This window comes from Pelodiscus sinensis, chromosome 13, assembly GCF_049634645.1.
Source record: "Pelodiscus sinensis isolate JC-2024 chromosome 13, ASM4963464v1, whole genome shotgun sequence".
NCBI classification, from domain to species: domain Eukaryota; kingdom Metazoa; phylum Chordata; order Testudines; family Trionychidae; genus Pelodiscus; species Pelodiscus sinensis.
Window position 1 is genome coordinate 16,620,109 of NC_134723.1, and position 72,089 is coordinate 16,692,197.

The following is a 72,089-nucleotide window of genomic DNA, read 5'->3' on the forward strand; positions in this document are numbered from 1 at the left end:
ACAATAGGAACAGGTTTTATTCTAGTTACATTTACATTTTTGTTTTATATTTGCAACAATAGCAAAAAAACAAAACAAAACAAAACAAAACAAAACAAAACAGGATACAAACCTTTGCCAGCAGCAAATCCCTGAAACTGGGACCACATGAAAACCAATAATGAATTATATCTACATTTATGTCATTCATTTTGAACCACTGATGGAAGTTTTAATTTTTGATGTTTTTGATGTTTTTTCACATGGGAGAAACATGAAGCAAGGATGTATCTAAGAGGAACAGCAATATTACTGTTTATTGCCAGGTGTTCAGACGCAATGGCAGTGCATATAATGTAGGCAGAAAAGTGTAGGGATGGAATAGGATAATAAGTGACAACCTTTTCTTGTTATTTCAGTTGATGGAACTGTCATCCCTAAGCATGTTGTTGTAAACAGAAAAGGCCAATATATAAACCCTCTGGAAGTAAATGGAAAAACTCCCACTAACTCCTGGTGAGGTCCCTAATGAATGTTCTTCATTCATACAATTTACTCGAACAGAAGGTCAATGCATAGAAACTATAGCAAGTGTAGGATTGAACCATCTTGTGTTTGGCAAAGATTCAGTCACTTTGTAGGGGAGGCATATTTAATGCTTTGTATTTGTGTCATGGAGGAGTGCAAGTCCTCTGTTGTCCCCTCATCAGTGATCCCTCAATACAGAGCTAAAAGGTATTTTGCCATTTTAGAATTAAATATTCAATTAGTCTTAACATGGGAAGTTGATGGTTGTACTCTCCAAACAGGGACTGCTTTCTTTCCTTGTACCATTCTCCAATATGCTGCATGTTTCTGCATTGGATTCTAGATACTGCCTGTATATCGTGGTGCACTTAATTTATTAATTTTGCTCTCTGACATTGGAAAGTGGATGGGAAATTTTTGAAACACTGTATTTGTTTAATGGGTAATTAATTTTCAAGCTTTGTGTAGTTTCATATGTTTTCATAGAAGAAATGAGAAACAGGTAAAGTTATGGCTGAGTCAAAATTTAAATTCTTATGTCTTTGGCAGCTTTCAAGCTTATCATGCCAAATACCCTTCTTTCCACATCAGCCTACACTTTGAACACAGAGGGCTTCATTCAAGCTCTGCTTGGGCACAGTGGAGAGAAGATGTCAGGGAGTTGGTTGTGACCAAGTGTCAGGTATCTGGTCCTGCAGTTATGCTGGAAGAGATTTCTCCCTTAACAATCTTTGGTCACTTTAGGTTCACTTTGAGACACATAGATGAAGTAGGTTTTTTCCAAATTTGCAAGGAATCTGATCCAGAAAACATAAACACTGCTCTCATACTGACACTATATTTTCTGATACTCTGAAACTTAAACTCTGTACTTATTTCCTTGGGCTCTTTATCCTCTCTTCTTGGGACTATAGAAGTAATTTTCCTGTATCAAATCAGGATAAGCAGAAATCACTGCTAAAGAAACAAAACATGAGATTGGTCATGCAGAAAAACAGGAAGATGCCTGTAAGCTACCAGAAAACTTCAAAAATGTTTCTAATTGCAAAAGAGTATTTTAAAATGTAATTTTACTTTTGTAGCTCTAGATGGGTAGTATAACAAGAGCAGCAGGTGGTGATGCTGTCATAAGGATTCAGCAAACCATCCCTAAGCATGTGCTGATTTAAGCACGTGCTGAAATCCAGCTGACTTCATGGGATTTAAGCAGGTATGCTTTGTTGAGCTGGGGCCATAATAAACTATCTGCCCTGCTTGAGGTTTTCATGCTAGTATTCCCTTTTGAGATCTAAAGCAACTGAACTTTTCCAAATGTTTCTGGCTATCACCAGTTAACATGTACCAGTGCATAACCTTTACATTTTTAATTCTGACTGCCCTCCCACCATTTCTTCTCCCCACCCACCTTCTCTGCTCCACTTTCTGGGTATGTCTACACATCAAAGTTAATTCGAAATAACAGCCATTATTTCAAATTAACTTTAATAGCATCCATACAGGCAAACTGCTATGTCAAAATAAATTCGAAATCGTGGGGCGCTTAATTTGAATTAGTTAAACCTCATTCTATGAGGAATAATGCCAAATTCGAAATAGCTAATTCAAAATAAGCGCTATGTAGATGCTTATTTCAAAATAGGGGGCCTCCAGCCCTTCCCAGGGAGCTCTGGTGGCCACTCTGGGCCAAACCAGGAAAACCCCTCTCTGCTTCCCCAGCCCTGGAGCCCTTAAATGGGTAGACTCTGGCCACACTGCATGTGCCAGCTACCTGCCAGCAAACACAGAGCCAGCAGTCACTGATCCTACCCAGTGGTCCCAATATGAGCCAGGCAGCCAGATCCAGCCAGCCCTCCACCACCCAGTTCCCCAGCTCTCAGGAGCCAGCTAGGGGCCGAAGAAGGTGGGTGCCATCCTGGACTAGTGCGAAGATCATGGACCTCATTGAGGTTTGGGGGAGGCCTCTAGCATCTATGATCTCTACACTAGATGGAGGAATGTGGCCATCTACAGCCGTGTCAGCAGACAGGAGGGGCTACCCCGCCTGGGGTCTGTCAGTCCACTCTCTGCCTATGGCCCCACCAGGCCAAGTACCCTCTCTGTGCTCCCCGTTACCCGCGTCGTTGACAGTCTGATGACGCTGTCATCCCAAAGTCCTCTGCCTCCCGTCTGACTTTTGGCTAGTTGGCAGGGGAAGGTAGGGGGGCTCGGGCCTGCCTTCACTCCAAGCCCGTACCCAGGGCTCTGAGGACTGGGACCGGGGTCCCAATTCCAGTTGGTGGGGGTTCCACTCCACAACGCACCAACCCCCCAGGTTGCTACCCTGCCCTGGGTTGCTTCCTACCTCCCTTGCTCTCATGCTGAGACTCAGGCTAGCCCCTCCGGTCTCCTCCCGGCGACCACTTCCGGCGGCGGTGCCTCTTTTGAACATCCCGCAGCTGGTGCATCCAATGTGGGGGGGGGGGGGGGCACATCAGCGTCCTTGACTCCTCCCCCTCTCCCATTCCCTGCTGGCCCTTGCCCGGGCCGGCATTGCTGACAAGCCCAGGCATGCACGGTCTTGGCTGTGGCCGGGACGCCCTCGCCGCTTCTTCCCCTTCCCCTTGGGTCCCACTGGGCTCCATCGGGGAGTGTAGGGCTGCCTCTGTCAGCCCCCCGTCTACGGCGGAGCAGGCAGAGCACCGCTGGGGGTGGCGCGGAGTGGCCACTTCTCCCCAGTATGCCGCGGACGGTGTGGAAGCAGTGGTGGGCGGCGGAGCGGCCCCGTCACAAGCCGCATAGATACCACCATGGCTACAAAAGGCCACATGAGCGCCCAAGAACAGGTGTGCATGAAAATTAAAGAACTGCAGCAGGGATATGCCAGGGCCACCTGGGGCAGCTCCCCAACAAGGGCACACACCTGCCCCTATTTTGAGGCCCTGGACCTCATCCTAGGGGGTGGGACAGTCCATGCCAGCCCAGGGGGCAGTGAGCCAGGAGCAGAGGGCCCTGACCAGGGTGCAGAAGAGGAACTGCCATGGAGGGTGCCACAGAGGGTGCAATGCCGGCTGGACCCCCTGAGCTGTCCCAGCAGCGGAGTCACCAGGGTTGTCCGGGGAGGCCACACCATGTAAGTGCCATCACTGTTCCTTTTCCGGAGGGAATGGGGAGGGAGACCAGGGACCACGCATGTGGGCCTTGCTTACCACGGGTCACGCAGCAACCTGTGCATGTGCAAGCACGTGCCCTGCCACCCCTGGGCAGGTGGCTCCAGCTGCGTGCCACACAGAGACTGTGGCCTGATAGCCGCACACGTGTGTGCAGAGACCTGACATGCTCCTGACCCCAGGGAGGGACACAGCAGGACGCCCTCCCTTCACAAGCCCCCTCTATACAGAGGCATGGGACATCTTCCCCCCCACCTCAGCCACACTATTCACAACACAGGGGCCTGGGTGCCGTCTGGGGGCAGCTACCACTCCCGGGGATAGCCGGACAATCTGACCATGGCCTCTGTGCAAGCACATCGGCTCTGATGGTGCAGGGAATGGTCATCCTCACCTTGAAGAGGGGGGCTGGGCTTCACCAACTGTATCCCCAGGGAGAACTGACAACTCCTCTTCTTTCTCCACAGCCGCACCAGCTGCACGTGCAGGGCGCACCACCCCATCCGAGACATCCTCCCACACGAGGGCTCCACAGGAGGACCAGCCAAATGCTGCAGGGATACCGAGAGCAGCACCTGGGGGCACTGCAAGCCCTGCACCACACCGTTGATCACTGGGTGGAACTAGATTTGGAGCTCTGGTAGGAACAGTTCACCCAGGGTCGTGCCATCTGTGCCCATCTGCAGACCCTGGTGCAGAGCATGCTGCCTCATGCCACTCCAGCACCTGCTGCCTCCCCAGCTCCCATTCCTCCTCCCACTCCTTCTCCCCCTCCTGCCTCTCTCTCCTCAACCTCCACACCCTCCTCCTCAATCTCCACACCCCCTACCTCAACCGCCACATCCTCCTCTCCGTTCCCTTGGGGAGACCGAAGCCCCCGTACCCACGGTGCTGGGAGACAGTTGGCCTGGCAAGACCCCCCATCTCAGAGCCCTGAGCTTCCCCTCCACCTTCTTCTCCTTGCTTCCCCCTTCCTGCTCCCTCCTCCTAGTCTTCCCCCTCCCCTCTCCCACCCTCTCTCTTCCTTTCCCCATTCTCCCCAGAGTTTCATCCCTCCCTCCCCAGTTTTGTTAAATAAACAGAGTTTATATTTTTGAAAATACATGTATTTTATTTGACATCAGGAAGGGGGGCTAGGGAGGGATAAGTGGAAGGATGTGAGGGTGGAATAAGGCACAAGGCCCCAGTGGGGCATGCCAGGGAGACTTCAGTCCTGTTCCATGTGGAAGCTCTCCCGCAGGGCCTCCTGGATATGGACAGCCCCCCGATGGGCCTCTCAGCTGGCAGCCGTGCGGGGCTGTGCATACAGGCCAGCCAAGTGGTTGATCTCTGCCATCCAGCCTGGCAGGAAATATTCCCCCTTCTGTTCACACAAATTGTGCAGCACACAGCACGCTGCCACCATGTGTGGAATATTACTCTCGGAGAGGTCGAGGCGGGTGAGGAGGCATCAAAATCGGGCCTTCAGCCAGCCAAAGGCCCCCTCCACCACAGTATGGGCCCTGCTGAGCCTGGCATTAAAGGTCTTCTGGGAGAGGTTGAGGTGTCCTGTGTAGGGCTTCATGAGCCAGGGCTGTAGCAGGTAGGCCCCATTCCCCAGCAGGCACACAGGCATGTCCATGTCCCCAACCCTGATGTGGCAGTCAGGGAAGAAGGTCCCGACGTGCAGCCTCTGGCACACGGAGGAGTTGCGGTACACCCATGCTTCATGTGCTTTGCAGACCAGCCCATATTGATGTCCAGGAAGTGGCCCAGGTGGTCAGACACGGCCTGAAGGATGACCAAGAAGTATCCCTTCTTGTTAATGTAGAGGGAGGCCTGGTGTTCCAGGGCATGGATGGGGATGTGCAACCTGTCGATTGCCTGCCTATCCCCCCACCCTTTATCCCCCCCTGCCCCCGCAGCTGGGGAAGCCCAGGGCACCAAAGCCCTCGATGACCTCATCCAAATCCGTGAGGCAGATGACTCTGCAGAGCAGCACTCTATTGATGACCTTGACCACCTGCAGAGAGACACAGAAAACCAAGAGTCACTGGGGTCCCAGGGTGGCTGAGAGTGTTCCTTCCCCACCACTGCCCCGCTCCCCAGGAGCAACCCCTCCCCCCCTGAAATCCTGGCCACCATGGGAAGTCTGTAGTGCAGCTGGGACAGAACAAACCCTCCCATAGAGGGGACTTGAATCCCCTCCCCCCTTTTCCCTGGGGCAGCCCATCTACTCCTGCATCCCCCTCCCCCGTCCTGGCACAATGGCCGGAGACTGCCATACCTGGATGAGCACTGCTCTGACGGTGGATTTCCGCACGCCGAACTGGTTGCCAACAGATTGGTAGCTATCCAGCGTGGAGAGCTTCCAGAGGGTGATGACCACACACTTGAGGAGGGGAATGGCAGTCCTTATGTGCTGTCCTGTTGCCGCAGAGCAGGGGCAAGCCACTGACAGAGCTCGAGGAATGTGTCCTCCTTCATCTTGCAGTTCTGGGTCCACTGTTGGTCTCCCCAGCACTCCAGGACGATGTGGTCCCACAAGTCGCTGCTGGTGTCCAGGTGCCAGATGCAGCGGGACCCACTGGCATCCAGGCACTGATACTCCATGGCCCCCAGGGGGGTCATGAAGAGGACCTGGGGGTTGGGCTGCCGCAGATGGTGCCAGGCAGTCTCCAGCACTTGCTGCCCGGCTTGCAGCAAAACATCCAAAAGAAGCACCAAAGTGCAGAGGGGTGGCTCTGGCTCCATACTGCTGAGTGCTGTCGTGTCCCGAGTGAGGGCAACCAAGCAAGCAGAGAGAAAAATGCTTTGCTGTCCCTCAGCAAGATAGGCAAGCAAGCAGGGAAAGCTGTGAACTGGCTGTCCGGGGGTTCCTTTAAGCACAAGCCTCAGATAGCCTAAGACAGCAGCCACACAAAGCAACTGCTGACTTGATGCCCTGACGGAACCGGTTTCAGCTGGCCTTAAATGCGATTCAGCATCCAGTCAGTGTGGCTGCACTATTTTGATTTAGCAAAAAGCTATTTCGAATTGCATTTTGTGTATAGACGCGTTATTTCAAAATAACTTATTTCAAATTAACTATTTCAAATTAAGATATTTCAGAATAACGCTGTAGTATAGATGCTGTGATGAACATACCTGGCCCATCCAAAACGAATCTGTTAACTTTGGACATCATCAATTATTTTTCCGAATGTTGCTACTCTGAAGCATCAAGGTGAATGTGTTGTTAGATAATCTGACTGTATTCTTTCCAACCCAATTTATGGCTATGTTGGTGACATAATTGGCTAAAAATGTACTGTACATATGATAAAAGCAATCTGAATTATACTGCTAGTGTAAAGTGTTCAGCATTTTATAGGAAATTATAAACTTTCTATTGGTATTTAAAAATATTGTTTAGAATTTTATCAACAATCTTCTCCCTTATATAGGATTCTGTAGGATGGTTTAAACATAACAAATATCTAATTGTTTTTTATAGTCAATGGGGCCTTTTTAGAGTAGCTTCTATAAAACCCTATGGTTTCATTTCTGTACAATTCTATAAGATTTTTTCCATGAAGACACAATTCAAAATTACAACAAAATCCAAATGTTGTTATGAGTATAGTAATGGAAGAGGCAACAATGATAAAGGACTAGTAAAAGTAATGAAGTAGAGAAAAAAATGTGGGGACATAATATAAAAATCAGGAAAGTAGGAATAAAATGAATCTATGAGAACTACTTATTACAAGGGGCAAAGTGAGCCTTTACTTCTGCCCTTGTAAGCCTCACTGGTGTCAATGGAAATCCTGCATGAATTTGAAGGTAGATATTGGCCCCATGGAATGAGTTCCCAGGGAAGTCAATTGAAACAAAGTTCTATATTCTGCTATCATTTGGTACTCAGGACTTTCACTGAGGTCAGTGGTCATTAGAATGGCATCACTAAAAGGAAAGGCTCAAACAATGTAAAAGGGTTTAAGAGACACTTATCTTTCTTCCTTTTGAGTTGAGAGGATGATGAAAAAGAAAAGCAGGTCAGATGGATTAAGAATACGAAAAAGGCAGATATTTTGGACAAGAGAGCATTCTAAAATGTCTTGGGTACTGAAAAGCAAAGCAAATGCACCATGGGCAGATCTGGTAGCAGCAAACACATTGCTCAGTGGACCTCTCTAAGAATTAAGATTTTGCAAGGCAAGGGGGAAAGGGGACAGAGTAGACAGAATCAGACAAATAATGCTTGAATGCTATCAAAATAGAACAATTGCACAACCCAGCAATCTCCTGTTGTAGCAACTAACCAACAAAACCAAGTCACAGCGGGTGGCCCTCTAATATTGCTTTTATAAGAGAAACAAGGTGGGTGAAGCAATATCTTGGACCAACTTTGGTTAGTGAAAGAGATATGTTTGAAAGCTCACCTCTTTCACCAGCTCATATTCTGGAACCAGCACAGCTATACCAACATTATGTAAAAGAATTTTATACACACACAAGCAATAACCCACATTTCAGCAGAATAATGGTAACTAGAAGGAAATGAAGAGTGAAATGATGAATTTCTTGAGTCTACTTTGAGCTGCTATTGAGTAGGAATCATGAGGTGAAATTACAGGTTTGTGAGATTGTGCTGTTGGAAGACATGGAATCCATGATAACTCAGGGCCAGATTCTGCCACTTTTACTCATGTTGTTTCTCTGCAAGTAGTCCCATTCATATCCCTCAGCTAAAATAGCTGCCTGTCCCTATGTATCCCTGCTGATCTCTTTCCTTGCCCAGTCACCTTTGTGCCATTTAAGGGTAGATGAACTAAATTAGAAACAGAATCCTACTGAATAGACTAAATTTTAAACACCCTTGTCATTTTACTTCTATTTGCACATATGCCAGTCCTCACACAAAGTTTTCTGTCTCCATAGTTTGATGGAGATGTAGGATGCAGGAATGCACCTGTCAGTCACTGAGTTCAGCCCTTAGAAAACCATGACAGAACGTTCTGCCTGCAGTTTAAGTTTATTAAGCTAACAGTTAAGTAGCAAAACATGCAAAGCTTAGGGAAGGACTTGTTTTGAAAAAAACATTCATTGGTAATTGTTCTTGCTTATTACAATTAATTGCAGGCACTGCCCCTATCATTAAAACTTATATTTAAAAATGAAATATAATCTCAAATGTACTTTTCATTTGCTGGCCATTCCCCCAAATGACAGACAAGTTTCAGAAAGGGGAACTGTAGATAAGTAAGGCAATGTCTATGCTACAAGGGTATTTAGAAATAAGTTATTTTGGAATAATAACTCCTGAAATAACTATTTTGAGGCTTCCCACACTACAGGGAAGCCTCAAAATTAGTCCAAGGCAGGCTCCCCTAATGTGGATGCACTACCTTGATTTAGTGCTCCAGGAAGCAATGGGGTGTAATTACTTTGAATGGCCCTGGGGAGGAGCCATTTTGAAATAGCAGAAGAGGAGCATCCACATCCCCGCTAGTTCAAAACAGCATATTCAAAATAGGCATGATTCCTCACAAAATGAGGGTTTATTATTCCGAAATAAGAAGCCTCTTATTTCGAAATCATTTTGAAATAATAGGCTTTCTATGTGAATGCTCATCTTGTATTTTCAAAATAATTTGAGTTATTTTGAAATAATTCTGTAGTGTAGATGCACCCCAAGAGTTTGCCCTGTTGTTGTCCCCCAGCTCTGTGTGTAGAAAGGAAGAAACCTACAGGATTCATGTGGCAGATAAGAGACAAAGCCAGATTGCATATGAGTTGGCATGACATAGTAGAGACTTGCACACCTTTCTATATGAAGTACAGGTGCTGAAGAGTCTGGGAACATGTGGATTTTACAGTTTCAGTGCCGCGAACACATAGTAGGGCCTGTTTTCCAGCCAAACGGGAACTAATATTTTGTATTATTTCTGATTCATGAGTTATATTTGGTCTGAACATGGAAGCAGAGCTAAAGGGGGAGCATGATATTGCCTGCAGCATTCGACTGAGGTTATTCCACAAAACATTTGTCAGAGTGCCAAGGGGAGTGATGAAAGAGGAACAGCCTGGGACATATCAGCCATAGCAGGTTCACTCACATCACCAGCCATTCTTCAGCATCTACAGTTAGAAGTAGAGATATAAAGGGGGCTGGGTAAGCACTGATTTGTGCTAAAGCAATCTGGCTAGAAAGCTGGAAATGAAGAGCAATAGTATTCCTTCCAATTCTCACAGGATCCCACCACCACAGGCAACACCATTTACTGGTGCACTAACATAAGAGCACATTATGCTGCATGATCCATCCTCTCAGATGCTCCTGTCTCTGAGATTGAGATAATTTGCGTTAGCAATACAATAATTAAGAGAAGCAGAGAAGTGGTGCCAGTGTCCAACTTTTGCCAGAGCACATTTAGAGTAAGAAAATATATTAGGATTTGTGATGGGTTTTATTGACATTTAGTATGTTTTCCATTTTTCTTTAGAAAAGTTCTACGGTGTCCTTTTAGGGTAGCATCCAATGAAAATGGAGTGTTCACAGCTACAGAAGGAGGTAAATAGCAGAGGCTTCTGACATGGTTGATCTGCTGCTGTCACCAAACAGGAAGAGGTTACAGTGAAACCATTGATCAAACATCAGCCTTATGTTTTATGGGAGCTCAAGAAACTAACCATCGAACTTTTTGGACACAAATCAAGAAATGGAGACCATATAGAAATTATCTAAAAATGACCAACTGAAGAGACCAGAAAGAAAAGTCTGAGGAAGCTGACAAAAATGATTTCATGACGTTCAGGTAAAAATGTTTGTTAGTTCTTTCCAGTCATTTCTCAGCTTAAATATTCATTTTAGCAATACTTATAAAATTGATATTTTAGTGCTAAAAACCTGTAAGATTTTAAATTGTGCTTATTTTCAAATCAAATTTCAAAATTTTTCTTAAAAATTATTAAAAAGATGTTAGTTTTTTATTGCAATGTCCTGATGATAGAATGTATCAGGTAAGTTGTCACAGACAATAATGGCATGAGACTAACATGATGGTACTGTTTGTGATGTGGATTGTTAACCACCAGCAATTGAACTAATAACACCAATGCACTTCATATAGGCCACAGGACTGCTTAATGTGTATTAGGGGCAAAATCCTGGCCTCCCAATGAAGTCAATGGAACCAGGATTTCACCATCAGTTAGCAGTCAGACTATCAATACTGAGATGGAAAACATTGAAATCAATGATATTAAGATGAAAAAACTCCTAATTTAATACCCAAACCTATCACTAACCCAGCTTCCCAAATTTTACTTATTGATGGAAATAATCAGTGAGAATTACACTTGTTTATCTACTCTATTTTCTTTGTAAATGTATACATTATACTTGAATAGCTTGTTTCCCAAAAGAAAGATCTAAATATTTGTCAAAAGAGACAAGTCATCTGAAGAAGACATTGGTGTGATGTTATGTTCTAAATGTGATTTGTGTTATAAATAAATTTGCATAAAAATATCTATCCCTGGATGTCATAGTTCTAGTTTATCTTTAATTCAGATGCTCAAGAAATGTAAATTATTTTTACAGCTAAATAAAAGCTATACAAAGCTGCCAGGAAAGAATAATGAGACACACATTGTGTCATGGAGTTATGATAAATCCACCAGCACCATGGTTACAGTCAAAATGTAAGGCCCCCCAGCAACAAGGGAATATGAACACATATAGATTTCTCTGACTAGCTTTAGCAAACTAATCTTAACTGGGGAAGCATGTCACACATGATATTAGGTCAGCAGCAGAAAATATTTACCCAAATGCTAGACAGTCCCCCAATATGCAGAGTAACTGCTGGTATTTATACAAAGCTTTTATTATGAAATAAGTGTCAGTGTGTTCTGGGCTTTGGTGTGTGTGTGTGTGTCTGTGTCTGTGTGTGTGTTTGCATGTGTGCATGCGCGTACACACTCGCTTGTGTGTTTATTAGAGAGAGAAATAATGATATCAGTATTCTTGTAGCATGGTAAGGTTTGCAATTGCTATTGGTGAGAATACTGATGTTAGGATAAAAAAGCATATGAAATATGAAGCGATCCTCAGGGTGGCACCAATGACATGCTTTTATTTTATTTTCTTTACTAGTGTGCCTCCATCTAGCTTCTTCACAGGCAAACAGCTCACAGTGAGAAAATCTAGCTGCATCTTCTTCAGCAGTGGAGGTGTCATGGTACTAAAAATGTACCTTGCAAAAAATGCAATTGCTTTGGATTGTGTCCTGTACTCCCATACACCTGTGTCAATCCAAAGTAACTTCAGTGGAATCACTCTGGATGGATGCTGGTATAGCTGAGATTAGAATTCGGACCGTCCTCTAAGGAAACGTTAAAGTCTGTCTATATTTACAGAGACAGAAATAGAAATGTGACATCGAGACCTGCTGGTGATTCACTACTCTGTGAGAACCATTCTTGCCAGGCCTGATGTATTCACTACACTTAATATACCATTGTCATGATATGTACCGCAAAAGAGTCGTGTATTATGCCATTGGAACACTAATAAATCACTGATCATTACTATCCTTGTGTGATGGATGTATGGTCAAATACAAAGGATTATTCAGATGAGCTGGAATTATGATTAAAATGTGTTGAAACCATGCATGTGGGTTGACATACCATTTTTTCTGCCTCCTTAAATGTCTCCCTCAAATAAATTGAGCAAGGTGTGACCAAAGACAAAGAAGAACATATTTGTATTTAGATATCTAAATTTATATTGGTAATATGTCCAATTTTGATTTCAAACTGGTTCTTTATAATATAGAATCCTATTGTTTAATTTTGAATTAGTTTTCTGTAAATATTACACTAAAGAAATGAGTACTAGAAATAGTCATTAAAATCTGGAGATGGCTAGATAATTATGGGGAAAGGGAACCTAAGGAACTTCAGCTGATATAAATTGAAACATACACGTGTCCAGATAAAAAGCATGGTGAATAGACAAAACACCCTTACTAGTTTAACAGTCATAGGAGGTAAACTGCATGGATGTGAAAAAAGAGGGCAGAATTAGCTCCAGACACTCCATTTCCAGGATTCCGTGTAATTGCGCAAGGGTGCAGATAGGATTGTTTATTCCCTGAGCTGTGCTATGCCAGCATTGCCTCTGGCTGAGTTTCCCAACAGGTAAAACTTCTTGTTGAATGTGGTAATCTCTAGCAAACAAGTACCCTCAGTTGTCCTTTTGTTAACAGGACAAAAACAAAACAAAACAAAACCCAACGACTCTTCCCTGTTCTCTGTCTATAGTGTACAGTGCTACAGTTAAGCTGCTTCAAAAATTGTGGATCCTGCAGAGCCCAAGAAATAGGAGCACCTGAAAAGTCTTTGCAAAAGAAGTACACAAAATAGGGTCTGGCTAGTTAGCGCAGTCACAATGCTTCTGAGAGCAATATATTTGCATGGGATGCTTGGGAGAAAGTGGTCACACTACATTTCTGTCTCCCAGTAGTTTTTGAAATCACATATTTTCTTTGAAGCTATGGCAGCACATATACAACACCTTGCTCTTGCTGCTTGCTGTATTGTTTCTAATATTGCAAGTGACCGCATTGTGATCAATTCCCTAGTCTGTACTCTCTTTATGGCCTTCTCGCTACCTATGCAGTATCTTCCCATTGCAGTTGTTCCTCAGTTTTGAAGAGCCTTTTACGTCTGGTCCATAGCTCTCATCTAAGTCAATGGCTGTACTACCTACCTCCATCTCTTGCTTTCAGACACTCATTTTACTGGTGAAAAATCAGTGATGTATATAAGCAGTGACAAACTAAAACATGAAGGGGAAAAAAAGGAGAGGTAGAGTGTGTGCAACCCAGCATAAAAATACATTTATCTTCTTGTTGATCTTGGAGCACTCTGAGGTTGCAAGTCAGGCTTGGAACCCGTTGTGTTAGGCACTGTCCATATAGATATGATAGCACAGGGGTCACCCTAAAAAATTAATTGTATCCACATTCACACACGTGATGTGAAGGTTATTAGGAGAAAACTTACTGCATGTTTTCATACCATTCTTCCAAAAAGAGTTTTTGAATTGCCATGTATTTGGTAGGTGCAAAGCTGCTGCAATTTTTCCTTCTCCTGACTTTTTTCCATTTTGATTAAACAGTGGAAAATAGAAGCCAGACTCTTACTTTCAGATCACATTAATGGCCAGTTTCTAAAAATTACATGAACAGAGATGAATCCTGGAGGATGTTGAGATTCTTGTGGGGTACTAAGTATTCTCAGCTTCCATTGATTTCTGTAGGGGTGCATCTACATAGCACCCTAAACTTGAAATAACATATGCAATTTGCACTATGCAAATTGCATATGTTATTTTGATTCTATTTTGAAATATCTTATCTTCAAATTTGGAACCTCTACACAGTGCCAAATTTTGAAATAACACACTAATTTGAGACCTCCCTTAACCCTCGGGGAACGAGGGTTACAGGGATACAGAAATAGTGCACCTGTTATTTCAAAAAACATTTCAGAATAATGGGTGGCTTGTTAAGACATGGGATAGCTATTTTGGGATACCTGAGGCGCAGTGTTGACATACCCTAGGAGTTGAGGGACCAGGATTAAGCTCGGGAGCCCCAATTTAGTAAAGCATGTAAAGCAGTTGTTACTTTTGAATAGGGGTTACACATGTATTGAAAGTTGAGCTTATGCTTAAGTGCTTTGCAGAAGAGGGTCATCAAGCACATGTGGCAGTAATCCCATTGAGTCCAATGGAGCACTATCTTTTTAAAGTTTGCTCTTAAGCTCTTCACTAGGGGTATGTCTAGACTGCATCCCTTTGTCGGCAGAGGGATGCAGATTAGGCATGCCAACACTGCAAATGAGGCAGGGATTTAAATATCCCGCACCTAAGTTGCATAAAAATGGCCACTACTTTTGCCAACTCAGCACTTTGTCAGCAAAAAGAGGCAGTCTAGAGGGGGATCTGTCGAGAAAGAAAGACTTTTTCGACAGATCCTGTAAACCTCCTTGAAAGAGGCATAAGGTTCTAGACCCTAGGCTGGGTCTAGAATGCACATCTCCAGTGTATGTGAAACATCCTTTGCTCTGCTTATTTTGTAAAGTACCCAGGCATCAAGAGCTCAGTTGTGGTCTTTGGAGAGGATCCCACCCCTCACTTTTCATTTTAAATGTGCAAATTGTCACTTGTAATAATATTTAGCTATCTAGTTATCAAAGTCATCATGGCACTGAAAAATTTAAGAGCAATAAACCTCTTGGTTTTTAAATATTTTATATTTACAATGGCCAACCATTTAAAAAAAGAATCAAATGATGCTGTTTAGAAACATTGAAAAGAGAAGTATCACTCTCAGCTGACGGCTCGTATGACAAGGTACTGTTCAGAGTGAATTTTTATGCTTGAGTAATAACCCTTGAAAAATGGGGACCCTAATGCAAAAGCTGACACAGCTTTAACCAAAGCAGCTCTAGTAAGTGCTGCTATAATTATTTGCTCATTAATTACAAATTTTGCAACACGCGAGAGTAACACAAATTGGAAAATAGGAATAATTATCAGTAATAAAGCCACAGAAGCTGGACACATTGAAAGTATCTTCCTCTTTAAATTTAATAATAGCAAGACAGCTAGGAAATTAATAAGAAATACATAATTGAAAATTAACCTTGCAAATCTGCTTTTAATAAACCATGGTGCTCTTGCATTACAATAATTTTACAGAGCCCTTCATTTGCATTTGAAGTGCTATCCCAGGTAATACTTTATGTGTTGAGAAAGTCTTATATGTGTTTGGGTTTTCAGATAAAATACAGAGTGTGCACTTTAACATAGTTAAAGCTTTTGGACCATGGTTTAATGTTTACTCTGTGTTCTGAATGCCTTAGGAAATGTATTTTTATAACCAGAATGACTGGAAGCCAAAAGTACAAAGGCGATCTTGTGCCTGCCAGTATGCCTGAAAGCTATGTTGTTGTGGGAGTGAATGCTGCTTTCATCCTCAGTTTGCTTTACATTTAAGTTAATCTTTCAGATTTAGTGATTAGACATATTGCACTCTTTTGATGGAAATTCTGTAGATATGGGATTTGATGATTTAGGGCGTGTCTTCACTATAGCGTTAACCTGGGTCTGGGAATCTGTGTTAGCCAAGCTCAGCTGTGAGCATCTGCACTTCTGACTCACATCCAAGTCATACCCAAGTAACCATGTCTACACTGGCACTGCATTAAACTGGGTTAGGCACTAGGACTTCTGGGGGCATAGCTGGAGTTCTTTGAGCTGCTCTATAATATAAGCCTCTGCACCCCAATCAGCCTGCTGGGATGAGACTCTCTGAAATGGCATCAAGCACTGTGCAGAGTATCCATGTATCAGGCTGCATGGAATATAGGGTTTAAGTACTGACGTGGTGTTTATAGGTAACTTCTTGTGCCGAAGAAGACAATAGAAAGAAGGGCTGAAGAATATGGCTCAGTCAGAATTGTGGGGAGGTATTGAGAACTATCAGTGCCCATGTTAAATAACTGAGATTTCTTGTATGGCAAAGTCGGTGGTTAGTGGCTCAAATTAAAATGGAGCCTGAGCTCTTCCCCACTCCCACCACCACACAAACTGTTTCAAAGCATGTCTGAACCTGGGGCAAGGGGTTCTTGTGTTTGGAAGAGGGTGGGATGAAGCGCTTCCATACAGGTGAGAGCACAAGTTAATTCTGAAGTGAATGTGCAGTGAGTCAGTGGTAAGTAGCTGTGGCGGGGTAGCCCCGCCCCTCCCGGAGGCCGCCGGGGCGCCGCGGCCGCAGGGGAAAGGAGCACTCCCCGGCACGGTGTGCATAGCCGTCCACTCCCCCCGAGCGGGGGGGCCAGCGCACCGTCTGGGTGACAAGCCGGGGCCGGCCGACGGTGCGGAGAGGGGGTGAGGAAAGGAGGTCGCAGAAGTGACGTCATGGGGAGGCTGCCCGCGTGTTCCGCCGCTTTGCTCCCCGTCCCCCTGGTCTGCAGACCAGGGAGATGGGGAGCAAAGCAGAGCAAAGCCGCGGAGCCCAAGGGCAGCAGGACAGCCATGGCGCATCTGGGCTGTCCCGCTGCCCCCGTGCTCCGTGGCTTTGCTCTGGACGCCTGTGGTACAGCAGCTGGGGCACTGCCGGTTGGTCCCGTAGCGCCGCTCTGGGCGCTACTGGACCAACCCGGCAGCACCCCAGCTGCTCTGCCCCAGGCGTCCTGATTCAGCCACTGCTGGTCAGTTTCAGCAGCGGCTGAATCAGGACGCCTGGGGCAGAGCAGCTTGGGTGCTGCTGGGTTGGTCCAGTAGCGCCGAGGAGCGGCGGCGCTACTGGACCAACCCAGCAGCACCCCAGCTGCTCTGCCCCAGGCATCCCCAAGTCAGCCGCTGCTGAAACTGACCAGTGGCTGACTACAGGAAGCCCCTGCCCCGGGCTTCCTGGAATCAGCCGCTGATCAGTTTCAGCAGCAGCTGACTTGGGGATGCCTGGGGTTCTTAAGTTGAATCTGTATGTAAGTCAGAACTGGCGTCCAGATTCAGCCGCTGTTGAAACTGATCAGTTTCAGCAGTGGCTGAATCTGGATGCCAGTTCCGACTTACATACAGATTCAACTTAAGAACAAACCTACAGTCCCTATCTTGTACGTAACCCGGGGACTGCCTGTACATTCAAAACATGTTTTCTTCACAGTTCTAAGCACCACCACTGACTGCATGTAAAATGTTGGCTTCATTGTCCAAAACCACAAATCCTAGGGAAAAGGCCATTCAGGGTCAGTGATTCAGCTGTTCGTCTGTTCATTTTATGTAACTGGGTAGCAGCAATGTGCTTTCTGTCCAAAGCCAGCAATAGCGGGAATACCTGCCTCTGAAAAGTCTGGATCCCCTATTAGAACAGAGGAAAGAAAGAAACCTAGAAGACAATCGCTGTCATATAGTCTTTGATTTGAACTCTTGTCCATTTATCTGCCACGTACATTTGCTTGATACTGCATATGACTTAAGGTCCTTGTCATTTCTTTCCACAATATTCTGCATATTTCAGTGACTTCTTCAGTGCAGACATGTTTTTGCATTGGCCTGTGGTACAAGGGAGCTGCTCTAACTGCAACAATAATAGCATTATCGTCCACCAGAGGCACTCAGAGTTCTTGAAGAAGATGAGTAAACTACAACTAAGATTAGCCCTGTGGGGTGGCTACCTAGAGAGCTGTGAAAAACTCAACACTTGCAGTTCACAGGAGCATGGAACAAGTTTGAATTTTGGTTGCCCGAGAACTGCTGCTGTGAGGTACAAAACAACAGTTTGTCAGGGAATTCTGAGCCCATAAAACTGGAGAGTTGGCAATGTTTAGTTAGCACTCTGACAGATTTCCTGCAATTAGGTACCTTAAAAATGGGACAACTCTCGGAAAACCTGGTTATCTTACTGTGTAATTACTCCCAAAACATCTCTCCGAGGGTATGTCTACACTACAAAGTTAGTTCGAACTAATGGACGTTAGTTCGAACTAACTTTCATAGGCGCTACACTAGCACTCCGTTAGTTCGAATTTAATTTGAACTAGTGGAGCGCTTAGTTCGAACTAGGAAAACCTCATTTTACGAGGATTAAGCCTAGTTAGAACTAGCTAGTTTGAATTAAGGGGTGTGTAGCCCCTTAATTCGAACTAGTGGGAGGCTAGCCCTCCCCAGCTTTCCCTGGTGGACACTCTGGCCAACACCAGGGAAACTCGTCTGCCCCCCTCCTGGCCCCGGACCCCTTAAAGGGGCACGGGCTGGCTACGGTGCCCGTGCCAGGTGCAAGACTGCCAGCACCCAGCCAGCAGACCCTGCACCTGGCACGGATCGAGCCACCCACCCGATGCCACCCAGCCCTCCCCCTCTTCCACCAGGCAGCCACCAGGCTGGTGGCTCCCGGGAGCTTGCCCGGGACCGCAAGAGGCGGGCACCCGCCTGGGCTAGTGCGGACATCGTGGACCTCGTCCACGACCTCCGCACTAGACACAGGAAAGTGGCCAGCTAGGGCAGGAGAGCTGCCAGCCTGGTCACCCAGGAGCAGGTGTGCATGAAAATCAAGGTGGTCCACTGAGACCCCCGACCCTGAGCCCTGAGCTTACAATGGCCGTACTGGGTCAGACCAAAGGTCCATCTAGCCCAGTAGCCTGTTTGCTGACAGCAGCCAACCCTAGGGACTCTGGAGGGGATGGACCGAAGACAGTGACCAAGCCATTTGTCTCGTGCCATCCCTCTCCAGCCTTCCACAAACCTTGGGCAGGGACACTACTCCTACTCCCTGGCTAATAGCACTCCATGGACCCAACCTCCATGACTTGATCTCACTTCCCTTTAAACTCTGTTCCAGTTCTAGCCTTCACAGCCTCCTGCAGCAAGGAGTTCCACAGGTTGACTCTTTGCTTTGTGAAGAACAACTTTCTGTTACTAGTTTGAAGCCTGCTACCCATTCCTTTCCTTTGGTGTCCTCTAGTCCTTCTTTATGGGAACTAATGAAGAACTTTTCTGTATGCACCCTCTCCACCCCACTCATGCTTTTAGAGACCTCTATCCTGTGTCCCCTCCATCTCCTCTTTTCTAAGCTGAAAAGTCTCAGTCTCTTTAGCCTCTCTTCATAAGGGACCTGTTTCCAACCCCTGATCATTTTAGTTGCCCTCCCCTCTCTCACCCTCTCTCTTCCCCTCTCCCACCTCCTTTTCCCAGTCTCCCCCAGTTTTGTTCAATAAAGACAGATTCCATTTTTAAACACAATTGCCCTTTATTGCCCCCTCTCCCCAGATGGCAGCCTGCGGCAAGTGCAGCCGGGCTGATGGCCGAGTGCTGTGATGTGCCCAGTGTGGGTACTTCGGGCAATCCGAGCCAGGACTGCTTTGCAAGCGGGGCACTCCTGAGAACTGTCTGTCCGGGGTGGGGTTCGGGACCCTTTAAGCACAGCCCTCGGCTAGCCTGAGACAGCATCTCCACGCTCTAAGTCCTCCTCTGATGCCCTGCCGGCACTGCTTCCGGCCATCCTTAACCCCGGTTCAGGGTCCACTTAATGTGGACATGCTAGTTCGAATTAGCAAAACGCTAATTCAAACTAGTTTTTTAGTCTGGATCCGTTCGTTCGAATTAGCTTAGTTCGAATTAACGTTGTAGTGTAGACGTTCCCTGAGAGTTGAATCTCAAAGTGAAAGATATCCATCGCTGCCAGCTTGATCCTAGTTTAGAACCAATGTAATCCACACACCTACTGGGTGAGGTTCACTGTCCCATGTAGTGGCACTTAAAGCACTTACACGGTGAAAGAATGAGTTTACACTATGACCTTAGCCTATCTCTCAGCTAAAGCCATAGAGGAAACTCATTCTTTTCCTCTGTAAGTGGTCGAAGTGCCACTACATTGGACAGTGAACCACACTCAGTAGGTATGTGGGTTACACCAAAACTATTCAACACCATAAATCTCTCCCTCATCCCTCCACCCCAAGTGGGATGGGGGTACTTCTGCATGAAGCTCAATCTGGGTTCATCTCCCTCCATTCAACTGTGCCTAGTTTGGGCATTTCCTGAAATCTCAAACTAGATGAATTTCACTTGGTATGGAGGGTTTTGTTATGAAATTTTGTAGACCAAAATGGATGAGTCTTGGGCAGGGTGTGAACACTGAAGCAGGGAGTATCAAAACCTGCTCATTAACAGCCTGGGGTTATCAGACACTCAGGTGCTGACCTTCAGCTGGTTGCACAGGCCTCGCTGGCCATTAAAAGCAGTAACCTTCCCATGGATTTTGGCAGGGAGCTCTGCTGAAGGTTGGCTGCGGTCGGCACTCTGCCATAGAATCATAGAATCATAGCATAATAGGACTGGAAGGGACCTCGAGAGGTCATCGAGTCCAGCCCCCCGCCCTCAAGGCAGGATCAAGCTCCGTCTACACCATCCCTGACAGATGTCTATCTAACCTGTTCTTAAATATCTCCAGAGAGGGAGATTCCACCACCTCCCTTGGCAATTTATTCCAATATTTGACCACCCTGACAGTTAGGAATTTTTTCCTAATGTCCAATCTAAACCTCCCCTGCTGCACTTTAAGCCCATTACTCCTTGTCCTGTCCTCAGAAACCAAGAGGAACAAATTTTCGCCTTCCTCCTTGTGACACCCTTTTAGATATTTGAAAACCGCTATCATGTCCCCCCTTAATCTTCTTTTTTCCAAACTAAACAAGCCCAGTTCATGAAGCCTGGCTTCATAGGTCATGTTCTCTAGACCTTTAATCATTCTTGTCGCTCTTCTCTGTACCCTTTCCAATTTCTCCACATCTTTCTTGAAATGTGGCGCCCAGAACTGGACACAGTACTCCAGCTGAGGCCTAACTAGTGCAGAATAGAGCGGCAGAATGACTTCACGAGTTTTGCTTACAACACACCTGTTGATACAACCTAGAATCATATTTGCTTTTTTTGTAACAGCATCACACTGTTGACTCATATTCAACTTGTGGTCCACTATGACCCCTAGATCCCTTTCCGCCATGCTCCTTCCTAGACAGTCGCTTCCCATCTTGTATGTATGGAACTGATTGTTCCTTCCTAAGTGGAGCACTTTGCATTTCTCTTTATTAAACCTCATCCTGTTTACCTCTGACCATTTCTCTAACTTGCTAAGGTCATTTTGAATTATGTCCCTATCCTCCAAAGAAGTCGCAACCCCACCCAGTTTGGTATCATCTGCAAACTTAATAAGAGTACTCTCTATCCCAATATCTACATCATTGATGAAGATATTGAACAGTACGGGTCCCAAAACAGACCCTTGAGGAACTCCACTTGTTATCCCTTTCCAGCAGGATTTAGAACCGTTAACAACAACTCTCTGACTACGGTTATCCAGCCAATTATGCACCCACCTTATCGTGGCCCTATCTAAGTTATATTTGCCTAGTTTATCAATAAGAATATCATGCGAGACCGTATCAAATGCCTTACTAAAGTCTAGGTATATGACATCCACCGCTTCTCCCTTATCCACAAGGCTCGTTATCTTATCAAAGAAAGCTATCAGATTAGTTTGGCATGACTTGTTCTTCACAAACCCATGCTGGCTATTCCCTATCACTTTATTACTTTCCAAGTGTTTGCATACGATTTCCTTAATTACCTGCTCCATTATCTTCCCTGGGACAGACGTTAAACTGACCGGTCTATAATTTCCTGGGTTGTTCTTATTCCCCTTTTTATAGATGGGCACAATATTTGCCCTTTTCCAGTCTTCTGGAATCTCCCCTGTCTGCCATGATTTTTCAAAGATCATAGCTAAAGGCTCAGATACCTCCTCTATCAGCTCCTTGAGTATCCTGGGATGCATTTCATCAGGACCTGGTGACTTGCTGACATCTAACTTTCCTAAGTGATTTTTAACTTGTTCTTTGTGTATCCTATCTTCTAAACTTACCCTCTCTCTGCTTGTATTCACTACGTTAGGCACACCTCCAGACTTCTCGGTGAAGACCAAAACAAAGAAGTCATTGAGCATCTCCGCCATTTCCAAGTTCCCTGTTACTGCTTCTCCCTCCTCGCTAAGCAGTGGGCCTACCCTGTCCTTGGTCTTCCTCTTGCTTTTAATGTATTTATAAAAGGTCTTCTTGTTTCCCTTTATGCCATAGTAGGTCTGTTGACAAGAACTGCTTGAGTTGTGCGTGTGCAATCAGCACCACTGGGGGAAGAGTTTTCCCTGCAGTCAGAAGCCAGGAAAATATAATCAGAGCTGTGTGCCAAGGGCAGCAGAGGGGCTGATTGCCAAATGCTAAGAAGCAACTGTTCAGGGAGGGCAGGGAGGTGGCAGAACCATGGCTCCAGCCTCCCCACTTCCTGTGCTGCACCCTGAAATGAAGCACCACAGAATATACCTGCCTCTGCTGAAACAGGGGGCCTGCAAGAGGAATTATCCCTTTGTGGGGCACAAAGCATCCCAGTGCTCCTTGTAGGAAAAATGTCTGCTCACAACCTGGCTACGTCTAGACTGGCATGATTTTCCGCAAATGCTTTTAACAGAAAAGTTTTCAGTTAAAAGCATTTGCGGAAAAGAGCGTCTAGATTGGCAATAGACACTTTTCCGCAAAAGCGCTTTTGCACAAAAGCATCCGTGGCCAATCTCGATGCGCTTTTATGCAAGAAAGCCCCGATCACCATTTTTGCGATAGGGGCTTTTTTGTGCAAAACAAACCTGAGCTGTCTACACTGGCCCTTTTGCGCAAAAGCTTTTGCGCAAAAGGACTTTTGCCCGAATGGGAGCATCATAGTATTTCTGCAAGAAGCACTGATTTCTTACATGAGATCGTCAGTGTTCTTGCGGAAATTCAAGTGGCCAGTGTAGACAGCTGGCAAGTTTTTCTGCAAAAGCAGCTGCCAGTCTAAACACAGCCCCCCTGTTTAAGGAGCCAGGAATAAATGTTCCCTACAAGACAAAGAAATGGCGAGGTAGGTTTCGCCATTCATACTCCAGTTGTGTAGACCCTGCCTCTTTGAGTAGCCCCAATGATTTCAGTGGAGGTCCCTACAAAGTTATGAACTAGTCAGTGTGCCAGGGCAACATAACCTAATCCTACATCTGACCTTGCTATTTTAGAGTCACAATCTGACGTCTTTTCTGACCTACAAAGGGACTGGGACTATTGGTGGTGCAAGATACTATTCAGTATGAGCAAAGGTATCAAAATGTGGCCAGGAGGATCAGAGGTGCCACACTTCCACAATCCCACTTGGCTTCAAACATGTCCATGACACTTCTTGTCTTTTTCACTGTAATATGTGAACAATTTTAAACTGCCATCTAAAGTCATTGAGATGCATTTTTAAAACACTAATAAGCTACTGATCATTCAAACTGATGTAGGATTTAAAAATGTTAATACCATTAATTGATCAAAGCTAATTCCCAAAAATGGGAATTCCTATGTTCCTACATTTACTATTGTAGCCAAGTATAAATAGTGATATCATGGAGTCTGGCCTCTGCCAAGCTGAGTTGCACTACAGGAATGGCAATGGACTTATTTAAGCATGAGGGTTTCATTTAATACTGTGTGAGAATGCAAATTGTGGAATCATTGTAGAACAGATTCCGGTACAGAAAAACTTTGCAATTAAAGGAAATGTTTGTGACTGACATACTTACGGCATACACCAAAATTTCTTAAGGCATGTGGAAATCCTTTTAGAAAGAAAAACTAACCTGGAATACCTTTTATGAAACAAATGACTTGAACACCTTCAACAGTTTTCCAATATACAGCCTCTGAAAACCACCAGGATGGCGTGGAGAGAAAATGGAAATGTTTAGGGTCCTGAACCCATAAAAGCATTGTCCTTATAATAATAATAATAATCATAATAAAAATCCATTGAGGACTATGAGTTCTAAATATAGGAACTACCAGCAATAATTTTAGCTACTGAGTTGCTTTATAATAATGATGTCAAGCTAGCTTCAGTCCAGGCCCATCTACTTAGTGTAAGGCACAGCAGAATGCTCTGTTGTTCCTGATGTTCTGTTTGCTTTTAATGGGTTTTGGGGTGGGGGTGATGGGAAAAGGGGATGCCGTTTTCTTGCCCTATGAAGATACATTAAAACTGTAGTGAGGCATTGACTATAACACAGTTCCCTGCATTCCCTTGAGAGCTGCAACATGGAAATCTGTTCCTATGCAGAGCAGGAACCACTGATAAGAGATACCATAGAGCACACTTGGAGCTAGAGTGTCCTGGGGAAACAGACCCCATGGGATTTGGAACTGAAATCTCCAAATGAACCAGGAAAGGATGAGGGCACCTTACATCTGAAAATGTAGCCTCAATATTTTTTTCATACCAAAATGGCCTTTGTCAGCATGAGGAACTAGTAATATCTTTGAAGTATTTAAGGTACAACACCACAAGCAAATGCTTTAACCAATAAAAGTATCTTTGGTGCGGTTGATGGAGTAGAAAGGAGGATTGTACATCAAAGATTTTAAAATGTCCAACTTATATAAACAAAAATGTAACTGCTTAGGTTTGTTTTCAATCAAAAGTGGATTTCCAAAGTCCCTTAGTTCTATTAGATAATTTTATGATATTTCCATCGTAGTTAGTTTAAGTTATTAGAATCTAGCCTTTGTAGAATGATGGAAAACCAGTACACTGATCTCTTCCCATCCCCTAAATGCAATGGGAATAAATATAATAGAAGGATCTGTAATTCAAGCAAAGCAAGAACTATTAACAGAGTGTTTAAATTAGCAAGGTTTGAAGATTTTACTTGGTGTTTATTTGTTTAAAAAGTGTATTTTACTTTGTTTTTAGATGCTCTTCATTGTGTTCTTCATACTTACTACACATGGAACGAGATTTTTCATATTACAGTAATATCTCTGATGCTGTTCCAAAAATCAACTTGAAACCATGAGATTCCAGTAAGTGATTTCTCCCTCTGGTGGCTGCAGATAGGAAATACAAAACTTAAAAGACAGGTCATGTTTCTTAAGCATAAAAGTACATATAAGGTAAAAGTAATTATAGCTGTTTCCAATTTAAAAGAAAAATCATTTGATATTTTAAGTGTTATTTTTATAGTAATATCTGAATTTTTTTCTGGGTTTCTTTAGTTATTGAGATACAAAACTGAGGTATGTAGATTTGGAAAACTAGTCAACACAAATGCAAATTAATTCAATTTACTATGGTGGGTGTCTATTGAAAGAGAAGTAGCAGTGTTTGATGAAAGAGAATTATAGAATGTTTAATATTTCCTCTCATTTGATTTGGCAGGAGTGAGAATAAGAGGCTTATTGTTTATCCCCAATTTCAAGATCTTCTGGTACTGACATATCTACATTGTTTAAATACAGTGCCACCAACATAAGTTTTAGTAACTATGCTAATCTCAGCCTTACACTGCTAGGGAAGTGTACTTGAGAATAATTGCCTGCTAGTGCTCCACATGCACTTTCATAAGGAATAGTGAGTACTTTCTGTAGCGTTAAGTGAATATATAAGGAGAAGAGTGAAGGGAAGACATGGGTGATCTATGAAAAACATGAGATATTGTGGTTCATTTAAATTATATTTTGGGTTTAAACAAAAAAATAATTCTGTGAATCTTTTTCCTATAATTAGCCTCTTTCAAATGTGATTGAATTACCAACCCCCTCTTTTTTTCTTAGCTAAAAGGAAAAGTGTGCTTTGTGTGAAGACTTGCAGAATCTGAGCCCCTTCTCCCTTTCAAACCCAGTAATGGTTGGGTCAAACAACAATAATGGAGTTGGCTCAAAGTAAGGTGAAATGAGTTCACATGCTCCTCTCTGTCAGCCAAACTTAGATTGGCACAAGCAACATAAGTCTTCAGTTTGAGTTGCACTTTCTTATGACAAGCTGAATTTGTTTTATTCCCTCTTCTCTTCCAGCACTTTCAGTGAAACAACGCTGGCACATTTCCTCTCTATCTAGCATACAGAATTTGACAAATGAGGAGAAATGAGAAAACACCTACCAGTGTTTCACAGATGAAAAGAGAGAAGTCCTTTTTTGCATTGGGGATGAATTGATCATAATTTTTGTTATTCTTGTAAGTTTCATACTGAGGTGTAAGAAAGGAAGCTATTGGACTCAGTGAGATTATTCTATTCCTCCTTCTTAAACACTACCGTGAACTAAATTGTAACCTAATATCACATAATCATCTATGAAATAAATGCACAGCTCCATGGAGATGCCTGAGCATGGGAAATTCATTAAGAAAAAACAACCAAACAATATAATAACTAGTTAGAACTGAAGGATTATACCATCACACTTTATGTCTCTCCACATATTCCAGCAGTGGCAAGGAAAAATTTGTTTGAATACTCCTGTCTAGTGCTATGCAAAACTGTCCAGTTTCATTTTGTATATTTTCAGTTCTAGGCCCTTCTCAGATGAAAGGGGCCTTGTCAAGAAATTTTGGCTCAGGGAGGAGAAAAAGAGAGAGATTCCAGCTGTGAAGTTTGGATCCTCATTTGGATTCCAGACCCCTCCTTCAAAGGTTGTGTTTTTTTCAGATCCAGGATATCATCAGTGCAGGGCTACCTCTTCCTCTAAGTAAACTTTCACTTTCATCAAAAAGAAATGATGCGAGCCAAAATTAACTCAAGTGTGGGGAGGAGGTTTCTTCAGAGCTCTCCACTGCTGCAGGATGATGTGTTTGAGTGGAAATAGAATGCCAGACTTCTCTGAAAAAAATTTTTAAGAGTGAGAAGAGAAATTGTTAGCTACAAGAAATTAAATTAAAAGCAAATGATTTTGTCATGACCTCTTCTGATAATCTGTCCGTCTCAAGTGTGAAACTTGTGTGCACAGGAGGTGTAGGAACCTGGGCCATGAATTTAGAGTTTGTTTACAAAAGAGACCAGGATGACCATAAACTTTAGTGACTGTGGAGCAAAATGCAAATTCCCATGTGGGAATTTTCATTATCATTAAAATCAAGTTTATGATTTGGAGTTTCTTGGGTTATTTTTAGTGTTCTTTTTTTAACATAGCTCTCATTAGCTCTGTCATGCACCAAAAATCATTATTACTCTTTGGTTGTTTTCATTTGACTTTTGTTTTTTTATTACCTTTTTAGTGTTTGTGTTTTCAAACTTTTCTCTGCAACTGTGGATGCTAACTGCTTAATTTTTAAATTAAAGTTGAAATTCTCATGTACTCACATGATTCCAGTTCTTGAAGATTTAAGAGAAACATCAAATATTGTGAAATGTGCAATCAAATTGCAATATTTAGCAACACTACACCATTGGTACTTACCCCTTTGCCAAAGATTTTGGCACAGCATCACTTTTGCCATTTTAAAGGAATTTTAGTATAAATTCTATTTTGTCCTAAAACTTTCTGAAGTTCTTCTTACTGTAGTTCTTTCTGAATTCCTGACTCACTTTAAACCTTAATACCACAATCTAATTCATGAAAGTAGATTCCTATGCCTGCATGGAGTTTCACCGCTATCTATGGGGGTCTCTTTGGCCATAGGAGCCCAGTTCCATCAATCAGACTGCAGGATGGTATATTGTATAATGGTGTTCTATTCCAGGTTCAATTATAAATTATAAATAATAAGTACATTACATTGTTAGACCTTGCCATAATAATTCTTCAGCTAATAAATCATTCTTCCTTTCCTCTAAAAAGTCCTGTCAATTGCTTTGCTGGCCTCTTGTTGTTTATGTACAGCACCTGAAAATTCTGTTATAATTTCATTTTATCCTCTTCTAAATGTTTCCTTTCATTCTGTGTTTTTTCTTTTCTTATCACTTTTTATGCTCTCTTAATTTCAGTATGCATCATTCCTATCCTGCTCTGTATTTGATGTTTTATAACCCATCCTCTTTCTCACCCTTGATTACTTTTACATTTCTCTGTTCCTTCACACTTTAAAAAATTCCCTTGCAATTATTACTAGATGGCATGCATATTGCTAGATGGCATGCATAACCCTTCGGCATACATTAATTTATCTTTGAACACTTTCTATTTCCCCTTTGTGTCCTTTTCCTCTACTGCTGTATCCTGTTCAATTTCACCCTGCACTTCCTGCGCTCTTCCAAATTTTGCTCTGCTGAAATCCAATCTTCTTGTTTTCTCAGTTTCCTAGTTGAACATTAATCCCAAAGAAATCCTTAACTAGATTTCAGGCCTAGTTGTTTAGATGGTTCTCTCCCACTTCTGAATCACTAGTTATAACACAATTATTCCATAAATCTAAATCTAGAATTATATCCTATTAAGTTATATGCAAAAGCCACAAATTTGTTGCTCTTTTTTCTTCTTCACAGTTTTAGTATCTCATTATGACCCTGGGCCTGTCCCAGAAAAGCACTTAAGCATGTGCTTAACATCAAACACATGAACAGTCCATGAATCATTGTGTGGGGAATAGGTCTCTTCAGTGCAGAGACACTTTGGTCCCCCCTTTCATGTTGTATAGATTGCAGGAAAGAATAGTTTGGAAGAGGCACCAGGAAGATAGTCTGTGTGTACAAGGCAAGAATGCTAGCTGCAGTTGTGGCAACTCTGAGAACACACCTTTGAATATAGAACAATTGTTGTTTTAGAATCATGGAGTCCTCACTTGTTCATTACCCAGCATGCAGCTCATGAAACATATAATTAGTGATCTGCAGGCTTTCCTTTACATGTATATGATGATTTTTTATTGTCCGAGTCCTTTAAAAATTCTTAAATCATCTATCACCGTCTGCATTGTGCAGACCCAAGTCAAAGTAACCATACCCTAGAGTCCCTAGAGCACCCACCACGCCAAATAATATGGCAGTCCCAATGACTGGAGTCAGCAACATGGAGGAGTCAGCTATGGAAGGATTTCTCTGGCTTGTGCTTTCACTCTAGTGGCAGGAAGCTGACAGAGTATCTGTGCGGTGGTGGTGGACATTCTGGCAGCATTTACTGTTCCACCACAGGCTCCTGATGGATTTCCTGATGGAGCTGCAGGAGGAGGACGCATCATAGACTACATTGGCAGATGCTGTTCAGTATGGCTGATGCCTCCTACACAGACTGCTGCTTTTGGTGCAGGGCCACATGCACAGAGTGGAGCAACCACCTCATCATGCAGAACTGCAATTGTGAGCAATGGGTCCTGAACTTTCATGTGAAGAAGGCTACATTTCTGGAGCTTTGTGAGATACTTGCTCCCACTAGCCAGCCTAAGAGATGCTACAGAAGTCCAGAATCGGCTTGCTATAATGTCTGCAAGCTGGCTGCCCCTGACTGCTACAGTTCTTTTACCAACAAGTTTGAGGTTGGAAAGTTGACTTTGAGTGATGTGCTGCTGGAGGTTTTTGAGGCAATTAGATGTGTGGTTTACCCCAATATGGCAGGCATTAAAGATATTCCTGAAGTAATTGCTGGCTTTGTGAGAATGAGAGTTTGTCGCTGTGGCAAGAGCATTGATGTGACACATGTGCCCATAGTTTGTCCTCCTCAAGGAGCACCTGAACACATAAACTCCATTGTGATGCAGGAAGTAGTGGAGCACAGAGGCAGATTTATGAATGGCAATGTGGGCTGTCTAGGAAAAGTTCACCATGCCAGAATTTTTGTCATATGGGAGTCTGTATTCATAGATAGGCTGAGACACTATTGTACCCACAATGATTTTGACATAGTGTCATAGGCCCCCACAACATTCTGGGGGATCTTGTGTACCTCCTGTTGACTGAGGGTACGTCTAGACTACCGCGTTTTGTCGACGGAAGTTTTGTCGACAGATACTGTCGACAAAACTTCCATCGACAAAGAGCGTCCAGACACATGGAGTTCTGTCGACAAAGCAAGCCGCTTTGTCGACAGAACTCCGTAGTCTGGACGCAGTGTTACAGGCAATAACACCTTCTGTCGACAGAACTCTGTCGACAGAAGGTGTTTTGCCTCGTAAAATGAGGTATACCAGCGTCGACAAAACCGCGGAGTTCTGTCGACGTTATGTCGACAGAACTCCGCGGTAGTGTAGACGCTGGTATTGTTTTGTCGACAAAAGTCCACTTTTGTCGACAAAACTAGGTAGTCTAGACACACCCTTAGCTTATGAAACTGTACCCTGATTTCAGAGGTCATGGCAAAAAAGGCTTAATTTTACACTCTTGGCAGGTGTACCATGTTTGTTGAATCCCCTTTTGGCAGATGTGTCTACAATCTCATCTAGATCATAGTGTCACCAATTATGTCCACATTGTTGTGGCTTGCTGTACTTTTCACAAACTTTGTGAAGCCAGGCGTGAACCCTTGCCCCCTGAAAGAACCTGTGACAGCGCGGGGGGTTGCTGGATTCAATACCTCATCCACAAAGTGCAGTTACCACTGCAGGAGCTGACTGTACCAAGCAGCAGAAAACAGATACTTTATGTTTTCACAATGTGGACTCACAGGGCATGCCTACACTGCACACTCATTTTGGAATAAGCTATTTTGGAGGAAATACTCCAAAATAGTGTGTCTACACAGCTCAGTGCTATTTTGATGGGCATTTGCTATTTCAAAATAGAGCGTGCACACTTACTGGACACTGAATCGCACATAAGGCCACCCGGAAGCTCTTCAGGTAGGGCATCAGGACAGCAGTCACTTCCTGGAGCTGCTGCCTGAGGCTGTCTGAGGCTTGAGCTTAAAGGGACCCGCTGTACAGTGGTGTCTCAAGCTCGTCTCCTTTGCCTAACTCCTTGAGGGACAGCAAAGCCTTTTCTTTGCCTGCTGTGGTTGCCCTTGTGGACACCCCAGCACTCCTGCCTCTGAGCAGTCGACGGCTCTTATATGTCTTCTTGCACCTCTTGCTGCAGTTTCTGTGGGTTGCCTTCATGTCCCTGCAGGAACAGGACCCCGCTGCTCCTTATGGGACAATTCCTCACCTCTCTCTGAGTGTTGCTCATGTAGCTCGACTCCAGCCATCCTTCCCTGCACAACATGCACTGCCACTTCTGGAGACTGGACACCAGCTCCGACTGGTGGGACCGGATCATCCTTGAGTGGTGGGACAACCAGAAGTTACTCCAGAATTTCCGTATGTGGAAGGACACCTTTCTGCACCTATGTGAATATCTCGCCCCTGCCCTCCAGTTATTGGACACCCATATGACACCTGCCATCTCCCTCCAGAAGGGGGTAGCCATCGTCCTCTGGAAGCTCGCCATGCTGGACAGCTACCGATCCATTGGAAATCAGTTTGGCATGGGGATATCGAGTAATTGGGCCATGCTCTTGCAGGTATGGTGCTCTGATGCTATTGTCCAAGGAGTGTGGTGAACTGCTGGAATGGGGTTCCCTAGAGATGGAAGGAGAGGGGGTGAAAGCCCCCTGCCTGGGAAGTTTTTCAGTCCCGCCTTCACAAAGCCATTAGGAGGGATGAGGCAAGTTGGGGTTCCTCCTGGTGTGTGTGTGGGAAAGGCGAGAGGTTGGGCTCAGAGGCCTCCTGAGGTTCCTAGCAACCCTGTGATTCTCTGCTTGTTTGTCTTCTTCTACAGGTGGTGAGGGCCATCAACAGTGTCTTGCAGTGCAGAGTCATCAACCTGGGTGACGTGGACCCCATCATCTCTGGCTTTGCCACCATGGGCTTCCCCAACTGCAGGGGGAGGTGAGGCTACTGATGGCACCCACATCCCCATCTGGGTTCCTGATCACCAGGCATCTGAATATAATAACCAGAAGTGGTACTTTTCCTGCAGGCCCTCACTGACCACCGCAGCCAGTTCACAGACTTCTACATCGTGTGGTCGGGGAAGGCACAAGACACAAGTGAAATTCCAGCCTCTTTCAAAAGCTGCACACTGGCATCTTTTTCCCTGACTGCACCATCAGGGTTGGGGATGTGGATATGCCGATCTATATTGTTGGGGATGCAGCCTACTCTCTGCTCCCTGGCTAATGAATCCCTACACTGGACACCTGGACCAAAGCAAGGGATGCTTCAATGCCAGGCTCAGCAGGGCCCGTATCGTTGAGGGTGTGTGCCTTCGGAAGTCTCAAGGGGAGGTTCCGTTGTCTCCTCACCCTGTTGGATCTTGGTGAGCAGAACATCCCCCAGGTGGCGGCAGTGTGTTGTGTCCTTCACAATATTTGTGAAAGCAAGGGGGGGACAATCCTGCCAGGGTAGGTGGCAGAGGTCAAACGGATTGGCATAGCCTTTGAGCAGCCATGCATGGCTGGTATCTAGCAGGGCTATCAGGGGGCTGGGTGTATCTGTGAGGCCCTGAGGGAGAGTTTTGCACAAGGACCTCAGTGACATTCCCCACTGGGCCTCCCTACAAGATGCCCACATGTTGCCCCTCTTTGCCTTTCCTCCCATACCCCTCCCTTCCCCTGCCCTCTCTTCCACCTTCCCTCTCCCCCTCACCTCCCCTGCAGCGACAATAGACTACACTTTTTATTTTGGAACAAGGAACAAGAAGAGATCTTCCAGAAAAACTTTTGGAAGAGGGCATCCATACTGCAAAAGCGCATCGAAAAAGCAATCTGCTTTTTTGAAAGATAGTGTACATTCAGTGTGGATGCTATCTCACATATCGGCTGTGATTAGTATGGATGGAGCAGCCACCAGGGCACCTGTGCTTTTTCCTCTTTCCTCTTCTTTAGAAAGAACTCCCTCTTCCCTGTTTTCTTCCTCATAGAATGAGGCTCATCAGTGTCAGAACCCCTCCCCCTCATTCTTTCGATTTTCTTTCAGAAGAACATAATTTCAGTGTGGACGTAATTGAAGGGTTTTTTTTTGAAAAATTGAGGTTTTTTCCGAAAAAAACTCTGTAGTGTAGACATACCCCAAGATCCTGAAGGGAAACCTACACTGTATGCAGCTGAATATTCAAATACATATAAACGTCTATATTCTGTGTATTCCCAATCCAGGAATACCCATGGTATGGAGGAGTAAGTGACTCTGTGTGCTTCCACTCCCCCTCTCCTCCAGCTGGAAGAACGGCAACATGAAAAGCCACTTCCCTTGAGGCTTTTCCTCATCGCTCCCATAACAGCAGGAGGCGGTGCCTGGGAGGAGCAGGGAGCCACGTACGCCCCAGGAAGCGAGGCAGCAGATAAGCACCCCAAGCCCACCCCCTCATTCCCAGACCTCGCAGTGTGTTTCCTGGCCCAGGAAAATCTTCAATCCAGCATAATCTATTTCTCAGGATTGCCATATTAAAGAGATTCAAGTGTAGTGAGCACATTTCTGAGTGGAGTGGACTAATCCATGAGGGCCTAGAAAATACAACTTTCTCTGCAATGTAACTGACTATCTGGAGTTCCTGTTTCAGGAAAAGTTTGCACCAATCAGCATTCAGAACTACGTCAGAATCCAGAAGGGAATTAACATGATACCGGCTTAGCTCAGACGTGACTTTCCAACATTGCTGAACGCAAACACACTGAAAACTGCAGCTGTACTCCACCTCAGCATGGATTTGCCTCTAACTGACATAGACTGGATTTAGAAAAAGAAGACTGTTTCCCAAACACACACACTCAGGCAGTGATTATTAACTATTTACAGGTAGTGACACAGATCCAGTAGGTGTGATTACAGAATTGCAAATTTCCAAACAATGAAAATAACCTGTTACAACTGTTTATGAACATTTGAAGTTCCAAGTTGCCATTTTGAACTCCACTTCATCGGGTAGGAAGGGGGGAGGGGAGGGACACCCAGCTCTCTTGTGATACAATCCATCAATACTGGCCAGACACCAGTAGCTGGGGCTTACAATTTTTGCATGGTTTCTTACAGCGGAAATCCTTCCTATTACTGTAATAATACATTTACTGGGTTCCAGGGCAGCTTCTGTCCCCACCAGGTTCTCTGTAAGCAGTGAGTTGTTCTTCAGACAGGGGGCTGAAATCAGACATGTCTTCTGAGCAGACACCAAGAATTTGCTGTTGATCCTGATCAACAACTTCCTCTGGGATTAGTTTCATTGCTTCATGCTCCTGACTGAGGGCCTGCTACTGGCTCCCATCAGTCCCCATGCTGGGTTCAGGGCTAGTAGGGCACCATCCTAGCTCATGGGTCATCATGAAGTTCAACTAACTCTGCGCTGGTCACCGAGCCCAGGACCCAGTCAAAGTCATCATAAAATGGGTGTGTCATTGGCAAGTTGCCCAAGGCACAGTTTAGTCCCTGGTTTTCTGGTATTGCCTCTTCAGCCTCTTAATACACTTCCTACATTTTGATCACTTGCCAAGAAATCTGCAGAGCTGTCAGCTTTTTAGCTGTCTGCTGGTATGCGAGGTCATTCCTGGTGTGCTTTTTTTACTGGCCTTGTAGCAGAGATTCACTGAAAACTGGCTGAGCTCCTCTGATTAGCAAGCACCTCTCTTGCAAAAAGCTTGATCAGTTCACTCCTTGATAGTGTGCACCCAGATAACTCATCAAAAGTTAATGGGTTAACAGTGACCTGCTGCTATTTGCAGGGGTGGGATGGCTTCCCTTTTCAGTAGAGTGGTTTGCAGATTGTTGAGATACAGAACTCTAAGAAAGCTGTCCTGTGGAATTGTGGGATACATCTGACTGACTCCCAGGGTATGTCTACACTACCACCCTAGTTCGAACTAGGGTGGTTAATGTAGGCAACCGAAGTTGCAAATGAATCCTGGGATTTAAATATCCCGGGCTTCATTTGCATCTTGCCAGGTGCCGCCATTTTTAAAGCCCGGGTAGTTCGGACTACGTGCCCGCGGCTACACGCGGCACAGAGTAGGTAGTTTGGATTAGGCTCTCTAATCCGAATTAACGTTACTCCTCGTCCCATTTCAAAGAACGGTAGTGTAATGGTAGTTCGGATTAGAGAGCCTAATCCAAACTACCTATTCCGTGCCGCGTGTAGCCGCGGGCACGTAGTCCGAACTACCCGGGCTTTAAAAATGGCGGCGCCCGGCAAGATGCAAATGAAGCCCGGGATATTTAAATCCCGGGCTTCATTTGCAAATTCGGTTGCCTACATTAACCACCCTAGTTCGAACTAGGGTGGTAGTGTAGACATACCCCCAGAACCCAAGTCAAGTGAGGCTGCATCTACACTGCAAAGCAATAGAGCTCACATCCTGTGTCATAGCCTAACTTGCGCTTGGACCCTCCAACCGTGTACGATTCTGGAACCCTGGATCTGAGCTCTGGGTTAGCACAATTGCAGTATAGATGCAAAGAGGGTTAGGTTGGAGACCTGGCTCCAGTAAGTGTAGGCATACCCTGAGGCTAGTCTACCCAGCAGTGTTATTTTGGAATAACATCGGTTATTCTGAAATAACATAGTGTGCATCTACACAGCAAGCCCATTTTTTCAAAATAAATTTGAAATAACAGGCTTCTTTAATTTCTGTAAACCTCATTTCATGAAGAGTAAGGGAAGTCAGGGGAAAAGTGCTCTATTTCAAGATAACTGTTGTGTAGACAGTGCCAAAAGTCGAAATAAGCTATTTCAACTTAAGCTACACAATTAGCATAGCTCAATTTGCATAGCTTATTTCTAATTTAGCCTTGCTGTGTAGATGTGCCCTGAAAGACAAAAGTCAAAACCAAAGAACCAAAAGCCGGAACAACTTTTGTTTTTTGTTTAATAAACATTTTGAGGAAAAATCAACCCAGATGAACTTTGTTCAGTTTTTGCTTCATTTGAAAACAGTTTTCACTTTTAAAATACTATCTAATTGCAAATGTTCATTCCAGCTCCAGTCACAGTCAATGTTCATGTTGTAGTTGGGACTGAATAATTTGTTTCCTCCAGTGCCCTTCAAGAAGTACAGAAACAGAACTGTGTGTCTTTTCTTTATTTGATAAGATCTTAGTTACGATCAATAATATTGTGCATTAAAGCTTTTTAGCACAAAACATCCTTTCCCTTTCAGTGCTTTTATGATGATTTAGTTGAATGGGTTTATATTTTTAAAAATCATATGAGATCTTTGCCAAACTGCTGGCTAAAAGTGTGACATGACATATTAGTATTTTCTTCACTGGAGGAATTAGCACTCTCACCAATGGCTATTGGCTGTGTGTCTTCTGGTCATTAGCCAGCTTAGCCAGAGTATGCTGAGATCTGAAATCAGTAACTTGACACTGTTAAAATATTCCCAGTTTTGGCTGCACTCTTGTGCGATTTCAATCCAGACCACCTTGTGTCATTTAATTCAGTAGGATTTCCAATTCCGACCACCATGTGTCATTTTAATTAGAAGATAAGAACAGGCAATTCAAAGCAGAGTCTGAGAGAAGATTGGAGAGGCACTCTATATATCTCTGTGTATAAGGTCCTCTAAACAATAGCACAAAAGCTATAATTGGAAAAAAGATTAAATAGTAAATGAAAACAAGCTTTGAGGGCAAGTTTTATGAAAAGACTGAGCAGATCATAGAAAGTAAAGTTATTTTCATTCCCAGTAAATCATAATTAGTCATTATAAATTTAAGGAAATAAATATGATTGTATCTGCAATTTTCATTTGACTGGTATTAAAAATTTCCCAATTTAAGTATGTATATTTCCTAAAGGTCCTAATTGCCCCAAAGGGATGGCAAGCTTCTTCATAAGGTTTTAGAGTATAGAAGGTAACCTCTATTATTATAATTAGTTTGTTCATTATTTGTACTGATGCAAACACTGACTGCACCTGTTATGCTAGGTGCTGTACAAATGCAGACAAAAAGAGGTCCCACTGCCCAATGAGCTTACAGTCAAATAGACCTTGAAAGGTATTTGTGTTGGAACCTGTTCCAGTGCCACCATGTACATTGTATGAAATAAACTTAATGGCCAAGATTTTCAAAGAAATCCAGTGATTTTCGGGGCCTCAGTGTTTGTGTGTCAGCATGAGATTCATTAAATGGGGCTGATTTTCAAAAGGTACATGCACCAAAGTTTTGGAATATGAGTTCCCACTGAAAATCTTGGGGCTCAGCACTTTGTAAAATATTAGGGCCAGTAGGATTGGGGCACCCCCCTGAATTTACCCATCTGTATCTTAACACATGCAACTAACCCAAAGTGAGATGAGAAGTCAATGCAATTAAGATACTAAGAAGAATTTTAGATATCTCAGTGATTATCAGTTAAAGAAGAAAGGGGCTGCTGACAGTGAAGAGAGAAAAAGCAGTGCTGATCATTTTGAATACACTTTTCTTTGCAGACTTAGTTCTGCACTCCTGACTCAGGCAAAATCCCATTGGGTTAATGAGGAGCATTAATATCAACCAGAAAAGGATCAATGGGAACATAAGTGGAGTCAGGTGTGCAGTGCAAGGACCGCCAGTATGGGAATATCACAACCCTCTAGAGATAGAACAGCTTTCCAAATGCCAATAGAGAGATTTGGCTTCTGCAGTTTGGCTTTTATTCTGAGCACAATATTATTTAACAGACAGTCTTTAAAAAAAAAGCCACAAAAATAGGGGAAGAAAGAGAAAAAGTGACTGCAGCTTAAAACGTTGCAAACTGCCCATGTAGGCGTCAAGTGCAGTAGCAACAAACAGGAGATATGCATAGATAATTGTTTTTATCAGACTATCTGGAAGAAATGCAAGAGACTTTAGAAGCAATAACAGCCTGACAGTCTGATTCTTCAGAGTAAAAACTTGACTTATCACAACTGTATCATGAAATTCTGGAGCTCCTTTATAAATGGCTGATGATACACCCAGTTTACTGGCTTTCAATAAGTAGTATTATAATGACATATTTTTTGCTATTTTGTTGCCATTTTACAATTATGGACAATCTTCATGCTGCATGCATGCAATCTGGTCATTACTAAATTATCAAAGACACAAGTGGTTTTTTTTTTCTTATTGACAACAGTTGGCTTGAATAATCGGTACACTTGCTGGCATTCCAGCAGTGAGAACTGGAGGAATGGACTGGTGAATCAGGCTCCGTTTGGACTGCTAGGAGCAGCAGAGCAGTGAAGACTTCAAGTTAATGCCTTTGAGTGCCAATCTGCTCCCCTGTCTATAAGAGGCAGTTTATGAAGAGAGGATCAGGGAGTAGCCAGCAGAACATTGGGGAGGGTACATTGCACTCCCCGAGACCAGATGCATTGAGAGAATGGGGAGGTAGCTGAGGGGATGGAGATAGAAGGAGCACTGGGTTTCCACAGCTGCATGTTGACCTTTTTAAGCCCTTGTTGAACATGCAGATCAAGTAGCCAGCCCAGCAAGTTGTGAGGTGTCTGATGACTAATTGTTTATCTCCATCCTGTTGCAGTCCTCCTTAATGGGGTGCAATTTTGAGTTTTTTTTTATTTAAAATTTTACAAGAAGAATTTCTTAGGGCTTAGAAAGCGTCTTGATGCAAAAGCCCCTCTGAATATTCCAGGACCCAAGATCAGCATGAAAAAGGGTTTCACAAAGCCAATTTCCTGATGCCTAGGCTAGTTAAGTGTGAAGTCAAGAGCTATGCATTTCCACTGTATCTGAAGCACTGAGGTTTGTGACTGTGAGACATTTTGCAAAGAAACCACTCTTAATTAGGTTGTACATTTGAATATAACTTTTATTTTACATTCAAATCATCTCAGATGATAAGAAAGGAATGTGACTTCAACCTTTTTCTCCAATAATATGTGACAGTTACCAAGATGCAGCAGCCCCTGCTACGAGGCATACAGTGGAACTGCAAAGTTATACATGAGGGAAATAGCGCAATTAATCTGAAAGTTATTCCAGCACTGCATTCTGTAGGTGGTATGACAGGCTACAGTCTGCATAAAGAAGCAGTAATTTCTTTAGTGGAAACTCCCACAAGAAAGAAGTGAAAGTAGTTCTGGTTTTGTTCAGCCTTTAAGTTTTTTATGTCAGAGAATGTCTGAAAAGATCTCAGGTGTCATAGAAAGGTATTTTCTCTCAGGTTGGGTACTTAATGTTGTAACATTCCTCCCCTCAGGAAATTAATAGCTAGATAGTGTGAAAATATGTAGTGAATTAGACAGGGATTAGGATCCAGGAGTAAAAGTCTGAAACTGTGGCCTAATCTAGTATTTTAAATTGAGCCAGTGAGTTGCTGCATCAGCTTCAGGCATGTCAATTCACAGCCTTCCCAAAACTGTCATTTTGTTTTGCATTTCTTAGTGGCTGTATTCTGCCAAGTTCCAAGTCAATCTTAGACTTGGAATAGACTCTGTTCTCTAGCCCTGCTTGTGTTAAACCTCTATGCTAACTATTGGAGCACTGCCAAGATTGACCATTGAGGTTATAAGATGCTTTTAAATTGTAACCTGCTGCTTTCTTTCTTCCATTAGCTCCTCTTCCCAGCCCAGGAAAGGATTGGCTACTTGGGAAACAGAGATTCAAATGTTCTTTGGCATTTCTGTGGATTTGTTTCTTGACGTGATAAGCCATATTGCATTGTGCTGACTAGTCTTTGTTTAGACTGGCAAGTTTTTCCGCATAAGCAGCTGCTTTTGTGGAAAAACTTGCCAGCTGTCTACACTGGACACTTCAATTTCCGCAAGAACACTGACTACCTACTGTCTGAAATCAGTGCTTCTTGCAGAAATACTATGCTGCTCCTGTTCGGGCAAAGCTTTTGCGCAAAAGGGCCACTGTAGACAGCTCAGATTTGTTTTGCGCAAAAAAGCCCCGATCGCGAAAATGGCGATCGGGGCTTTTTTTGCAGAAAAGCGCGTCTAGATTGGCACGGATGCTTTTCCGCATAAAGTGCTTTTGCGGAAAAGCGTCCGTGCCAATCTAGACGCTCTTTTCCGCAAATGCTTTTAACGGAAAACTTTTCCGTTAAAAGCATTTGCGGAAAATCATACCAGTCTAGACGTAGCCTCCCTGTCTCTCTCTCAACAACACAAACATTAAGATGTTTTATTTGCTTTTCACCTACGAAATCTAAGCTGGTCTTTTCGCTATGATAACCTAAAAACTCAATATCTGAAAGTCTTATTCTGAGCAGAAGCAATTGCAAAGATTTGCATTTTCCATATATTAAAAGATGGGTGACTTGTAGGAAAGAAATTCGGGGGGGAAGAGGACAGGGTGCATGTGATAGTAATAGCAGGCATCAGAATATTGACTGAGACCAGATCAAGTTTTCTTCTTGAGAGAGACTTGTGAACATAATCAATTAAAGAAGGAATCTGATTTGCTTGCAATTGTTTTTCTGTCTATATGAATGATGTATGGGTATATTGGAAGAATTTACTCTTTTCTAAAATAACAGATTTACCAGTTGATTTATGGGGTTTTTTGTTTTGTTTTTGTTGTTCTCTCTATAGGTGAGAAAAAGGTTAATTTGCTTGAGGAAATCATGTCTGTGCCAGAGAAGGTCAACTTGCTCCATCATCATGTACTGCCGTCTGATGCTGGCCTGAACCCTCACAACTTGGCTGAATGGAATAATTAGACATTTTGGTTTTTTTTAGCATACTGCCTGCAAATTTCTGTTTTCTCCAAAGGCATTTACACCATTGCCGGAAAGGAAGGACTGTGTGACTCATTTCAGTTACTTGAATACTGTCTCACCTAGTTCAACATCAATAGCCTCATCTTGTTCTGAACTACATTACATTTCTGATTATTGATTGTTGCATTCTAAAACTAGGAATTGAATCCTAAATTGTGCCTTCTCCAATCCTGAGCCTGGGCCAAAACAACCCCTGGTGCAGCACAAAATAGTTGCTTTCAGTTGCTGTGGCTAGCACAGTCCCTAGGAGCTATTCTGCTGGCCGATGATGCTCCAAACTCACCACTCCTGCTCTTGTCATGACACACCCAAAAAAGAAGACTGAATACATGAAACTCAGAATGTATACATTCTGAAGCGCACCTCTCAGGACCTGCCCCCTTGTGATTTGATGGTATTAGAAATAGCAAATGATCAAGTGAAGAAGTACGATGGTGTAACGTGGGAGCCCAGTCCTGCTCCCCGTTGTCTCAGGTTCCCCGGTAAGCCTCCGGGTGCCGGTCCTCCGCTGCGGCGGGGTAGGGGAGTCCGGGCCCACCCTCTCTCCCGGACCCCAGCCCAGGGCCCTAAGGACAGGCGAGTGGCCACCGGCTCCGCTGGGGCGGTGCTTGTCCGAAGCACCCCGGCCCGCCGGGCTCGCCTGCCCTGGGCTGCTTCCTACCCCCTCTCAATTACCCCGAGGCCCCCTCACCGACTCGTGCTACCCTCGCCCCCCCTTTTGTGTTGTGTCCCTCTCTTCTTCCTCCTTCGCTCTTTCCTCCGTCTCGTCCTCTCATGCCCCGTTCCTCTCCGCCCTCCTCCGTTCTCCTTCCGTCCCCCCTCTCTTGCTCCCCCGGGCCTGTTTTTAAAAACCGCGCCGACGTCCGGCCCTGATGACGTCAGGCACCGCGTCGGTAGGCTCCTCCCCCGCCATGCGTCGTTGCTCCGCCGTCAGCCCAGCCCCCGCCGTGCCGCCCGTCAGCTGGGCCGCGGCGGCGGAGCAGGCCCTGCAACTCGGCCCCGCTCCCCGGGTGGTGCCCAGGAGGGTCAGGGCAACCGCGGGTTTAGTGCGGGGCGGGCCGACGTCAGGGGGACGGGGGCGGCGCGTCCCGTCACAGATGGTCAGAGAAGAACGGAGACATTCCAAATGACACACTAACAGCAAAAGCTCTAGATTTAGTCTGTAGTCTAGATTTAGAAATAAGACCATGGCATCAAATGCAAATCGTAGTAACATAATGAGCCAGCTCCCATTAGCCTTACTCATAACTTCAATGGGATTATCTGTACAGAATAAGACCAGGAGGATTTGATCCAAAAAAGATTTTGTGACACACTGGTGGAATCAATTGCACGATAATAGCACTTTATAAAGAATTGCTTTTCCAACAGAACATGTTTATGTTAAATGTCACAGAAGCGGTAGGAATATTGAATGTATCTGTTAAGCTACATGTCTGTTATGCACCTAGCACCCATGGTATCTGAACACAGCAACATGATTTAGAACACTGGCAAATTGAAAGACTGTTTTCTCCATCTTTTACTTGTATGCTCTTTGGAGGTGTTCTTCACTTTTCCATCCTATATATTTATGTATTTGTCTTTCCCCATGTCTATCTGTGTTCATAGACCATGACCATCCTATGACTTCTGAGCATCAATTTTGTATTTTATTCTATCTTCAGGAATGAGAGAGAATATAGGCTGCCCTTGGAATGTTACAGAGGAAAAGTTACTGGAAAGTGAGGTGATCAAATAGCGTAACAACATTTTTTTGAGTTAATTACATTTTTCAATTTTGTGTTGAGGTTAAAAGCTGGTGTTACCTAGGCATATTATATATATCCTGCCCATATTCATTGTATTGACTATTTTAGTCATTTCATTATTGCTACGCAGCATTAAATTATGGCATTAGCGATATAACTATTATGTTCTGTTCCTCTTGTCAGGTGAGCACTTGGGGGTAAATTATTTGATAATAATAATTTACTTGGAGATAAAGCTCCAATCCTTCTAACCCTTACTTGTATGCTTAGCCGTAAACTTGAACAGGGTGGGTAAACTTTCATGATAAACTTGCATGAATAAATTACTCGCATGAATATGCAGGATTGGTACCAAAGAATCTGTCTTATGAACTACATTTCTAAAAGTTTTCTGGTAAAATGTGAGATATGATATAACATCCATAAACAACAATGTCCAGTCCAGTTATGTAAATTCATTCCTTAAGTGCAACTCATTCAAATAAGATGTTCAAGAGTATATTAGAATCATAGAACTGGAAGAGACCTCAGAAGGTCATCAAGTCCAGCCCCCTGCTCTAGGCAGGACCAATTCCAACTAAATCAACCCGGCCAGGGCTTTGTCAAGCCGAGACTTAAACACCTCTAGGGATGGAGACTCCACTACTTCCCTAGGTAACCCATTCCAGTGCTTCACCACCCTCCTAGTAAAATAGTTTTTCCTAATATCCAACCTGGACCTCTCCCACCACAACTTGAGACCATTGCTCCTTGTTCTGCCATCTGTCACTACTGAGAACAGCCTCTCTCCATCCTCTTTGGAACCTCCCTTCAGGAAGTTGAAGGCTGCTATCAAATCCCCCCTCACTCTTCGCTTCTGCAGACTAAACAGACCCAAGTCCCTCAGCCTCTCCTCATGTGTCATATGCTCCAGCCCCCTAATCATTTTGGTTGCCCTCCGCTGGACCCTCTCCAATGCGTCCACATCCTTTTTGCAGTGGGGGGCCCAGAACTGGACACAATACTCCAGATGCGGCCTCACCAAAGCTGAATAAAGGGGAATGATGACATCTCTGGATCTGCTGGCAATGCTCCTCTTAATGCAACCTAAAATGCCATTAGCCTTCTTGGCTACAAGGGCACACTGTTGTCTCATATCTAGCTTCTCATCCACTGTAGCCCCCAGGTCCTTTTCTGCAGAACTACTACTTAACCGGTTGGTCCCCAGCTTGTAACTATGCTTGGGATTCTTTCATCCCAAGTGCAGGACTCTACACTTGTCCTTGTTGAACCTCATCAGATTTCTTGTGGCCCAATCCTCCAATTTGTCTAAGTCATTCTGTACCCTATCTCTGCCCTTAAGTGTATCTACCTCTCCCCCCAGTTTAGTGTCACCTGCAAACTTGCTGAGGGTGCAATCCATCCCCTCATCCAGATCATTAATAAAGATATTGAACAAAACTAGTCCTAGAACTGAACCTTGGGGCACTCCGCTAGAAACCGACCGCCATCCTGACATCTAGCCATTGATCACTACCCGCTGGGCCCGGCCTTCTAGCCATCTTTCTATACATCTTACCGTCTATTTATCCAATCCACAATCCCTTAACTTGCTGGCAAGAATATTGTGGGAGACCGTATCAAAAGCCTTGCTAAAGTCAAGGTATATAACATCCACTGACTTCCCCATGTCCACCGAGCCAGTTACCTCATCATAGAAGCTAATCAGATTGGTCAGGCATGACCAATTAGAACAGTTAAAACGTAAGGGAGATTCTAATATTCATATTACAATCCACTAACATCTTGGGTGCAGTTCATGCAAGCAAACTTATTCAGGGTAGAACTTAAGCACATTCTAGGATTTAAGTACATACTTAAGTGTTTTACTGAATCAGGGCCTAGATGTACTAAAGAAGAGTGAACTTTTCCATCAGGGGGCACAAAGCATTGCATATTAAAAGGAAATTCATAAATGTGGGGCTCATAAACTGTCAGGACTACTGTATTTTCTTATTGCCCTGAGTGATTAATACACACAATCCCATTAAGATCAATGGGATAACTGTATATTGATATATCTGTATATAAGCTGGAAGGGATACTTGCCAATACTCAGAGAGGTCGCTGCAGCTCCATTGTATTTCAGCATTAACGTAATTTTTGGAGGTGGTGAGTGATTTCTGCTGCATTGTAGCTTGAGGACTAGAAATGCTGCTAATTGACCTCTAGCATGAAAAGGCCCTCCTATGGTATGCATGCTTTCAACCATGAGTAGGGAGCAGGTCTAAAGGACTAGCTCCAACCTTGGCCTGCCCATAAGCCTGAGACCCCAGTCCATGCAGTAACTTTGGATTTCTCTTGTCACACTGTGGCAATGCTTTCAAATACAAAGAGTTAATCAAAACCATAGTTTTTACAAGAATATTTTTGTTCTTTGACTTTTTTCTTAGGGTGTGTCTAGACTACATGCCTCCTTCGACGGAGGCATGTAGATTAGCCAGATCGGAAGAGGGAAATGAAGCCGCGATTAAAATAATCGCGGCTTCATTTAAATTTAAATGGCTGCCCCGATCTGCCGATCAGCTGTTTGTCGGCAGATCGGGGGAGTCTGGACGCGATGCCCCGACAAAGAAGCCTTTCTTCATCGACACAGGTAAACCTGGTTTCACGAGGCTTACCTGTGTCGATGAAGAAAGGCTTCTTTGTCGGGGCATCGCGTCCAGACTCCCCCGATCTGCCGACAAACAGCTGATCGGCAGATCGGGGCAGCCATTTAAATTTAAATGAAGCCGCGATTATTTTAATTGCGGCTTCATTTCCCTCTTCCGATCTCGCTAATCTACATGCCTCCGTCGAAGGAGGCATGTAGTCTAGACACACCCTTAGTCTAGGTCTAATTTACTGGTCTGGCTCTTTTATGTGGTGTGCTGGTTGACACCAATAAAATACTTCACCAAACCTTTGCTTTGTTGCTGCCTTTTTGTTGCCACTTACATATTTCAATGGAAAGTTTTGAAATAAAAGCTTTATTTATAAACAGGAGACTTCTAGAAAACCAATGGCATTCTCTGGAGAGAGTTAAAAGAGATTTTTTCAGGCTTGCTGATGAGCATGACATAGTGACACCAATACCAATCCCACTTATACCAGCGCAAGTGTAAGGCTACATCTAGAATGCAGCTATTTTCTGGGATATCAGAGGTATCCCAGAAAAGCTATGCCGTATCTAAAGAATGCATTCACTTTTCAAAAAAAAAAAAAATCGGAAAAGTGGACACGCTCTTTCACCATCTCTGTAAACCTAGTTTGACGAGGAAGAAGGGATGTGTTGAAAGAGGAGTTTGTTCTGAAATTTGGTGTCATCTAGACACGCCAATTTTCGGAAAAGCCTCTTTTGAAAGAAAAGCGCAAAAAATATGCAAATTGCAAACCACAATTTGTATATCTTTTCCCGACTTTTCTTTGTAGTGTAGACATAGCCTAACTCCATTAAATTCAGTGGAATTACACAATGCTCTATATTAGAGGGACACCCAGGTCCCTAAGTAAGTGTATAAGGCATCGTTCCTGATCCCACCCAAGTCCTCCCACCATTTGCTTTTGGAGCTGGCTGAGGGCACTGCCACTGATGCTGCCTTATTTTACCCTCAGCTTGGGCAGAGAAGAAGAGGACTGTAAACTGGTTCATTCCTCGGAGTCCACTAACGGCTGATCTGACCACAGAAGGCTAAGCCTGGGTAGCCGCCATCCAGGCCGGTGGCCCTTTTTATTACGCAAGATCGCGTTTACACCCGAGCCGGATCGGCCTGCCGGCGGAGTAGGGGGGTTCGGGCCCGCCCCCTCTCCGAACCCCGGCCCAGGGCCCTAGAGGCAGGGACCCGCGGTCCCTCCCTAGCGGATGGGGGAATGCCCCAAAACACACCCGCTCACGGGCTCCACGACCCTGCCCTGGGCCGCTTCCTACTGCACCAGGCCTCCCGGCCCACTTCGCGTGACCTCTCCTGCCTCACCTCTCCCTCCGTTTCTCCTCCCCTTGCTCCGTCCACCGTCCTCCCTTGTGCCGTGCCCGCCCCGAGTTTAAATCCCCCGCCGGCTCCTTTCCCCCTCTGCGTCACTTCCCGAGCGACGCCTCCCGGCCACCCTTCCCCCGTGACGTCATCCCCCTGCGCCTCCCCGGCCCCTCCCTCTAGGGCCCTGCTGGGCGGCGCCTGCTGCCTCCCGACGCTCCCCGCGCCGGCTGCCGGCGCGTTCCGGGAGTCCCCCGCGGCGGGCTGGGCCGTGTTCTCCGCCCCCCCGTGTGGCTGCTCGGCGCCTCCCGGCGCGCTCTCCGTGCGGGGCGCGAGTGCCCCGTCACCCCGCTCGGTGCCTCCCGGCGCATTCTCCGTGCGGGGCGCGAGTGCCCCGTCATCTCGCTCGGCGTCTCCCGGCAAGCTCCCAGTGCGGGGCCCACGTGCCCCGTCACACCACTCCCCCCTCAGCTCATTGCTTATACTCGCCCCCTCCCCTGCGGCTCCCTCCGACCTTCTCGATAGGCAGTCCGCGTTCTGATGGGCACTCCCCGGTCGATGCACGATTTTGAACTTGTATGGCTGCAGACTCAGGTACCACCGAAGTATTCTTGGGTTGGTGTCCTTCATGGTATTGAGCCATTTCAGAGGAGCGTGGTCCGTTACCAGGGTAAAGCAGGCCCCTGCAAGAAAGTATCGTAGAGCATCTACCGCCCACTTAATAGCTAGTGCCTCTTTCTCGATAGTGGCATATCCCTTCTCTCTGTCGAAGAGTTTCCGGCTTAGATACAGTATCGGGTGCTCGGCCCCCCCTATCTCCTGCGTTAATACGGCCCCTAACCCCGTTTCCGACGCGTCAGTTTGGAGGGTAAAGGGTTTTGCAAAGTCAGGTTGGGCGAGCACCGGCGCCTGAGTCAGTCTCTCTTTTAGGGCCTGAAAAGCCCTCTGACATTGTTCTGTCCATTGGACTCTCTGAGGCTTCCCTTTGCGGGTCAAGTCCGTTAGCGGGGTGGCTAACGATGCAAAGTGTGCCACGAATCGGCGATAATACCCTGCCAACCCCAGAAACTGTCTTACTTGTCTTTTTGTGGTGGGGATAGGGTAGTCCCGTACTGCTTGAATTTTATCTACCAGGGGCCTCACCGTCCCCCGACCCACCGTGTACCCCAGATACGTCACCTCCTTCTTCCCAAACTGGCATTTCTTGGGATTGGCCGTGAGGCCAGCTTGTCTCAGGGCCTCCAGGACTGCTGCCACGTGTCCTAGATGTTGCTCCCACGTCTCGCTGAATACTATGATGTCATCAATATACGCGGCCGCGTAGGGCTGGTGTTCTCTCAAGACCCGGTTCATGAGGCGTTGGAAAGTCACGGCTGCCCCATGCAGGCCGAACGGCATGGTCCGGAACTGGTAAAGGCCGAAGGGGGTCGAGAAGGCTGTCTTTTCTCGGGCCGCTGGCGACAGCGGGATCTGCCAGTAGCCTTTTGTTAAGTCGATCGTGGAGAGATACCGGGCCTTCCCCAGCTGGTCCAGCAGCTCATCGATGCGAGGCATCGGGTATGCATCGAACTGAGAGATCGCATTCACCTTCCGGAAGTCAATACAAAATCGGAGGGCCCCCTCTGCCTTGGGAACCAGCACAATCGAGCTCCGCCACCCGCTGTGCGACTCCTCGATTACCCCCCAGTCCAGCATATCCCCCAGTTCCTTTTTTACGACGTCCCACATCTTACGAGGGAGGGGTCTCACCTGGTCCAATACTCGCTTCCCTGGTTCGGTGACGATCTCATGCTGGGCCAGATGCGTCCGTCCCGGTCTGCTCGTCAGCACCTCCCGATGTCTCTCTAGTAAGTCCCGGAGCTCCTGTCGTTGTTGTTCCGTGAGTTCGGCCCCAAGCGTGGCTTCCTTGACTGTCACCTCCGGGTCTCCCCATGGTCCGAATTCCACATCCTTCATCTGTGTCTCTACCAGGAAGGCTTCCCGGGGCACCCACCGCTTCAACAGGTTAATGTGGTAGATCTGGGTAGCCCGCCGAGGCCCATCCAGCTGGATCTCATAGTCCACCTCCCCAACCTTCCTTAACACCCTGAAGGGCCCCTGCCAGCGTGCCAGTAACTTGGACTCTCTGTCTGGTAAGAGGAGCAACACCTGGTCACCTGGCGCGAACTCTCGGACCTGGGCTCTTTGGTTATATTGCTGGCACTGCCCTTCCTGGGCTTTCTGTAAGTTCTCCCGTGCCCAACCGGCCAGGGAGCCTAGTCTCTGCTGGGGCTGTGTTACGTAGTGGACCACCCCCAGGGCCGGGGTAACCTGAGCTTCCCATCCTTCCCTCACTAAGTCGAGGACCCCCCGGGGCTTCCGCCCATAAAGCAGTTCAAAAGGCGAGTAACCCACCGAGGCCTGTGGCACCTCCCGGATGGCGAACATCAGAGCAGGGAGTAGCTTATCCCACCCCCGGGGTTCCTCCTGTACAAATTTCCTAAGCATACCTTTCAATGTCCTATTGAACCTCTCCACAAGGCCATCAGTTTGGGGGTGGTAGACAGAGGTGCGGATCTTGCGGATTCGTAGGAACTTACACAACTCGGTCATCACCCTCGCCGTCAGGTTAGTGCCTTGGTCTGTCAGTAGCTCTTTCGGCAGGCCTACCCTTGAAAACACCTTGACCAGTTCCTCCGCTATCACGTTAGCGGTGGCCTTCCGCAGCGGGATAGCCTCGGGGTAGCGGGTCGCGTAGTCCACGATTACCAAGATGTAGACATGCCCTCTCCCCGACTTATCCAAGGGCCCCACCAAATCCATGGCTATCCGTTCGAATGGGACGCCCACGATGGGTAGGGGAACGAGCGGGGCGGGGGCCACTTTCTTGCTAGAGGTCCTTTGGCATTGGGGACAAGACATGCAGAAATTCTTGACCTCTTGGTATACCCCGGGCCAGTAAAACCGCTGCAAGATTCGCTGCTGGGTCTTCTCGCTGCCCAGGTGTCCCGCCCAAGGGTGATTGTGCGCTAGCTCCAGTACCTTCCATCGGTATGGGCGTGGCACTAGTAATTGTGGGTTTTCCTGTCCGTCCGCCCCCACCGCCACTCGGTAGAGTCGCTCTCCCCGTACCTCAAATCGTGGTCCCAGCTGCTGCCGTCCTTCTCCCTCTGGCGCTTCCTCTGCTTCCGCCCGCACCTGGGTCCACGCTGTCTGGAGCGTCGGGTCTTCCCTCTGGTGTGTCAGGAAGTCCCCCTCTTCCACCTCCAGGCGTAGCGGGGGGTTCGGCCCCCCGGCCTCAGGTTCCCCTGAGGTGGGGACCTCTTCCCCTTGGGCTGCCAGAACGGGTTTCTCTTGTCCCGGCCCCGGGCCCTCGTGACCCGTCCCCCATTCCTTTAGCAGGGCGGCCAGCCCGGGCCAGTTTCTCCCTAGCAGCGCTGGGTAGGGGAGTTTGGGGGATATAGCTGCCTGGCAGCGCGCCCGGATCTGCCCATCATCGATCCATACGTGGGCGGTAAGGTACGGATGTACGTCCCCGTGCACGCACCTCATCCAGATCTGGGGCCCCCGGGTCTGGGAACCGGGGACTAGGTCCTCCCGCACCATGGTTTGGCCGCATCCCGAGTCCACCACCGCCCTTACCCGCTTCCCATTCAGGCTTATCCACCTGGTTACCTGGGCTCTTGACGACGTGGTCCCGGCCGCCCCGTCCCGCCGTCTCTGCCAGAAGGTACAATCCATCAAGGGGCAATCTTTTTTGAAGTGCCCCTCCTCGCCACACTGGAAGCAGGCTCCTCTCGGGCTAGGGTCTGCCCTCGGGCTGGGTGTCCCGGGATCCCCGCTCGCTCCTCCTCGGCGGGTTCCAGACTGGGGCCAGTTTTCGCTCTACCCCCGGGCCCCACGATGGTCTGCGGGCCGGTGGGTCTGCCCGGTGTGAGGTGTCCGCCCCTCCGCTACTGGCCGGGCTGCGTCGCGGCCCCGAGGGAGTGGGAGGGGGGTGCCTTCCCCCCGTTTCCTCCGCTGCCGAAAAGCGCTCCATGAGCGTGACCGCTTCTTCCAGCGACTCCGGCCAGTGCCGGCGAACCCATTTTTGCCCCTCAGCGGGCAGGATCCGGAGGTACTGTTCCAACACCACTTGTTCCGCTACCTGCAGCCCGGACTTGTTGGCGGGTTCCAGCCATCGCATGCCCGCTTCCCTAACCCGCTGCCCCAGCGCCCGCGGGCGCTCCTTCGGGTCATAGCGGGTATCTCGGAATCGTTGTCGGTACGTCTCCGGGGATATGCCTAGCTGGTCCAACACGGCCTCCTTAACCTTGTAGTAACACAAAGCGTCCTTGTCGGCCATACTTCTATAGGCCAACTGGGCCGGACCTGTTAGGAAGGGGGCTAGCAAGGTGGCCCAGTGCTCCTGCGGCCACTTCGCGGCGGTAGCCACCCGCTCAAAGGTGACCAAAAATGCTTCTGGATCATCTTCGGGTCCCAGCTTCGTCAATCGCAGCGGCAGCTGGGCGCCCGGGATGGCGCCACCTTCCCCGTCTCCTGGGGGGCCCGGCTCTGCTCCCGGCGCGGTTCCTCGGGCCGTCACCCCTTCTCTGATTTCTTTCAGCATTTGCCGCTGCTGGTCCTGGAATTGGGTCATCATATCCCGCAACACTTGATTCTGGTGCTGCTGTTGCTGCTTCTGGTTGTCCACCAGCCATTCTATAATCTTGTTAACCTCCATCCTGCATTCGGGGGGGGGGGGGGTCAATTGTAATACGCGGGCGGTCAACACCTGCTTCTCTCCCTACCAACCCCCAAACGGACCAGTAGTCCTACTTCCCTTATTTTATGCCCACCACCCTTTTTTTTTTTTTTTTTTTTTGTGTGTGTGTTACCCTACTTCCTAGAGCCCCTTCTCACTCCCGGGGCCCAGGGACCCCTGCCCACATTCTCCACCACGTGTAAACTGGTTCATTCCTCAGAGTCCACTAACGGCTGATCTGACCACAGAAGGCTAAGCCTGGGTAGCCGCCATCCAGGCCGGTGGCCCTTTTTATTACGCAAGATCGCGTTTACACCCGAGCCGGATCGGCCTGCCGGCGGAGTAGGGGGGTTCGGGCCCGCCCCCTCTCCGAACCCCGGCCCAGGGCCCTAGAGGCAGGGACCCGCGGTCCCTCCCTAGCGGATGGGGGAATGCCCCAAAACACACCCGCTCACGGGCTCCACGACCCTGCCCTGGGCCGCTTCCTACTCCACCAGGCCTCCCGGCCCACTTCGCGTGACCTCTCCTGCCTCACCTCTTCCTCCGTTTCTCCTCCCCTTGCTCCGTCCACCGTCCTCCCTTGTGCCGTGCCCGCCCCGAGTTTAAATCCCCCGCCGGCTCCTTTCCCCCTCTGCGTCACTTCCCGAGCGACGCCTCCCGGCCACCCTTCCCCCGTGACGTCATCCCCCTGCGCCTCCCCGGCCCCTCCCTCTAGGGCCCTGCTGGGCGGCGCCTGCTGCCTCCCGACGCTCCCCGCGCCGGCTGCCGGCGCGTTCCGGGAGTCCCCCGCGGCGGGCTGAGCCGTGTTCTCCGCCCCCCCGTGTGGCTGCTCGGCGCCTCCCGGCGCGCTCTCTGTGCGGGGCGCGAGTGCCCCATCACCCCGCTCGGCGCCTCCCGGCGCATTCTCCGTGCGGGGCGCGAGTGCCCCGTCATCTCGCTCGGCGTCTCCCGGCAAGCTCCCAGTGCGGGGCCCGCGTGCCCCGTCACAAGGACCTTAATTAGTCCTGCTTAATTAGTGCTCAGTCCAAGGTGATGGGATAAAGAGGTACACCTTCCTGCTGCCCCTCCCCTTTCCAGGTGGAAACGGGCCCCTTTTAATACGACAGCTATTGGAGTTCCTTCCTTACCCCCTGCCCAGGGAGACTTGGTGACAAGTCCTTGTTGCTGCTACCCCCTTCTCCAAGTCCTGATGGAGAAATGAAGCAGTCCAGGCTCTTGCTCATACTTTTGCCACAACGGGGTATGTTTGTGGCTCAGTAGCTGGGTGAAATAGATGGATGGTGAGCTCTAGATGGTGAACTCTGTAGAGTGGGCTAGAACTAACTGGGCAGTTCTGGGGTGGCAGGACTCGGGGTGGTGAGGGGGTAGGGAGTGGAATTCTATTATTAACAGGGAGGTCTGACTGTGCTTAACATCAGAATGGATTGTGAAGGCAGTTAGTTGAGGGGGAATCAATGGGTGCATGGGGGAACAAAATTAATGGTGGACTGTATGTGTGGGAGCCACATGTGGAATTAGCCAAGAAATATGTGAGCTAATGACTTAATTGAGTGGGCCTAAGTGTGTGTGTAGGGGGAACGGGAGGGGGGCACAAAAATTCAGTCCATTATGATTTATTCATATTTACAGAAGATAAATGTGCTCTTTTTTATGTTGGACTATATTGGCAAGTATGTCACTCAAAAGTACAAGGAAGCAAGTCTCCCAATTAATCTTTTTCAAATTTCTGGTTGGGAGATTTGACAAAATTGACTTTGTTTCAGATTGGGTTTAGACAAATTGGCATTTTTCTGCAAAAAATGACTTGCTGCAAAATTCCCTCACTGTTATACATACTGTGCATTGTTTAGTATGAATAAGCAAGCAACAGTTACCACATCTATTTCTTCTTTCTTCCTCAGTTTCATACTTTTTTTAACCAAATGCTCAGAATTTAAAATTAAAGATTAGTTTACATCAGTTATAATCAGCACTTCATAGGCCAGAATAGGCCCAATTGTATTCTCTGGACTGGGATTTCACTGTGTTCTGAAAGCTGTAGTCAACTTTCTTTATAGATTAGCAAAACCACATTCAGGACATACCAGACCTGATAAGATATAAGTCCAGAGTAATTCCAATGAAATAAATAAAATAGCCAAAGCATAGAACTGGTCTAATGAACTGGAGCCATTGTTCCCTTGCAGCCAGTAGAAGTATGTATATATATTTTTAAAAACTGAGATAGCAACCATTTTTACAGAAATATTTGACAGAATTATTTTTAAAGATTTTCTTTTTGAAAGCCACGCTAGTAAAGCACTTCTGGTAAATTGGCTTGAAAGTGTTTATTGTAGAAATTGTTGCTTAAAGTTGAATTTATTGCTCCAGAAATGGTCAGGACAGAAAACCATGGAAACTAAAGAGTGGTGTTGCTTATTCACAAAACAGGGATAGGCCATGCAGTTTCCTTCACTCTCTCCCAGTATGCCTCAGTCCTCACTCAGGCCTGGTTTGCACTACTCGGGAAGGTCGAAGTAAGATACACAACTCCAGCTATGTAAATTATGTAGCTGGAGTCAACGTATCTGGCTTAATATGATTTACACTTGGATACAAGAATACTTACACACAAGAATGCTATTAAATATGCTTTTACTAACACCATCATTAGTGAAACAAATTTGATTAGTTTATAGTACTGATCTTGTGATGTTAGCTAAGATCCCCCAAGAAAATCAAGAGAGGTTTGAATTTTCCATTAAGTTGTCACTAAATAAATTTAAATCTGAGCGCTTTTATTTCTGTATGTCACAGTAGTGTCTTAGAATATCCTGCATAAAACCTGCAATAATAGCAAAGTTTATTGGACTTAATGGAATCTCTGGTTCATCTCTCTCTTTTCAAGGTAAAAACTGTGTGGCATGGGGATTTTTATTTTTGTGTGGCTAGATAGTGAGTCACAGGTTATTTTGGCTGGGGCGGGGGGCTAGGGGCTGAGTTAGTGAAGGCAGAAGAGGTGTCAATACTACTAATGTTGTTCTTGTTTTGATAGAAAGGCTCTTTCCAAGTGCCAGTTATGTGCTAGCAGGAACACACATGGAAACAGCCTGCCAAGGAAATAAGAGTAGAGTGAATTCTAATTTTACCAGTGCAAAGGTACGTTCTTCAAATCCCATACAAGCATATACAACACTGACTATAAAAGGGTGAAGGAGAATACTTGAGTAACAGCTTGAGTGAGGAGTTCACAATGTGGCTGAAGGTGATAGATCACTTAGAATGATTCAACATACGCAGACTGATTAAAAGATTTCAGGCCACTCTCCTCCTTTACTCAAGCAAAAGGCCCAATTCCCATTATTATTTGTCTTTTCAGGAAGACAGAAATAATTATTATGAGATGAAGATGGGAATTCCTCTTCAAAGATGTTTATTCATCAAGAGAACAATTAATGACAACTCACTAATGGAGGCAACATTTTATTTTCTAGTTTCAGTGGTATGTGTGGGCCCAGGCTTCTGAGTGCCTTGATGCTTCCTCCCAAGCCGCAATTACTTTGGCAAGGAATGACTGTGCTATAGGGACCATCCCTTCCTCAGGCAAGTGGATTCCCAGCCAAGAATGTGTTTTCAGGCTTTTGGCATTGAGGTAATGCATGAGTACCACTGGGTAGTAGAAACTACTGATTGTTTCCAGCAAAGGAATGGCTGTTGTCTAATTAATTACCATTGATGGAAAAAAGGAAACCAAGTATTTTGATTCCTGAGAACAGCAGATGTATTAGAGATGTTAATCATGCAAATATAGCTGAGCAAAGGGAAAAAAATAACAAGGAAATAAGATAATTTTTATTCTCTCTCACTCTAGTTTTCTAGTTATAGGGCTAAATTCTCACTCTTTGTACTAAACTCCTGTTGCTACAAGGTGGATCAAGTTACTTTTCAAATAGATAAACATTATAGCTTTCGTTCTCTTCTGCTCTGTGTTATTATTTACACCGGTCCAAAATGAGTGTTGGATATACATAAAATGCTACCAACATTAATTTGGCAGTGTTTTTCTACCTACTTTATATTTATTGTGCACAGTTATAAATGACTTCTCAGAACATAAGATATTCAGGCCCATGGCTTTTAAAATGAAGCTAGTTTGTTTTTAAAATAGTTACAGTCTAAGGCTAAAATTTTCAAAAGGACTAAGTCAATAGGACATCAGTACTTAGATCTCTTGGACCCACTGAAAATCCCAGTCTGAATGTGTTACATCTTATGACTCAGAAAAGAATATGGCTAACGATGAAGTTAGTAACTTTAATAAGATGTAATATGTTTTGAAAGGGAGAAGAGGAGGTGCCGACAAATCAGTCATGAACATACAGCTCTCTTGCTAATTTGTCATCTGTATTTTACATGATTTTATTACATTTTAAAAGGAGTAACACAGGCTATATCTACACTGCATGTTTATTTAAAAATAACTCAGGTTATTTTGAAAAAATAGAGTGCGCATCTACACAGCAAGCCCATTATTTTGAAATTATTTCAAAATAACAGGCTTCTTACTCCAACTTCTGTAACCCACATTTCATGAGGAGTAAGGGAAGTCGAAGGAAGAGTGTTCTTCTTTCGACTTCCTGCTGTGTAGACAGCACCAAAAGTCAAATTAAGGTACTTCGACCTTAGCTACGCAATTAATGAAGCTGAAGTTTTGAATCTTAATTCGACTTTAGCCCGCAGTGTAGATGTGCCCCCAAAGACAGAACTTGCATTCATTGCATCACTCAGATACTAGGAAACATCCCAAGTCAGCTTGTAACCTGAAAACCAATTGTGTTGTCCTAGCTTATTTATTTCTAGGCCCTCTCTTTTTTGATGCTGCTGAATGTAACTGACATGGGAGGCTGAGGTAAGAGCCCGAGATCAGGAATGGACCTGGGACTCTCTTCCTTTATCACAACAAAGTGTTGCCATATTATAAAGGAGACAATCTTTGGTGCCCACAAGATGGTTATTGGATTTAGTGTTCACATGATTCCCCCTGCTGAGGAATTCTTTCAAAGCACAGGGAAATGCCTTGATGGATGATGGGTTTCCCGGTTATATTTCTATCTGGAGTCAGACAACAGATGTCCAATGTTAGAATATGTGTAACTGAGAAATATGAAAGAGAGGTAGAACTTAGAAAATGAAAGGAAAAACACAGCAATTAAATTCATGTAACTCATAATGGAATTGGAATTTCATGGATGTGTTCACTGAACTTCTCTGTAACTTTATTACAAATTCCCTTTCTTGGGCTTTCTTGCAGAATAAAAAATAGAATACTTTGGTTTAATCAGTTTTTCCATTATAAACTTATTTTTTTTACCATATTTTGGAGCTATAGAAAAGCAGCAGCCAAAAAGTGAGAATTTAAAAATAAAATAAAATGTGTAAGAAGTTAGTCCACCGTGTGCGTGGTCTAGAGCATTATAGAAACGATCAGAGAGAGCTCAGTGTTTTAACTATGAAAACTTGCTACTGAGCTTATTCAGTGGTTGACATTTTTAAATATTTTAAGGCACACTTTGACATTGTCATAGCAAGGGATGCAGCTCATGAAATTACAATGTTAATTACACTATTAAGTGTCATTAGCAAAATATAGCTGAATTCTGATGGCAAAATATTAGTACAAATCTAGGAAGGTCAAAAACCAGAGTTAAATGTAAGCAGCATTAGTGCAAGTAAGTTGAGACGATGTTACACTCTCATAGGAAACACAGTTCAGGTAATTTATGTGCTAGGTAACCAATGAACCCATTGTGACTAAGGGTAAGGATGAAGGGATTACAAGATGCATTTTAGAGCCAGAAACAGCAGATGTTCCGACAATGCCACTGGGAGGTCATGCAGAGCCACAGCCAGGGAGCAATGAAGAGAATAGACACCACAGGAAGTACTGTCCAAGAGAGTCAGAGTGACGGTACCCTGCAGAACTCTCTGACTGGCCCGCCATCCAATTTAACCTTGATGTGTGTCCAAGGACATTGTCAGGGCAATAATACAGACTTGGGGCTTGCTGTGACTCTAGGCATCACCTTGCCTTCAATCCTAGTCTGAGTTCTGCCTGGTACTTCCTTTGATTTCTAGCTTGACTCTGACCTTGATTCCAGCCACGCCTGACTTTGACACTAACTTTTACTAACTAAACCAGGTGCTAATGATTCCTCTGATCCCTGCTTATTAACTGCCATCTCTAACAAATGGGCTCCAGCTTAGCCTGACTGACTACTAGACCAGGCAACCTACATCCTAGGCCCTTACAATAAGTCTTCTATGGTAGGGCTCTTCCTCAATATCCAGTGATCACAGTGATCCAGTGATATTGATCACTGGAAAATATGTATGTTACCAAGGTGATCAAAATATTGCGACACCATTTTGTGCATCACCCATGCTATCGTTCTGAAGTGCTCTGCAAGATATGCAGGGTTTCCAGAGCAGTTTATGGATATGGGATGTGATTTTTTTAAAGCACCTATATGACAGGGATGCACAAGTCCCACTGATTTTTGAAAATCTGCCCCATTCTCCTTGGACATCCTCCACATCATTCTCTTCTTTGCCACCAGAAATGGCAGATTACTACAGTGTCTAGAGGTGCAGTACCCAGGAGATTGCACGGCTACCAACGGAGGAGGATATTTTCAAAGAAATTAAGGAGAATTAGGCAGCCAGCTCCCATTGACTCCCCTTTTGTTCCTTTTTGAAATTCTCCCTTTTGTAAATAAAGAGGGAATACATTCATATTTTGCTATGTGCATGCTGTATGAAATACACTGGATTCTCGCCCAAACAATGTACATGCTATGCCTATTCTGTGTCTAGTCTCCAGGGCTGTTGGTTTAGAAGTATTGTTTTAGAAGCATGGAGCATGCTGAACCAGAGGCTTGGCTGGTGTAAATTAGTGCAGGTCCTTTGAAATCAATGGAGCTACACCAATGTACATCAGCTGAGGGCCTGACCTAGAGTCCTCCAAGATACTGATCACTCTGACCTTTTCCAGGAAAGTATTTCACTTTAAGCCTATGAATAGTCCTATTGACTTCAGTGAGACTACTCACATCCTTTGCTGCCATAGGTCTCAACGATCAGCACCTAGCAGGGCAGAGTTCATAGTGCGTTGTGTAAATAACCCATTATTTTTGTTTAGGTTGTTAAAGGATTTTTGGAAATGTGTAATGTTCATTAGTGAGATCAATACAGATTTGAAACCATTTGACCGTACACCTTCAATGCAGCTATGAGTAGCGGAGACTTTCTAACATTGGAACATCCTCATTACCAGTGGTCATGCTAACTATGTGGTGTTACCATATATTTGTCATTCTTGCATTTACTTCAATGGAAGAAATATTAAGCCCAACCTTAGGCTATCTCTTTCATAAAGTATGTTTCCTGGGTAGCATGTTGTGGCCAATTTTATTCAAGGACAATCTGGCTCTCTGTTTAGAGTTTGATTCAAAAACAAAATATTCCTGAACAATTGGAGGCCATCCAAACGGCCCTTTCCCCACATTTTGAAGGTACATTTTTAACACACACTGATATGAGATTCATTGAAAACCTCATGCTAAATTACTGGGAAGTCACTGTTATTTTCATGACTGTACCTCAAATTTCAGAGAGATTGCCATGTTAGTCTGTGTCTGCAAAAACAACAAGGAGTCTTGTGGTGCCTTTAAGACGATGAGATTTATTTGAGCATAAAAAGGGCTCTACCAAACTCACAGCCCTGCAAAAGGCATTATGGACCGTGCAATCTGGTGTCCTCCCATGAAATCTGGCCTTTCGTGTGCTTTTACCCTGTACTATACAGATTTCACAGGGGAGACCAGAATTTCTTAAATTGGCAGTCCTGACCCAAAAGGTTATTTTAGGAGGGTCATGGTATGGCCATTCTTACTTCTTCACTGCCTTCAGAGCTGGGCAAGTGGAAAGCAGTGGTTGTAAAGTTGGCCAAAACCCGGCTTTGAAGGCAACATCCTGCTAGTAGCAGTGCAGAAGTTAAGGGTGGTAATACCATATCCAGGGTGTCATTACTTCTGTACTGCTGGTTTCAGAGCTGGGTGGCCAGAGAGTAGATGCTGCTGACTAAGGACCCAGCTCTGCAAACAGCAGCGTAGAAGTAACGGTCCCAATACCTCACCATGTCATCCTTACATCTGTGCTGCTGCTGGCAGTAGCTCTGCCTTCAGAGCTCCATTCCTACCCAGCAGTTGCCGTTCTCCAGCTACCCAGCTCTGAAGACAATGCTGCTAACAGCAACTGTGCAGAAGTAAGGGTAGCAATACTGCATCCCCCATACAATAACTTTGTTACCCCCATGATATCTTTTTGTCAGGACCCCTAAAATTACAACACCATGACATTTCAAATTTAAATACCTGAAATCATGAATTTTCCCATTTTTAAAATCTTGTGACTGTGAAACTGACTAAAATGGACTGTGAATTTGATAGGCCTAGGCATAAGCTTTTGTGGGTAAAAACCACTTCATCAGATGCAACTAAGTGTTTTTACCCACAAAAACTTATGCCAAAATAAATCTGTTAGTCTTTAAGGTGCCATTGTTCTTACTGTACCTCAAGTTTGCCAAAGTAGTTGAGCTCTTCTCTATCTTCAAAGTAATTTGTGGTACATATTTTCACTTTATGTCTATAGAAGGCTACCAGATGACCCAGAGGAAGTATCGTTTTATCCTAGTTATGACAGTGGCCTACAATCTTTCATTTGCCTGCGTATGTTAAAATATTCAAAGTGATCTATCACCTTCGGCCAGATTGTGAACCCATTACTCATGGTCTTACTGGAGTAGTCTCCTTAATTCTAATGGGACTACTCAGGCATTAGTAATTAGTCACTATCACGAGGAAGGGGTTTACAGTCTGACACTGTGTAGATAAGCACTGTTTTTTCCTCTCTCTAACTTTTAGGATTGTCCAGTAACTATGACATTGGAACTCTAAATCACTGGCTAGAAATTTCTAACTTGAATTTGTCGGTTTATGTACTTTTCTTCTGGACTACAGCTTCTTCCCAACTTACGAACTGGTTACAGACCAAGCAATTGGTTGTACTCGGTTTGTTCATAAGTCAGACCCCATTGACTTACACGCGACCGCGCTGTTCGTAAGCGTGGATCGTGTTTGTAACTCGGGGTCCGCCATTTATAACAGCTTTGGTCGTAACTGCGAACAGTCGTAAGTCGACCATTTGCAACTCAGGGACCAGCTGTATAGTGTGACAACAAAGATTTCTACATACTGTATAAACAGAAATGTCTGAGCAGGGATCAAATTTCCAGTATGAGTTGTTGGGTTGGGGGGTGGGGGTGGAGGCAGCATAACTTGCTAGTTGCAAAAGCACATTGAATGTATTTGATTGTGAAAATGCAAATATAAGAAAAATATAGAGATCACTGGGTGAAATCTGGAAAATATGCCTAACACCAATAGGTCAAGTGAAGCATCATTTTGAAAAATAGCAATATAAGAATAAATCTTCCTTGGCCTAAAATGGCTTCATATTTTAAGAAAACCAGACAGAAAACTAAACACAATTTCACCCAACAGGAAATGGTAATGCAGCCATAAGGAATATCAAAGTACATAAATTTGTTACTATTAAAACCAACACATGACAACATCGGCCAAGGGCAAAACTGAAATCTTAACTTAGAAATTCTATGAGTTTGTAATTGCTAAAAACTTAAGATGGAGAAAGATAGTAACAGAAATGCTAAACTCACATTTGCTTAGCCTTCTTGGGCCTCTAGCCCAAAATGTACCAGTAATAGCTACCAGCTATGTAACTTTCTTCCTTGTCAAGACACATTTTTCAGATCAGTTGAAATAATAGTTCTCCCTTTCAATAAAATCTGGAGTGTCTTAATGAATAATGGTCAAAATATATTTTTGTCCTTCTAATTTTGCTTATAAACTCTCAAAAATATAAATGATGCATTCCACAAATTTTGTTATTTTATAATTTTAAAAATCAAATTACTCACTATTAATGTAAGTAATGAATTATGGAAATGAAAAAGGAAGCAAAATGCCAAATGTACATTTCTGAATGTCTGTTTTTATCCCAGGATACTGTGCTTTGTTTTAATAAATTCAGCTTTTTGTTTATTTAATACATCTGTTTATCTATTTAAATAATCACAGGTATCTCTGCCAACTGGCCCTCCCAACTGCAAACTGTCCCAGGATATGTTGGCGATACTAGTATAGAAAAATAACATACGTTTTAAAACTTCTCTTTTATAAAAGTGTTTTTATCATATATTTAACCTATAGATATTTATTTTTTTGTTTTTACTGTGTAGCACGTACTTGACTACAAAGTATATCACAATAAATTTGCACAGCCCTTTGTACTCCAAAGGCATAAGCTTCATCCACAGCTAAAGCATGTTTTCAAGTTAATTGAAAAGTCACTATATCTGCACAAAATTATTCCAGTCTCATTCTCACTTTGCTGATTTAAAATTACAAGTTGTCTTATTGTTGCAGAGAATGGGCTACAAGAATATTCTGAAGGCAGAATCAGCCAGTAAATACATAATTAAATTTCTAACCTGCATACAAGAAAGTTTATACATTGTACCCTACAATAAAGTACAATATCCCTAAAGTATCTGAAAAACTATTAACCGTGTGTAATAAATATATTATTTGAATCTGCCTGTTAGCCTTTTGTAGCTTAATTCTGAGCTAATATAACAAAAGCTCACAATTCAAACATCACAGTTTATATGGCACTATAGTGCTGACTGAATTACATGCTCTGTGAGAAATTATCCTGGAATTTATTTTGTGATAATCACTATCGAAACTATTGTTAATCAGAAACTAATTTCCACATGCTACTAGGCACTACTTCTCATTATAACAACTGTTCTTTTATAAAAAAAATTACTAGGGGCTGGTGAATTGATTCAGATCTCCTGTAAAGCACTGATAATTAGTACCAACACTATTAGCTTAACTTGTGTATTTACTTTTACATTTATTCAACCTTAAGTGCTTTAAAACATAGTTCTTGATTCTGGAACATATCTGATACTGTGACTGCTAAATCCATATTTAGACACTCATACAGTAAAGCATTGATCCTCTCACACCCTGATGGCTCTTAATCTACATTAGACAACTTTTAGATCATTAACAGTGGGGCCACTTCTCAGAACTTTTCTCAATGAGGCTTTTAAATAATTTTGGTATAAAATTAATTATAACCCACATCATGGCCAAAGACTGAACCCATAGTGAAGTTATAAGATTTGCCTTTTCTGAATTAACTTCCCCTTCTGGAAAAAAATAATATTACATATGAAAAATAGAAGCAATTTCCTGGAAAGATTAAATCAAAAGGTTCAAATAAATTCTTTAAAAACTCTCACATTCAAACTCAGCTTATCAGTATAATATAGTTGTGTGTGTGTGTGTGTGTGTGTGCATGCACATGCACAAGCATGCACACACTCGTAAACTTGTTAAAATTACCCTGAATCAGTTTATAGTCACATTAAAGAGTCTAGAATTTATTAGTATCCTCCCTTTTAAAAGATAGTACTAAATCTAGCTCTCATTCACCAGGATAAGGAACACTTAAGTACATGATGTTAACTTCTATAAAGTTTTCTAGTACATCCAAAAAGCATTCTTGATCATTTGCAACTATATTCCTAAATTGTATGTATAGCTGCTAATTTTTTAAAAAATTTATAATTATTTGCAAGTTACACGTGATTCTCAATAATTTCTATTTATTATAATCAAGACAAAAAAACTGCTGTTGGGAGTTAAAGCTGCTTTAGCAACTAAGACATGACTCAAAACTGTAAAAGACAGGGAACAAATTATCACAAGGCATATAAATGACACATTGTTAACACTTCATTTAATTAAATATACCTTAAAAAAATTAAGAGCATTTAATGCACATTAGAGGTAAACTGATTTTAAGACAGTGAGCCTTTACTTTGGCTTGTGATGAATCATTTAAAAACTTACTGTGACATCTACTCAGTATATACAAATTTATACAAAAATATAATATTGTTGCAAATATTTTTCTTTGTAGTCCTAGTTCAGTGGAACATATGGGGTGTATGTAATGCAATCATGTTTTCATTATGAATTTATTATTGTAAATTATTAAGGTTGAGATTGCCAAAGGACGGAACCTAAGGATTTGTCAACATTGCCCCACAGTTTGGCCTATGCAGGAGTTGAATCATATATGAAAGGGCTGCACTGTAGTTTCCCTTGAGGGGGTATGTCTATACTGCATTCCTCTTTTGAGAGAGGAATGCAAATGCAGCCGAGTAAAATTGCAAATGAAGCACGGATTTGAATTTCCCATGCTTCATTTGCATAATCGCATCTGTCTGCTATTTCGAAATATCCTATTTTGAGATAAAAAATGCCGTGTAGACACGGTTATTTTGAAAGAAACCCCTTCTTTCAAAAAAACCCTTAAATCTCAGTAAGGGTTATTTTGAAACCCATGTTAAGCACATTATCTGGAGTAGTTCCTAGGATTTATCCAGATGGCGAAAAAAATCTGGAAGAGCTAGTACAGTGTAGAATAGCTATTCTACACTAGCTCCTGGAGTGGACACTCTTATGCTGCATTGACTAGGTGATGTGAGTTAATCCATGAGTTAGTACATAATTATTATTATGCTTTAAACTAGCTATTTTGCAGTAACTTCTCTGTGAATTCCCAATATTGACAGGACTTTAGACTGAGTCCTCTCTTGGTGTATGTTTTATCCATCTAAATAATATAAATCACCCAAATATATTCACAGCTATGCCCTCTGCTGGAAAAGTAAGAGGACATCTTTGGGAATCTTTGGAAAGTGTTTTATGCCTGAGCATTATGACTATAGGTCCTCACTGTATCATAATTGGTGAACTGGGGTCAGAGAGGTTCTCATGTTCCTTGAAGGGTCTATTATTGGGGGGACATCAATGGGACAGGGAATGTGGGAGGGAGACAGCCTGGAAGAACTCTAGCCCCATGAACGGAGCTGTCCACATGGCCTCCTTTGCAGAAGTGCTGAGTAACTATAGTGTTTAACATAAGCGGCAGGTAGTAGCAGCTGCTCACCATTTTGAAAAATGTGGCTATTAGCTCCCATACAGATTATATGGGTGCTATTAAAAAGTTACTACATGGAAAAGTAGCCATGGGTATACTCCTCAGCACTTCATAGAGACAGAAGTTCACCCAAACACATGATATTGACAGTAGTTAAGCAGTTCCTTTCCGCCTTCCCCCCCGCCACGGTCTTGGTGGGAGAGGTGATGGTATGTTTATCACAACAGTGAGGAAATAAATGGTAGCCATTACTAAGGTGCATAATTCAGCAATTACAGTTATTTGTTTTTCTGACACCTTCTGCAAACAATTATCAAAAAAATCAAATATAATTTGATTCTTTTTTTGCACTGATACTGCACGTTGACAAAGCAAATAAAAGGGGGGGAGTGCAATCCTGTGTAATAAAGAAAACAGCAGCAAACTATTAATGCTCTTTGAAAAGAGTAGTTTTAACAAAGTAAGCAAGAATCATTTTCTTTGGTTGAGTGTTGATTCCCCAGTGTGCTCTCAGTAAGTAATTAGAATGGCCCAGTGAATGTCAGCATCAGCTTGTTTATTCTCATTATTTTATCATTTTAAAAACCCTCTAGGTGATGAGACATGCAGTATAGAACATAATTACCATTATTAGCATACTAATTGGACACAAAAATAGGCCAACTACAAGGTAGCCAACTGAATAATTTCACATTAATCAAACACCATAGTGAATAAGCCTATTGTTAAATTGACAGCTACCATAATTGGCAATATTTTCCCATGAAATATCAGAATTTCCTTGTAACATCTCTCTGATGCTATATAATTTAGTAATTTCCTATATTCCCATCTTTAAATTTATACACCTAGTTCAAGTTCAAGGAAACATCATGATAAGAATACTAGTCTATTAACAAGTGGACTAAATATATAAAGACCCGCTTGTTAGCATTCAGCAACAGATGTGTGTGATAAGGAAACAAAAGAGCTACCAATTTAGTTACTTGTTGCTTCAGCATTCCATTCAGCACTAAATACCTATAAAGACTCATGATAAAATTTTATTTAAAATCCTTCATATTGAAGTCTAATTCTCTGTCAAGGAACATTAGAAAATTGGAAAGACAGAAAAAAATACGGTCTGCAAATTTCATGATATTGGACAATTTTTAGGAGTCGGCTAATTCATTTTTAATCATGTATTTGTCATGGTGCTATACCAGTCTTCCTTAAATGCAGAATAGAAGGCTGGAAGCTCCCCATTAGACAGAATTCCTAAAATGCTCCATCAGTACCAACCAAGAATGGAAAACTTCTGACCCAGCTACTCTCTGAAAGCCAATGGGGAGTGGGAGAGGAAAGAGGAGCAGAAAACACAAAGGGAAGCAGAGAGAAGGATGTTATATGGGAAAAATATAGTGTTAGAACATTAGGATGAACATGGATGAGGGGAATAGAAGCAGACAGTGAAACAAGAGGAACAGAATAAAAAAGAAGGAATGAAAATAAAGAGGGGATGAAAGAAACTGTTAGAAAGAAAATAAGAGGGTAAAATGAGAAACAAGGAAAGCAATGCAGTTTTGGAAGGCTACAAAACAATATTTGCTTAAATTAATAACAATAGACAACAATATTATGGAAACTAACATGCTCTCCCCAAAAGGCTTTCAAATATGTGAAGACTGGAAAGAAAGCAGGCAAGGCAATAATATTGCTGCACATTTAAATTAGTTTCCATTTATTTCAGTTAAATAAAAACATGTTTAAAGGATTTCATGAAAACTCCATTGTGTTTTACTCTCCTCACAATTTTTGCCATGTAAAATGTGGCTTTTCATGCATAAATGGTCACAGAGGCTGCAACATGTACATTGACATTAGACTTTAACATTTCCTTCAGACCAGGTACAAACTAGGGATGTGAAAAGACTAGTCAACAGGATAGTTGACTAGTCACTTCCCACTTGCAACCCCCTTGCTGCCTCTATCTGATAGATGCAGCGGGGGGAGGAGGGGAAAAGGGTGTACTTCAAAGCGGCAGTGCTGCATGAAGCTGTTCAGTGAGGCACTGGCACTTTGAATGCCATGGGGAGCCCGACGTCAGGCTCCCCGCAGTCATTTTAAAGCGGCAGTTCCTCATGAAGCCCGGGATCAGTGGGAAAGTCCCCAGCTGACCCTGGGCATTGGCGCTTTTGCCTTTGAAGTGTAACAACAGCCCTAGGGCTGTTGTTACACTTCAAAGGTGGAGGCGCCTATCAACAATCGAATCGTTGATGCAAAAATGCATCGACTATTCGATTAGTCAATTACCTGATGCTTAACATCCTTAGTACAAACACTAGAACAGGGCTCAGCAACCTTTTCAAACCAAAGAGCCAAACCACATCAAAATTCAGAACAAGTGGTCAACAAAGAGCCTGTATAAGAACGTCCATTTGCATGAGTAATTAATATTATTGATAATTTTCATGGTGTTTAAAAATAACACAATGAAACATTGTACTCACAGACTATATGTAATAAGACTTCTGCTGCTGCTGGGGATGCAGTTTGTGGATGTGGGGGTGCAGAAGTCAGGGTTGGAGTTTACAGGGGCTCAGGGCAGGGGGATGGGGTGTGAGGGAGGTGCAAGAGGCAGGGCAGGGAACTGGAGGTAGGAAGTAGAATTTGTGGCGGGGTCCTGGGGCTAGATTACCTTACCTGGCTGGGGCTGGGCTGCTGCACTTGGGCAGCAGTGGCTGGAAGAGGGTCCAGACCAGGATTGCCACAGCTGGATCATGGCCTCCCCTCATACCCATGCATGGCAGGAGAGGGGGGCCTCTGCCAGCCCTTCCTGCGGCCAAATGGGGCTGGTCCCCAATTGGGGTCTCGTTGGCCAGGCAGCCATGGCCAGAGCACAATCCGGGCCACCATGACCGGTACTTACAGGGGCGCACTCCCTTATTTTCACTTCTTGTTAAAGGTGAAATTGACATAAAAAGACCATCCTGACTTTACGAGGCCTTGTTTTAGGTGTGGCCCCTTAACTGTCTCTTACAATGGTCTTTAATGAAAGGTGTATTTACACATCAGTCTGAAGAAGTTTTTAACTTAGCCCATAATGAGGTTTCAGCCAAAGCATAAAGATAGAAAGACCCATCAGCATGGGTTGCTAATATGGCTAGGACTTTGGATCTTTAACCCTAAAACACAGATCTCTACCTCTTGAGCTTTATACAAATCACATTCCTTCTGTTAGCTAGTATTAGTAGTAGGCTTTTGTACTCTGTGTGGTACTGGGTGAATCCATGGCAAACTCACCAGTGCATTACAGAAGGATATGATGTGATCGGTAGCAAGGCAGGTTTTCTTGTCAAATCATTATTTTCTATAAATCATGCTAGATGTTCATCCATAGCTATTGAAGCTCTTTACAGGGACCTCATTATGCCCATGAGGAATCTGAGTCAGAAAATAGTGAAATGAGTTGCCTCATCTCACATACCAGAACAAGGAATAGCAACTAGACCACCTTATTGCACTTGGTCAGGCAGAATCATCTCCAAAAGTCTTCCAGGGATTTCCACACACAAAGAAAACTAGAAAGAAGTGGGTCTGGCCCACGAAAGCTCATCATCTAATAAACCATCTTGTTAGTCTTTAAAGTGCTACATTGTCCTGCATTTTGCTTCAGCTACCCCAGACTAACACGGCTACATTTCTATCTCTCTTAACACATTTGAAAGTAGTTTTAAAGCAGAAGGCTTGACTTGGGAGACTTGGGATGAAACAGACTAACCAGATATTGCATTGCTATAGGAAATATTAGTTTTGTAAAATGTATGCTCATGTTTCCCGGAATTAGTAGTACAGACCAAGAAAAACAATCTCAAACAGCACTTCTTCTTCTGTCATGTTTGCTGTTCCACGCTAACTCCAATTTTAGTCTTTGTAATCTTGTAGGCTGGGCAGCATTCTCTACCATGATTGATGGTCAGTTCACCCAACATGTGCCTCGTCTTCTCATATATATTAGTTCCAGCATCCAAGCTATTGCAAAAATATTGAGAAGAACTGTATTGATATACAAACTAGATCCAAATTAGATATAACCTTGCATATAATTCAGTACATTGTAGTTATAAAACAATAGCATAAGTTATGGACATACTCTAACAGCAGAATTTGTTGTTTTCTTGCTTCTGAAAGTGAATGAATAATGAAAACAAATAAAATCAATGGAGCTATACTCATTTACAGCATCTGAGGAATTGGCTTCATGTAACTTATATAATCACAACAATTGAGCCATAGAGGGAACCTCTAGGAAATGTAGTTGTTGAATACATTTGAATAACTAGTGCATTCAAGGAAATCCCAATCTTTCCTCAATAGAAAAAAAATAAATTTATCAACTTGTTCCCTGGGAACTATTTGCTCAGCTCCACAATGTACTGTATCAGAGATGTTTCTGAAGAGTAAAGATTTTCTTTTCTTTTCCAGAATGACTCAAGTAGAAATGCACATTGCAGCCATAAAGAGAGGTTAATGTATGAATTATATTTACCCTTTTTACTCAACGCTGCTGCTCCCTATAGAGTAATAGCGGTGAGATTCATTCTGGTGTCGCCAGAAGTAAAACTGGAATAGAAGTACATGAATAATTTGAATAATGTGAATGTTTATTTTCTTATCAGTCATTCTCATAAATACTACTCTACTTTGCACCGAGCAGGTACTTTCCACTTATTGTTCTCAAAGGTGAGTAATTTTCTTCCCATTTTGCAGATGGAGAAACTTAGGAACAAAGGTATTAAGTGGGCATGCCGTCTTGCTGACTTGGGAGAAGTGCTCAGGTCCCCAAGAAGTGTCATCCATGAAGTTTGGATTCAAAGGGGTCTAGATGAGAATGGTGTGATCTAAATGTGTATGTCTTACATTTAAGGTGCTGAAAGGAGGAGAAAGGATCTCAGGGCAAGTCTTCATTACAAAAGCTGCATGGATATCATCTTAATTGTTCCATCTCTGTGAGAGAGGCAGTAGCTATGTTGGCTGGAGCTCTCCTAGGGTAAGTCTAGACTACATGGCTCCGTCGACGGAGCCATGTAGATTTGTTTGTTCGGCAAAGGGAAATAAAGCCGTGATTTAAATAATTGTGGCTTCATTTAAATTTAAATGGCTGCCCCGCTCTGCCGATCAGCTGTTTGTCGGCAGATTGGGGCAGTCTGGACGCTCCCCTGTCGACATGAAAGCCCTTTATCAACCTCCCCAGTAAATCTCATCCTACAAGACATAACGGGGAGGTCAATAAAGGGCTTTCAGGTCGGTGCGGGAGCGTCCAGACTAGCGCGCTGACTACAAACAGCTGATCAGCTGTTTGTCGGCTCAGCGCGGCAGCCATTTAAATTTAAATGAAGCTGCGATTATTTAAATCGCGGCTTCATTTCCCTTTGCTGATCAGCCTAATCTACATGGCTCCATCGATGGAGCCATGTAGTTTAGACACACCCCTACTGACATAGCACTGTCTACGTAGGTTCTAAGGTCACTGTAAATATGCTGCCTAGAAGTTGTGATGTAGTTATACTAAAGGAAGTGTGTAGTGTAGACCTGGACTCAGTAAATATATTCACTCTTTCTCTTCATTTTGTGATAAAGAAATAAAGAGAATGCAAATAAGCTACTGATCCTGCATCCCAATATCCTTTTCTCACTTGTTTTGCTCAACTCCTTCTCCTCAAATACACTTATTAATAAAAATAAATGTATTGGTATTAATCTGTATGCTGATGTTTTAATTTTAATGAAGCAGAGGAGATTTACATATAATTGTGGCATGGAAAGAAGCTATTGTTCAATAACAGAGTAATTATTAACTCCAGTCTAATAGAGAGTAGAACTTGAATTTCATACCTTCTTTTATGGGCTTTTTTTCTATGTGAGTCGTTTTTAAATGAATTTAGTCTGTAGAATTTGTATATTTGGTTTCAAGGATCTAAAATCTCAGTGAACTTTATTTCTTCAGAATGTAGATTAGCCTTTAATGAGATAAATGAGTAGTGTTGGTACTTGACTGGTCAAAATTGTAAATGTGTTGTTGCATTTCCTATTTACCCTGTGGCATTAGGATTTCTTTGTATTACTACTAATGTGTTTGCATTCTATTAGCCTTCTATAAAATTTATGATCAGAAAGATATTGCACAAACAATACACGGAATAGAGTTCTCAGCATTATTTTTAAAATAAAGCAGCTCCAAAAAATAATCTAAAGGGAAAAAAGAAATGGCACAAAAGGGTATTAAGATTGTTTAAAATACGGGGCAAATAAGGTATTGAAAATGTCTAAGCAGTAAGCAGTTGAAATCAGATTAATAAAAACAATACATTTGCCAACTCTAAAAGACTTGCAAATTTCCATAACATGTCAGCGATAGCAGAAATTAATATTGCTCCTTATGGTGATAGTAGGGGGAATTACAAATTATCTGAATAGCAAAGAACTATGGGTACATCTACACAGCAGGACAAAAGTCGAATTAAGCAACACAACTTCAGTTACATCAATTGTGTAGTTAAAGTTGAAATAGCTTAATTTGGCTTTTGGCACTGTCTACACAGCAGGAATTTGAAGGAAGAGCACTCTTCCTTCAACTTCCCTTACTCCTGGTGAAATGAGGGTTATCATGAGTCAGAGTAAGAAGTCCTCCAGCTTGACATTATTTCAAAATAAAGGCTTATCATGTTGAGTTGCACTATGTATTCCGAAATAACACTGCTGTGTAGACGTACCCTATGAGAATAGTCTTGATTAGCCTAAAGGAGGGGTGGGAGGAAGCAACACACAGGTTCCTGAATGTTGGAGCTGCAGGTAAGTTAACAAGGGATAATAAACTGACCAGCTGTGAGTTTTGAAAGATTCTGAAATGACCAGTTCTGTTCTAATTCTTGGACTGTCTCATCATCATAGTATCTGAGCAACTTCCAGTTGTGCATTAAGCACTATGACTAACATCTGCCGTGTGTGGATTGTTCTTGCTTTCATTCTACTCTTGGGGGTAGGATAAGGAAACTGTATTCAGTACAGCATTGTGGCTTGGTAAATTATTTATTGCTTTTTTGGTTTTTATTATTTTATTAGGTATGTGCTACTTTGTGTTTATATTGGAGAAAGCAGGTTGAAGGTACACTCCTTGCAGTTGGATGGAAGATGGTGAAGTCTGTGATGGTACTTAGTTCTCATGGAAGCTGATTCCACAGTCCTAGACCAAGCCCCCTCAAGAAAGCTCTATCTCCTGAGGTTTATCTAGTTCGAATTAAGTGCTCCACTAGTTTGATTTAAGTTCGAACTGGCGGTTTGCATGTATAGATGCTATAAAAGGATGAAATGGAGCCAATGGGAGCCACAAGGCTCTGTGGTCATGGCACCGGTACATAAATAAACCGGAGCGGCCAGTTAAAGTGTTTCTCAAAGTGATTCTGTGGAACACTTTTAGAAACACTGATCTATAGGAAAGGAAACAGTGGTTGGGCATCATTATAAAAAGGATAACAAAGGATGAGAAAGATAGCTCTGAGCAGAGAGGTCCAATGTCAGCCAGAAGCAGGGACTGGTTAACATTAAATCAATGGTAAAAACAGAGGGACAGATTTTGGGGTATGTTATTGGCCATTGGTGCTTTTTCAGTGGTGACAAGTGGCTCAAAACTGACTTAGCCAGTTTCCAAAGGAATACCCACACAAGGAAAATCCCTGAGGCCTGGTCTACACTAAAGGGTACTGTCGACTTAAGATATGCGACTTTAGCTATGTTAATTACATAGCTGGAGTCAAAGTATCTTAAATCACATTTTGGCGGCATCCACACAGTGGAAGGTCGACGGGAGCAC

At 44.0% G+C, this 72,089-nt stretch overlaps 2 long non-coding RNA genes across 6 annotated transcripts; both read left to right on the forward strand.

The window, feature by feature from the left end:
• The first annotated feature begins 1,727 nt into the window (after positions 1-1,727).
• On the forward strand, positions 1,728-29,980 carry LOC142831209 (uncharacterized). 4 transcript variants are annotated; one of them, XR_012906861.1, is made up of 4 exons: positions 1,728-4,293; positions 10,121-10,432; positions 25,006-26,266; positions 29,157-29,980. It is a non-coding gene; the product is annotated as an uncharacterized LOC142831209 (long non-coding RNA). The 4 variants fall into 4 exon arrangements; XR_012906860.1 differs by having other exon boundaries at positions 25,006-25,115; positions 26,106-29,980; XR_012906859.1 differs by having other exon boundaries at positions 25,006-29,980.
• Positions 29,981-30,167: 187 nt separating this feature from the next.
• On the forward strand, positions 30,168-44,867 carry LOC102452502 (uncharacterized). Of its 2 annotated transcripts, XR_332563.4 has the most exons (5): positions 30,168-31,455; positions 31,713-31,822; positions 31,914-32,252; positions 33,091-33,730; positions 40,447-44,867. It is a non-coding gene; the product is annotated as an uncharacterized LOC102452502 (long non-coding RNA). The 2 variants fall into 2 exon arrangements; XR_012906864.1 differs by lacking the exon at positions 40,447-44,867 and having other exon boundaries at positions 33,091-34,749.
• Positions 44,868-72,089: the final 27,222 nt, after the last annotated feature.